Source organism: Triticum aestivum, chromosome 4D (genome assembly GCF_018294505.1).
Source record: "Triticum aestivum cultivar Chinese Spring chromosome 4D, IWGSC CS RefSeq v2.1, whole genome shotgun sequence".
Classification (NCBI taxonomy): Eukaryota; Viridiplantae; Streptophyta; class Magnoliopsida; order Poales; family Poaceae; genus Triticum; species Triticum aestivum.
The window spans coordinates 97,076,408-97,148,496 of NC_057805.1; positions in this window are offsets into that span (position 1 = coordinate 97,076,408).

The following is a 72,089-nucleotide window of genomic DNA, read 5'->3' on the forward strand; positions in this document are numbered from 1 at the left end:
GGTGAACATCTCTATGTTGATCATATCTACTATATAATTCACGTTCGACCTTTCGGTCTCCAGTATTCCGAGGCCATGTCTGTACATGCTAGGCTCGTCAAGTTTAACCCGAGTATTCCGCACGTGCAAAACTGTCTTGCACCTGCAGTATGTGAACATAGAGCTTATCACACCCGATCATCACATGGTGTCTCGGCACGACGAACTGTCGCAACGGTGCATACTCAGGGAGAACACTTACACCTTGAAATTTTAGTAAGGGATCATCTTATAATGCTACCACCGTAGTAAGCAAAATAAGATGCATAAAAAGATAAACATCACATGCAATCAAAATATGTGACATGATATGGCCATCATCATCTTGTGCCTTTGATCTCTATCTCCAAAGTACCGTCATGATCTCCATTGTCACCAGCTTGACACCTTGATCTCCATCATAGCGTCGTTGTCGTCTCGCCAACTATTGCTTCTACAACTATCGCTACCGCATAGTGATAAAGTAAATCAGTTACATGGCGATTGCATTTCATACAATAAAGCGACAACCATAAGGCTCCAGCCAGTTGCCGATAACTTTTATAAAACATGGTCATCTCATACAGTACTTATATTACATCATGTCTTGACCATATCACATCACAACATGCCCTGCAAAAACAAGTTAGACGTCCTCTACTTTGTTGTTGTAAGTTTTACGTGGCTGTTACGGGCTTCTAGCAAGAACCGTTCTTACCTACGCATCAAAATCACAACGATTTTTCGTCAAGTGTGTCGGATCACGGGTTCCGGCAAAACCCTCAAGGTTCGAACACTGGGGTGTGCACGAAGATCTCTCCTCTCCCAAGCTCTCGCACTCCACAATCTAGCGGACTAACTCATCGAACCCAAAGAACACAGAGACACAAGATTTATACTGGTTCGGGCCACCGATGTGGTGTAATACCCTACTCCAGTGTGCTGTGGTGGATTGCCTCTTGGGCTGGGGATGAACAATACAAGGGGAAGAACTGCCTCTTGAGGTGAGGTGTTCTTGTGCTCTGTGAGCTGGTGAGCGTGAGGATGGAGTGGATCCAATCCAGGTGAGATGCCCCCGCTATGGTGGTGGCTAGTCCTATTTATAGAGGCCCAGGTCCTCTTCCCAAATATTGAGCGGGAAGGGATCCCACAACGGCCAAGTTTGAAGGGGAACAACTAGTACAACTTATCCTGACAAAAGCGGTCTTCGCCTACAAAAGGCTCTGGTGGTGACGCCGTCTTGGGCTCCACGGTGACCTCCGTCCTGCCGTCCTGCTGGTCTTGGTCTCGTTGCACCGATAAGGAAACCTTTGCTTGATGCCTCGGGACTCCGCGCCTGTGCTTGCCTCTTTAGAACCAAAGAGGAAACAAGGACACTGTGCGCGCGGGCGCCCGTCTGGCGCCCGCCTGGTTTGCGGTCGTCATTGCTTGGGTCATTAGAACCTCGCGAGGCTCGTCTTGACTTGATCTCTCAGCTCCTCGCGAGCCAGCCCGGTGATGGCGCTCCTGAGGAGGTCTTGTGTCGTCCGCCTCGCGAGGGTCTTGAGCGTTTGCTGGTGAAGATGGGCCATACGGTCCCGCTGGTGGAGCCACGCTGTGGGCCGCAGGCAGGCAAGTCTGGGGACCCCCATTCCCAGAACGCCGACAGTAGCCCCCGGGCCCGAGGCGCGCTCGGGCTTGGCTTCGAGGTGAAGCCAAAGGGCAAGCACGGAGCGCCACGGGCCCCAACAGCCTGCGGCCTTGGTTGACGCGTGGCGATTGATTGGACGTGAGCGTCTCCGCTTCCCCACGCCGCCTCGGCAACTGCCTGATTTGACAAGTCCCTGCTGCATGCAAAAAGGGTTATCATTACCTGCGATCGTGGGGGTCGCCGGTTGGCCTTCTCTTGCTATAAATGAGGAGGGGGTAGAGCCCCGGTCGCTCATCCCTTCCTGCTCCTCTCGCTTCTTCTTCCTTGCTCCATTGCTAGCAGCGGCATCCATGGCGCCTATGAAGAGGTTCTCGGCCGCGGAGAAGGGGAAGGCTCGCCAAGAGGGGCCCAGCTCTCCACCGCCCAAGCGTGGGCGCGGCTGCTACCTCTTGAGCACTGCGTTGGTTTTCCCTTGAAGAGGAAAGGGTGATGCATCAAAGTAGCGTAAGTATTTCCCTCGGTTTTTGAGAACCAAGGTATCAATCTAGTAGGAGGCTACGCGCGAGTCCCTCACACCTACACAAAACAAATAAATCCTCGCAACCAACACGATAAGGGGTTGTCAATCCCTACACGGTCACTTACGAGAGTGAGATTTGATAGATATGATAAGATAATATTTTTTGTATTTTTATAATAAAGATGCAAAGTAAAGAAAACAAAATAAAAACGGCACCAGAAATAGCTTGTTGTCGGGAGATTAATATGATGGAAAATAGACTCGGGGGCCATAGGTTTCACTAGTGGCTTCTCTCAAGAGCATAAGTATTTTACGGTGGGTGAACAAATTACTGTTGAGAAATTGACAGAATTGAGCATAGTTATGAGAATATCTAGGTATGATCATGTATATAGGCATCACGTCCGAGACAAGTAGACCGACTCCTGCCTGCATCTACTACTATAACTCCACACATCGACCGCTATCCAGCATGCATCTAGAGTATTAAGTTCATAAGAATAGAGTAACGCCTTAAGCAAGATGACATGATGTAGAGGGATAAATTCATGCAATATGATAAAAACCCCATCTTGTTATCCTCGATGGCAACAATACAATACGTGCCTTGCTGCCCCTACTGTCACTGGGAAAGGACACCGCAAGATTGAACCCAAAGCTAAGCACCTCTCCCATTGCAAGAAAGATCAATCTAGTAGGCCAAACCAAACTGATAATTCGAAGAGACTTGCAAAGATAACCAATCATACATAAAAGAATTCAGAGAAGATTCAAATATTGTTCATAGATAAACTTGATCATAAACCCACAATTCATCGGTCTCAACAAACACACTACAAAAGAAGATTACATCGAATAGATCTCCACGAGAGAGGGGGAGAACATTGTATTGAGATCCAAAAAGAGAGAAGAAGCCACCTAGTAATAACTATGGACCCGAAGGTCTGAGGTAAACTACTCACACTTCATCGGAGAGGCTATGGTGTTGATGTAGAAGCCCTCCGTGATCGATGCCCCCTCCGGCGGAGCTCCGAAACATGCCCCAAGATGGGATCTCGTGGGTACAGAAGGTTGCGGCGGTGGAATTAGGTTTTTGGCTCCGTATCTGATCGTTTGGGGGTACGTAGGTATATATAGGAGGAAGGAGTACGTCGGTGGAGCAACAGGGGGCCCACGAGGGTGGAGGGCGCGCCTTGGGGGGTGTGGTAGGCGCGCCCCCTACCTCGTGGCCTCCTGTTTGATGTCTTGACGTAGGGTCCAAGTCATGTGGATCACGTTCGTTCCGAAAATCACGTTCCCGAAGGTTTCATTCCATTTGGACTCTGTTTGATATTCTTTTTCCGCGAAACTCTGAAATAGGCAAAAAAACAGCAATTCTAGGCTGGGCCTCCGGTTTATAGGTTAGTCCCAAAAATAATATAAAAGTGAATAATAAAGCCCAATAAGGTCCAAAACAGAAGATAATATAGCATGGAGCAATCAAAAATTATAGATACGTTGGAGACGTATCAGCGGCCGTCCCCGCAAGCATACCGCGACCCCAGCCATGCATTCCCGTGGCCGTGGCAGCGCCTCTTCACGCGGTGGGGCCCGCCCACACCGTGGCGGCCCTGTCGATGGAGGGAGGCGCGCAGCGGTCGCGCGGCCTCCTCGACCGCGCTTCCACTCGGCGGAAGCGCTGCCGAAGTTCATCGTGTGGTCGGAGAACCCGGCCGGCACCTGGCTTTAGCTTCCGCGCTTCTTCGTTGACGAGCTGCCAGCCGAGGGTCCAGGCGGGTTCTGGCTGCAGGCGGACGACTGCTGCAGCAAGGCTTCATGGGTCGCGGTGGAGATCTCCGCCGCGGGAAACGTGGCCCTGGCCCGCGGTTGGCAGACGTTCGCCCGCGCACGCAGCCTGGGCTGGCAGTGCACTCTCCATCTCAAGTACGACGGCGACCCGACCCTCTTCGTGAGGGTGTTTGGGGAAGATGGTCGCCGCGTCGCGTGCTGCCCCGAGGACAACGACGGCGATGAGGTGCTCGGCCTTGGTGATGGCCATGACGAGGACGAGGGCGAGCTCGCCCTTGATGCCCGCCGCAGCTCGCCCAGTTATGGCGGTTCTCCCTCCGACGACAGCTCTAGCAGCAGCGGTTACGACCAGCCTCCACGCCGTCGCGCCTGCCTCGAGGGCGGCAGCGGGTCGTCCCGTCGCCGTGCCCCAGTGAAGCGCGAAGAGGAGTCTGGCTGAGCCCGGCTGAGCCCGGCTGAGCGCCATGGGCCCATCCTCGCGAGCCGCTGCGGGTGCACGCGCCGCTTTTGTTTCGTCCTTCCTTTCCTTCCTGCATTGAAAGAGAGACAAGTATGGGGCCCCATGGGGGCGTGCAGCAAACTATGATTTCCCAGTTGTTATGCTGTGTTTACTGTTCCTGAGTCGCGTCACAATTTCAATGTTTATTACAGGCACGTAGGAATAACTTAGCTTGATGCGCTTGAAGTAGTATCTGTGCCTCACGAGGCTTCCATGGCTTGAGAGGCGTCCGGGGACTGCACAATTCGTTAGAAAATTCTTATATTCCGAGCCCTGGTCGTAGGCGCAGCCGGCCACGACCCAGCGCTCCACATCGCGGTACCCGAGGGGCACAGATTGAGAGAGGCGCGTCAGTTTACGGGCTCGAGTGAGGTGCCTCACGAAGAACAGGGAAAACGCCTCATGAAGAACAGGAAAAAACGTTCACGAGGGCACCCGTCCAGCCCCCTCGCGAGGCATGCGAGGGAGAGTTCGGGCAAAAACAAGGAACTGGAGGCGGAAAAAGGGAGGTACAAGGCAATGGAACTAGATCGGGAAGCAACGCCAGAAGGCAAATTTCGATTAAAGAAGGGCAAGCCAACCATGGAAAGCAAATGAAAAGCCGCGTCCGGCACCTAGTCTAGCCTTCTTGTCTTCTCACCAGCGCGGAGCTAAGTGCTGCCACTAGGACGTGGGAGGGAGCCCCAGAGGCCCGAGGGCGGCTCTCCTGAGACTCCGGGGTGTGTACAGCCCCACTCATTATTATGTGAGAGTGTCACGAGCGGATACCTTCACAGGCACTGGGCCTTCTTCACAGGCGCTGGGCCTTTCTTCATGGGTAGAACTTCCGAAGGTGCTGGATGTTCCAGGCGTTCTGGATGGGGATCCCGCCCTGCGTCTCCAGGCACGGGGCCCCAGGCCTGGAGACATGGGCGACCCGAAACGGGCCCTCCCACATGGGTGAGAGCTTGTGCAACCCTTCCCTGGAGAGCACCCGCCTCAGGACGAGATCACCCACCTCGAGCGTCCTAGAGCGGACGTTGCGGCCGTGGTACCGCCGCAGCGCCTGCTGGTACCTCGCAGCTCGGAGCGCGGCTTCACGGCGGCGTTCCTCCCCCATCACGAGATCCATCCCCCGCATGGCATCCTGCTGTGTTTCATCGAAAGCCAGGACCCGCGCGGAGCGATGCCTGACCTCGTGTGGGAGAACCGCTTCCGCTCCGTAGACGAGGAAGAACGGTGTTTCGCCTGTAGGCTTGGTGGCGGTGGTGCGGATGGACCACAACACGGACTGGAGTTTGTCGTGCCAGCCCCTTCCGCATGCCTCGAGCTTCTTCTTGAAGGTCCTGGTCCTGAGGCCCCGCAAGACTTCCGCGTTGGCGCGTTTAGCTTGGCCATTGCTCCTGGGGTGTGCCACGGACGCGTAGCAGATCTGTGTTCCAAGGTTAGCACAATATGTTTTGAAGAGATTGCTAGTGAACTGTGGGCCGTTGTCGGTGATGATGTGGTTGGGGGCTCCGAAGCGGCTTACGAGGCCCTTGATGAACTTAACTGCTGACCCGGCTGGGATGGTGCGGACGGCTTCCACTTTCGCCCATTTGGTGAACTTGTCGATGGCGACGTAGAGGTAGCGGTAGCCCTCAGGCACTCGAGGAAATGGGCCCAAGATATCCAGCCCCCAGACCGCGAATGGCCACAAGAGCGGGATGGTCTGGAGGCCCTGAGCCGGCTGATGGATTGCTTGGCGTGGAATTGGCAGGCCTCGCAGGATTTCACCAGCTCGGCCGCGTCGTTGAGCGCCGTGGGCCAGTAGAACCCGCTGCGGAAGGCCTTGCCAACCAAGGTGCGTGACGACGAGTGGTGCCCGCAGTCTCCGCCATGTATGTCAGCCAGCAACTCATTCCCCTGCTCCCTGGAGATGCATCGTAGCGAAATGTCATTCGGTCGCTTCCTGTAGAGCTCACCATCCTAAATGCAATACGCCGTGGCCTGCCGGGCCACACGCTCTGTGTCCTCTTCCTTCTCCGGCAACGTGCCCTGCGTCAAGTATGCCTTGAACTCTTCGATCCAGCACCCCTCCCGAGGCCTGAGTGCCAGGAGCAGACGTGCTCCCAAGGTCGGGCCACAGGCGGAGGCTCCTGAAGTCGGCGGTGAGGGGAGCTCCTCCTGAGGTGGCCCAGGTTTGGCGGTTGGTGGGGCCGCTGAGGGCTTGAAGAGACGCTCCTCGAAGACTCCTGGTTCCTGAGGCCAACGCTTTGACGCCCTCTTGGTGATCTCGTCAGCTTCCTTGTTCGTGCCGCGGGGCACATGTTGTAGCTCCAGACCCAGGAACTGCTTCTCCATTTTGTGTACCTCCACGAGGTACGCCTCCATGTGCTCGTCCCTTGGCTCGTACACCTTGTTGGAGAAGTTGACGAGGAGCTGAGAGTCCCCCTTGATGGTGAGGCGCTTCACCCCCAAGGCCACCGCTGCCTTGATGCCAGCGATCAATCCCTCATGCTCAACAATGTTGTTGGAAACCTTCTTGCCCTGCTGAAAGCAGAGCTGCACGGCGTAATAGAGCTTGTCCTGGGTGGGCGAGATAAGCACTGCTCCAGTCCCCGCGCCCTGGTGTGAGAAAACGCCGTCGAAGTACATGACCCACCCGTCCGGTGCTTCGCTCCCTGGAGAGAGGGATTGGTTCTCGCCTGCTTCGAGCTCCGGGACGTCGGTCCATTCTGCCACAAAATCGGCGAGCGCAGCCCCCTTGATGACCCTGGTTGTGCTGAATTCCAAGTCAAATGCTTGCGGCTCGATGTTCCATTCAGCAACTCTTCCCACAACATTGGGACTCCTGAGCACTCTCTCCAGCGGGAAGGCTGAGACGACCTTGATGGGATGACCCTGGAAGTAGTGGTGCAACTTGCGCGAGGCCACCAGGAACGCGAGCAAGAGCTTCTGAGGCATGGGGTATCGTGCTCTTGCATCTCGCAGCACTGTGCCGACGAAGTATACTGGGTGCTCGACGAGGGCGGGAGAGCTAGTCGAGCCCTCGGCTTTAGGGGCTTGACAATCTGTCGGGGCAACCGCTGCCTCAGGAGCATTGTCTTGGCATTGTGCTGCCACACCAGGATTGATGGCTCCATTTGGCGGGCCCTTGACTTGGCGCTCCTCTCTGATGGCCACCAGCGCTGCGCTGGCGGAGTGAGGTGTAGCAGACAGTTAAAGCACCAAGGGCTCGAGAGGACGAGGTGCTACCATCACCGGCGGGCTGGTCAGATATCTCTTGAGGTCTTGAAATACCAGGTCAGCCTCCGGGGTCCATTCGAACAGGCCTTTCTTCTTCATCAGCTTGAAGAACGGCAGGGCACGCTCCCCCAGCTTGGAGATGAAGCGCCCCAGTGAGGTCATGTAGCCGGCAAGCTTCTGCATCTCCTTGAGGGTTTGTGGTGGGCTCATGTCTTCAATCGCCTTGATCTTCTCTGGATTGGCCTCAATCCCCCTGTGTGACACGAGGAAACCCAGCAGCTTGCCTGAAGGGACACCAAACACACACTTCTCTGGATTGAGCCGTAAATCCACCTGGCGCAGGCTCGCGAAGGTTTCCTCCAGGTCCTGAATCAAAGTTCTTGCCTCCTGAGACTTCACCACGATGTCGTCGACATAAGCCTCAGTGTTTCTCCCGAGCTGCCGTCCCAAGGCAATGTGCATCAGCCGCTGAAAGGTCGCTCCTGCGTTGCGCAGTCCGAACGGCATGCAGGTGTAGCAGTACACCCCGCACGGGGTCAGGAAGGCTGTCTTCTCCACATCCTCCACTGCCATCTTGATCTGGTGGTAGCCTGAGAACACATCCAAGAAACAAAGTAGGTCGCACTCCGCGGTGGAGTCAACGATCTGGTCAATGCGCGGCAGCGGGAACGGGTCTTGGGGGCAGGCCTTGTTGAGGTTGGTGAAGTCAGCGCACATCCGCTCCTTTTCTCCTTTCTTTGGCATGACGACAGGGTTCACCAGCCACTCTGGGTACCGGACCTCGCGGATGACACCTGCTGCCTCCAGCTTGCGGGTTTCCTGGACGATGAAAGCCTGTTTCTCCATGGACTGTCATCGCGTCCTGTGCTTCACAGGGCGCACGTTGGGGCACAACTTCAGATGATGCTCAATCACCCCTCTTGGGACCCCAACTAGCTGCTTGGGCTCCCAGGCGAACACCTCCTTGTTCGCCCGTAGGAAGTGCATGAGGGAGTCCTGGACTAAGGGGTCCTCGGGCGTTCGGCCTGTTGGCCATGGGCCGGACTGATGGGCTGTGAAGATACGAAGACCGAAGACTCCACCCGTGTCCGGATGGGACTCTCCTTGGCGTGGAAGGCAAGCTTGGCAATCAAATATGTAGATTCCCTTCTCTGTAACCGACTTTGTGTAACCCTAGATCCCTCCGGTGTCTATATAAACCGGAGGGTTAGGTCTATAGGACCGAATACTCATTACCATATTCATACATGCTAGACTTCTAGGGTTTACCATTACGATCTCGTGGTAGATCAACTCTTTTAATACTCATATTCATCAAGATCAATCAAGCAGGAAGTAGGGTATTACCTCCATAGAGAGGGCCCGAACCTGGGTAAACATTGTGTCTCCCGTCTCCTGTTACCATCGATCCTAGACGCACAGTTCGGGACCCCCTACCCGAGATCCGCCGGTTTTGACACCGACATTGGTGCTTTCATTGAGAGTTCCACTATGCCATCATCAAGAGGTTTGATGGCCCCTTCGATCATCTACAATGATGATGTCCAAGGAGAAGTCTTCCTCCCCGGACAGATCTTCGTATTCGGCGGCTTCGCACTGCGGGCCAACTCGCTTGGCCATCTGGAGCAGATCGAAAGCTACGCCCCTGGCCATCAGGTCAGATTCGGGAGCTTGAATTACATCACGGACATCCGTGGAGACTTGATCTTCGACGGATTTGAGACTGCAGCAGCCGCTCCCTGTCACCTCGATGAACAGGACTTAAATCTGTCATCGGACACATCCAGGAGATAGCTCCTGTAACTACTCTGGCCTTAGATCCGGAGCAAATCGCGCCATCCGAGGACGGGAAGCTCAACCCCGCCATGGAGGCCGCAGATTCCGCGGCGTTGGAGCCGCATACAGACTTAGCCTCGCGTGATATCTGTGTCACCGGGACTCCGGACTCGTTCCCGGCTATAAGTTCCGAACCGTGTACGTCCGCGGACGCCGAGCTCGATCGGTTATCGGTCTTCAAATTCAGTGCCGCAGACATCTTCCAGCACTCACCCTTTGGCGACGTGCTAAACTCACTGAAAAATCTGTCCGTGGTGGGTGACTCTCAGCCGAATTATATCCGGTTCGAACTGGAAGCTGATGACGGAGAATTTCGTTTCCCACCCACCACCCACTTCATAGCCACTGTCAAGGACTTAACCGACATGCTCGATTATGGCTCCGAAGACGTCGACGGTATGGACGGCGACGCAGATGAGGAGCAAGGCCAAAACCAGCCATTTACCGGACACTGGACAGCCACTTCTTCGTACGATGTGTACATGGTGGATACACCTAAAGCAAACAGCAAAGAGGATCCAGTTGAGGATAAACATCCTGAGAAACAGCCCAAATGCGGGCTTCCGTGGCGCCGCTCTAAGTCGCGTCGTTCAAAAAATAGTAACATTGGCACCGGAGAAGATAATACTCCGGACGATGCCGAAAACAATGAAGACCCTGTTGGAATAACTTTCGAACCGGAGGAACAAGGAAACGGGCAACTTAGCCCTGACGAACAGGCCACAAATTACGACTCAGAGGACGATAATTATCTTCCGCTCTCCGAGGATGAGGTGAGCCTCGGCAACAAGGAGTTCATCGTGCCCGAGGAACCTCTCGAGCAGGAGCGCTTCAAGTGTTAGCTAATAGCCACTACAAAGAGCCTGAAAAAGAAGCAGCAGCAGCTTCAAGCTGACCAAGATCTGCTCAATGACAGATGGACCGATGTCCTGGCAGCCGAAGAATACGGCCTCAAGCGCCCAGTCAAGAGTTACCCAAGCGCAAATTGCTACCTCAGTTCGACGAGGAGGCACCATGCGGCCGACCACCACGTGGTCGGGACAATGCGGCGGACCGACCACCACCCGGTCGGGATAAAGCGGCAGCTCAAGCCGAACTACAGTACGCCCCACCGCAACGTGAAAATAGAGAAAAGACAGCTCGGGGTTCTACTCACGACCTTCGACAGGACCCGGACAATGGAATAGGACATACCAGATCGATCTACGGATCGCGGGGATGTGCTTTGACACGTGATGACAGCCACCTATCCGGACGTGAGAAATCCAGTCACGCCCGGGCCGAAAGCCGCAGACGGACTCCATCTGAGCTACGTCACGACGTGGCCCAATATAGAGGGGCCGCACACCCACTCTGCTTCACTGATGAAGTAATGGAGCATTAATTCCTAGAAGGGTTTAAACCCGTGAATATCGAATCATACGATGGAAAAACCGATCCCGCTGTGTGGATAGAGGATTTTCTTCTCCACATCCATATGGCCCGCAGAGATGACCTCCATGCCATCAAATACCTACCATTAAAACTCAAAGGACCAGCTCGGTACTGGTTAAACAGTCTGCCAGAAAATTCTATTGGCAGTTGGGAGGACTTGGAAAATGCCTTTCGCGACATTTTCCAAGGCACATATGTGCGGCCACCAGATGCCGACGACTTAAGTCATATTGTCCAGCAGCCTGGAGAGTCATCCAGGGAGCTCTGGACTAGGTTCTTAGTTAAAAAGAACCAGATCATCGACTGTCCGGACGCGAAAGCCCTAGCGGCCTTCAAACACAGCGTCCGGGACGAATGGCTCGCCTGCCTCCTCGGTCAAGAAAAATCGAAATCCATGCCAGCCCTTACTTCTCTGATGACCCGCTTTTGCGTGGGAGAAGACAGCTGGCTCGCTCGTAGAAGCAGTTGTGTCAGCGACCCGGGTACTTCCGAAGTCCGAGACGGCAATGGCAAGCCGCGACGCAGCAGGCACAAGCATAATGAAAAAACGCACGACACAGCGGTCAACGCTGGGTTCAGCGGTCCCCAACCCGGTCAGCGAAAGATGCCATTCAAGGCAAACTGAGATGAACCATCCACTTTAGACAAGATACTGGATCAGCCCTGCCAGATTCACGACCACCCCGATAAGCCAGTTAATCACACCAACGGAAGCTGTTGGGTCTTCAAGCAGGCCGGCAAGCTTAACGCCGAACACAAGGGGAGGAGGCCGCCCGGTGGTGGCAACGATGAGGGGACTCGCCAACTGTGACACCCCAAAATTTTGACCTTGTTTTATTAATTAAATTTTTTGCCAGGAAATAAAACTTTTCCATTTGTCTTGATTCACCCTCTTGATTTGTGTGGATTTTTACCTCAAGTGGAAACTTTCCAAAAGGATTGTTGGATTTGTATACTCTCTATAATAAAACAATTCTTTATCAGTGATTTTTAAATTGCAAGATTTGTTTTCTCAGAGCTTTGTTCTTTTAAAGTGATTTCTTTTGAATTTGGAGCCTGTTTTGCATTGTAACCATTTGATAAATGCTTTTAAAATTTCCCACCAAAATTTGGGGATGTCATGTGATGTTTCCACATCACTTTTACACAAAAATACCTTTTGGCCATTGGAGATTTTGAGCTCTACACCAACTTTTCCAATCTGATCCAGTAGGCACTTTTGCACTACAACCCATTTAAATATTTCTTTAAAAATTCTTCCAAGTGTTTGGAGATGTCAGTGGATGCATACAATTCAACTCTATGAAAAAACCCAGTGATGTTCTTTGAAAAATTTGAGTGAATCACCCTCTTTTGCATTCTGGTCCAATTTGGTGATATGTACTGCAACCTTATTTTATTTTGCTCTAGTGACCCTGAGCTTTTTCCTACTTGTAGCCCTCCCTTCAAAACCCTTAAGTCCAGGATATTGGACTCATTGGAAGTTTTTAAGTGCATGCTATAAACCTTTTTTCTTGCTGTCCAAAACTGTGGTTTTGCAAAATTTGCACTAACAAGTTTCTGGTTTTGCCCAAATGATCTTGCCTTCATCATCCACACCTAAAGAGACCCTGATCTGGAGATTTTGGCCACTCCAAGAGTTGCCTAAGTACACTTGGCATTCTGTCGAACACTTGGTGTGCACAGTCAGTTTTGGGCATGTTTCCTAGTTTGCACTGTGATCTTGCTCCAATGACCCAGCAACCATGTCCATTGAGCTCCTAGCTACCCCTACCCCTGTCCTGTTCATTGCCAGCTCCACCCTCGCGCTCTACACCGCCCTCGCATTTCGTCGAGCAGGTTCCGTGCGTGCTCTGGGCGCGCCCAGAGCGCACGTTTTGCACGCGCGCGCACTGAGCCGCCGCGTCGCACTGCCGCACTCGACGCGACCCGTCCCTGGCCCCTGCTCCACTGCTGAACCGTGCACTACGCTCGCTCACTCCCCACGCCACCCCTGGCGCCCTGCAGCGCCGCTGGCAGAGCTCTTGGCGGCACGCCGGCGTCGGCAGCGAACCTCTGACATGGACGGCGCCGCCCAAGCCACCCCAGCGTGCCAGCTGCCCCCGTGAACAGCCCGGTCTTATCCCGAAGCTCGTCGGCACGCTCCCGTCGCCGCCACGTCGCCCTGCGGCTACAGCACGGCTGTCGCCGGCGATCTTATCCTCAGCCGCCGCGGCCCAACCCTGAGCGCCTATTTAAGGGACCCCCGAGCTCGTGCAAGACCTCAAGCGACCTCATACTTTCCCCCTGGTTCTTCCCTAGCCGTAGATTGACCGGACAGGGCCATCTTCCCCAACTCTGGCCAGTTCAGCCGCCACTGCGCTCCGGTGAAATACATCGCAGCCAGCCACTCTCTTGCCCAACCAACACCACCAGTAGCTTCCCCTTGTCCTTGCGGAGCTGCCCAGCAACCCAACCTCGATCGGAGACCATCGGGGCCCAAAACCCACTTCTCACCCGTAGCCCCCTCCGCCGCGGAGCTCGCCGCCGGCGACTCCTCCCACCTCCGATGACCCAGCGACCACCAAGAGGACCGCCTCGGTCTGGCCGGTCCATCCCTGCCCTCAGATGCCCTCGAGGATCCGCCGTTCGTCGCCGGCGATCGCCGGAGTCCCGCTCCCGTCGGGCAGAGGAGAGGAGGGAGAGGGAGGAACGGTCAAACCTGACCAGTGGGCCCTCTGGACCCACTGTCAGTGACCCAGCCCGGCCAACGCGTGTTAAGTGGAAGCGTATAACCACGGAGTACGTCTCCCCTACCCCGAAAGCGTATTCCCCTCGAAGCGTTTTCCTTTTTCTAGTTTTATTTGAAACAGAGTTTTGACCAGACTTTGACCAGCTATAACTTTTAAAATAAAACTCTAAATGAGTTGATCCTTTTTCCTACCTCTCTCAAATTCCATCTAGTTTATTTTAAGATTTATTTCAAAAATATTTGAGACAACCTTTTGTACTGTGTTTGAAATATTTGTTATTTGAATATTTCTCAAAATAGGATTTTGGAGAAAAGGGAAAGCTTTCAAAAAGTGCATCCTTTGCATACTCTTGAAGGCAAGCATTTCTGAACTCTGGCATAATATTTTGTTGTGGTGTTCTGATACGATTACAATGCTATTTGACTTGGAGTATGCGTTATCTTTATGTAACGATAAAGTTTCGTGCATGAGTGCTTTTTGGAGATATTTTGTGGTCAGCAATGGATATGCTAGTGTTTTGGATCATCCTCGTGAGCTCCTCATGCATACCAGAAGGAAGCCGGGAAAGTCGTGGTCTTGGGTAGACACGAGCTTGTCCCTAGTCCCTCGTCGAGACGAGTATGTCCGGTATGGCATGGTGAGGCTTGATGAGTGGTGATTTATTCCATTAATGGTAATATTGTTGGAGAATTCTTGGACCACCTGAGTCAGTCGTAGGTCGAGTCTTGATCAGTAACTTCCCTATTTGTTTGTACTACCACTTGTCCCTGTCGCAGACGGGGTATGGTTCAGTAAGTTGTCAACCCCTTACCAAAGCACACACCGTACAGGGAGGCCATGGTGGAAGATACCGGGTGCATCCGGTAGGCATGCCACCTGGTCCGGGGGCATGGGTGTTTCCGGTTGGGACCGAGAGGGGGGCACCCCTTAGAGCGCGCGTATATAAATTTGATCCCATGCTACGTCGAGGTTGTAGCCTCCCCACTTAGAGTTTGCTTGACGGGTGTCGTGGGTGATTCCAGACACCGGTAAGTTAAGCTGGTGTGTGCAGGTCAGGCGTGTTTTCAATTAAAAGGCCGTAGACGGAATTAGTCCTAAAGGACTAAATAAATCCGTTACTCGTGGGTGGAAAGTACACCCTCTGCAGAGGTCATATCCATTTGGATAGCCAGGTTCATGAGTAAGGACTACAGTCTAAGATGAATCATGGTAACGGTATTCGGATGGAGAACGAATTGATTAGAATCGTAACGGTCTTCGGATGGAGAACGGCTTGATTAGAATCTAGTAACGGTCTTCGGATGGAGAACGGCTTGATTAGAGTCTAGTAACGGTCTTCGGATGGAGAAACGGATATACCAGAACGTTATTTATGACCTATGTCATGAAAGGTCTAAGATTTATTATTATTGTGGACTAACCATTTACCTTATTTTCAATTATTGAGTATCCCTGGGACGGTTCTACCTCCTGGATATTCATTGTTTTTTTATCTTTTATAAGCCCTTTATGTGGTGTCGCTCAGACGCCCGACTGTGGCATGTTGATATTTATTTATCATTTATAAGCCCTTTATGTGGTGTCGCTCAGACGCCCGACTGTGGCATGTTAGATATTTATTTTTCTTTTATTAGCCCTTTATGTGGTGTCGCTCAGACGCCCGACTGCGGCATTGTCATTTTATTTACAACCTTTCGAGGAGTCTTTTCAGACACTCGCTCAGTGCATTCCATCTTTACTCCCGTATTGCATACTCATGTTTTAACGCACGCGTGCATCACAGATTTTCGTTTACTTCATGGTAGGCTTATCGTCACAAATGTTTTCGGAGTATGATTATCTCTTATTATATTATACCCGTGTTCGGAATGTTTGCGAGTACATTCAAACGTACTCACTGGCTTGTCCCTGGCTATTGTCTTGGCCAGATTTCGCGCATGGAGATAAGTATCGCGGTGACAGTCCCGGAACCTAGGCAGTGTGGATAGCAGCCTCGCGAAGATAGGAGTTATCCTGGTCAGCTGTTCTTGTGGGAAATGGAGTCCCATAGACGCAGATACACCAAACTGCTTCCGCCATCAACCACTAGAAACCAAATGTTGTACTCCTAGGCCACATGGTCTTGTACTACATATTTTTGTACCTTGCTTGGAATTCTTGTATCAAGTTGGTGTCTCATCAGCTAACAGTAATCCTGGGGCTGGTGAGCACAAAGGCCGTTTTTTGGGAAATTATATCCCGAAATTCCGGTCGTGACACCAACCACATACTAGGGGTCAGAAGCAATTCCCCCCAAAGTAAAAACAGTGAACATGGTATTCACGACACATAACTCTACAATGTAGCAGGAGGAGCACTCTCTCCGGACTAGGGATCATACTACGGCAACCTCAGCCGAAGTACAAAGCGGTCTTATTAAACCGCATACCCTGTCGGCCATTAAGCCACCGGTCTCCATTCAACTGGATCGACCAAATTCGGAGTGGGACTAGCAGTTCGGCTTCCGCCGTCCACCTCGTATACCTGCGAAATCTGTACCGTGCATACATAACTATGCACTTAAGATACCTTGGGCATCGGCGGAAGCACAATACGGACGAGCCCGCAAGTGCTCCCATAACCTCTGTTTTTTTATCTAACTACTCTTTCTTTTTCATTATTCTTTACCTCAGGTGGCTCAAAGGATGGTCATTTATTGGACTCCATCGGGGTTCGGGCTCGTACATTCATCCAAGGGCCATTCCCGTTAAAGGAGTCCCCTAACCGAGGACAGGCGACGCAGACGTGTGACAGGAGGTCCAAAATAACTTTTTGTAGACCGCACTCTATATTTCGAGCCTGTAAGGTGCCTTTTTTCCTCAGCCTTCGACCCTGGCATGTCAAATAGCCGGGGTCGTGGCGTTTTTATAAACATAACAATTGGCATATCACTCAGGTCCCAGTTAACATAATTGGTATCTGGTATTCACTTCTTTCTAAAGAATTGAATTTTGCTTCTTTGGTTGTTTCACACACCTCGGCATAAGTTGCCAGGGGCTTGGGATAAGAACAAATGAGTTGTCGACAAAGTCCGAACAACTCTATAGCGTACTTCGGCGTCGCGAGTTTGGCCTTATATGCATCAGCTCCGAATCATGTCTTGGGTCAATAGTTGGGTTGCCCGGCTCTTGTGCTTGTTACCTTACGTTCCGCTCTATCGGCTAAGGTAGTAAAGGGAGAACTACTGCGATTGTGCTTCCGGTTCATCTGGTCAAGCACCTCAGTAGAGAAAGCCGAAAACTGACTGTCATGATGCGGCGAGAGCTGGTCAACCACTCGATGACTTATCGGGATCTGTTGCGATTCCCTCCGTATTATACGAAGGACCTTTTTCTTCAGGTCACATATGCAACGCACCATATTGGAATAAGCCGCGTGCATGCCGGGGGCTATATCGTAGACCCACCATAAAACTCCTATGGCTAAGTGAAAGTTTTAACGCCCTATAGTCCGATTGCCTAGTCGCCGCATTGACACCTCCTTAATGGACCAAGACGTTGGGTTAAGAGTGATCAAATGCTTTTCCGAACACCCCCGTATTTTTTACGAGGGGGCTGAAGCTGACGACTGGAAATCTTTCAGATTATACAAAAATGGCCGCACAGGAGGAATAAAAGTTTTCAGGCGAAACGAAAAAGAAACTAGCCTTATCATAATATTGTCTTTTGCAACTCCCATACAATTCACTCAAATATTACATCTTTCGAGCATTGACCCTCTATTAAGCGGGCACCTTCTAAGACATCCTCGAAATAGTGCTCTAGCGCGTGATGATCCTTGCCCTTGGGTGAATTCTTAACTGCAACATCGGCGGCCTTCATCTTCGCCCAGTATGTCTTGACACACGCAAAGGCCATCCGTGCACCTTCAATGCATGTTGATCGCTTCACAGCATCGATACGCGGCACCGCGTCAGCAAGTCGCTGCACCAAACCAAAATAACTATCCGGAACTGGCTCGGTTGGCCACAGCCGGACCACGACGTCCTCCATGGCAGCACCGAACAACCTGTGAAGCTCGGCCCATTGGGTCATCTGTTCGTTTAGCAAAGGTGGGCGCTTCGACGCACCGAATTGCGACCAGAAAAGCTTCTCCGTTGCATATCTTTCTTGCGCTTGGTAAAACTATGCCGCATCAGCAGCACTCTTCGGCAAGTCCAATAACGCGTCTAGAGAACTCCACACTTGATTAAGCGGGGCATAATTCGGATCGCCGAACTTAGTTTGCAATAAGAAGGGCTTACTAGCCGCGATCTCCCCAGTTTGTCGGATCTCCTCTCGGGACGCTCTAGATTCGGACTGCAATTCTTTTGCCTCTCGTAAGGTGATGTCTACTACGCAACCTTCTTCTTGTAGACGTTGTTGGGCCTCCAAGTGCAAAGGTTTGTAGGACAGTAGCAAATTTCCCTCAAGTGGATGGCCTAAGGTTTATCAATCCGTGGGAGGCGTAGGATGAAGATGGTCTCTCTCAAGCAAACCTGCAACCAAATAACAAAGAGTCTCTTGTGTCCCCAACACACCCAATACAATGGTAAATTGTATAGGTGCACTAGTTCGGCGAAGAGATGGTGATACAAGTGCAATATGGATGGTAGATATAGGTTTTTGTAATCTGAAAATATAAAAACAGCAAGGTAACAAGTGGTAAAAGTGAGCGTAAACGGTATTGCAATGCTAGGAAACAAGGCCTAGGGTTCATACTTTCACTAGTGCAAGTTCTCTCAACAATAATAACATAATTTGATCATATAACTATCCCTCAACATGCAACAAAGAGTCACTCCAAAGTCACTAATAGCAAAGAACAAATGAAGAGATTATGGTAGGGTACGAAACCACCTCAAAGTTATTCTTTCTGATCAATCTATCATAGAGTTCGTACTAGAATAACACCTTAAGACACAAATCAACCAAAAACCTAATGTCACCTAGATACTCCAATGTCACCTCAAGTATCCGTGGGTATGATTATACGATATGCATCACACAATCTCAGATTCATCTATTCAACCAACACAAAGAACTTCAAAGAGTACCCCAAAGTTTCTACCGGAGAATCAAGACGAAAACGTGTGCCAACCCCTATGCATAGGTTCATGGGCGGAACCCGCAAGTTGATCACCAAAACATACATCAAGTGGATCAATAGAATACCCCATTGTCACCACGGGTATCCCACGCAAGACATACATCAAGTGTTCTCAAATCATTAAAAGACTCAATCTGATAGGATAACTTCAAAGGGGAAACTCAATCCATCACAAGAGAGTAGAGGGGGAGAAACATCATAAGATCCAACTATAATAGCAAAGCTCGCGATACATCAAGATCGTACCACCTCAAGAACATGAGAGAGAGAGAGAGAGATCAAACACATACCTACTGGTACATACCCTCAGCCCCGAGGGTGAACTACTCCCTCCTCGTCATGGAGAGCGCCGGGATGATGAATGGCCACCGGTGAGGGTTCCCCCCTCCGGCAGGGTGCCGGAACAGGGTCCCGATTGGTTTTTGGTGGCTACAGAGGCTTGCGACGGCGGAACTCCCGAGCTATTCTATTCCCTGAAGGTTTTAGGGTATATGGATATATATAGGCGGAAGTAATACGTCAGGGGAGCCACGAGGGGCCCACGAGGGTGGAGGGCGCGCCCAGGGGGGGTGGGCGCGCCCCCTGCCTCGTGCCTCCCTCGTTTCTTTCCTGACGTGCACTCCAAGTCTCTTGTATTGCTTTCTTTCCAAAAATAAATTTTCCGAAGGTTTCATTCCGTTTGGACTCCGTTTGATATTCCTTTTCCGTGAAACACTGAAACAAGGGAAAAAACAGAAACTGGCACTAGGCTCTGGGTCAATAGGTTAGTCCCAAAAGTAATATAAAAGTGCATAGTAAAGCCCAATAAACATCCAAGATGGATAATATAATAGCATGAATACTTCATAAATTATAGATACGTTGGAGACGTATCAGCATCCCCAAGCTTAATTCCTGCTCGTCCTCGAGTAGGTAAATGATAAAAGAAAGAATTTATGAAGTGTGAATGCTAGCAGGTGCACAAGTTTGATCAATGATAATTTCAATCACCTTTTCTAGCATCATTATATGTCATAACAGTAGCTCATATCATGAAACCTTGCATGATCAAGTAACAAACTATTCACATGTTAAAGTATAGAACATAAACTTTCTTGAAAACTAACAAACCGTGTTATTAGTCATCAAACAATTACAATTCATCTTATTTTCAGGAAGAGTCTATGTCAGAGCTTTGATTCAGCAAACTTCACATACTCAACTATCATTTAGTCTTCCATGATTGCTACCACTCAAAGCATATTTTTAGAACAAATAGTATTCATCGAACATAGAGAAAGATAGGGGCTTAATGTTTCGCCTCCCAACCTTTTACCTCAGGGGTAATGTCAACAGTAATAATTCATGCTCAAATATATTTGAATGGCCATATATGCCTAGATCTTTCCATCACATGATGCTTGCCAAATAAAGAGTAGGTTGGAATGAGAAGGAATACTACTGACTCTTGCATAAAAGTAAAAGATAGGCCCTTCGCAGAGGGAAGCAGGGATTTGCAGAGGTGCCAGAGCTCGAAGCAAAAACAGAGATGAAAATAATTTTGAGAAGTATGCTTTCATTGTCAACATAACAACCAAGAGTTCCCAATATCTTCCATACTACATACATTATAGGTGGTTCCCAAACAGAAAGGTAAAGATTTTACTCCCCCTCCACCAACAATCATCAATCCATGGCTTGCCTGAAACAACAACGGGTGCCTCCAACTAACATCAATCCTGGGGGAGTTTTGTTTGCAATTATTTTTTATTTGATTTCGATCTTTTGATCATGGGACTGGGCATCCCAGTTACCAGCCATTTTCTCGTGAATGATGAGCGGAGTCCACTCATCGTGAGAATAACCCACCTAGCATGGAAGATACTGCTAGCCCCTAGTCGCTACATGAGCGATTCGGGCATACAAAACAGATTATTATTTGAAGGTTTAGAGTTTGGCACATGCAAATTTACTTGGAACGGCAGGTAAATACCGCATATAGGTAGATATGGTGGACACTCATGGAAGAAACTTGGTTCAAGGAATTTGGATGCACAAGCAGTATTCCCGCTTAGTACAGATATTTTGGCTAGCAAAGGATTCTAAATAGCAAGCACCACATGTTAGAGGATCCATAACAATATAACTTCTATACAAATATACCCAAGCATAACTCATTATGTTGTCTTCCTTGTCAACTTCAACTAATTTGCTCAGGTTTGAAAATAATTAATGGGGATCACAATCATAGAAGATGTCCAAGATAGTATATTTATATGTGAAATCTCTCTTCCTTCAATATTCTTTCATGAATTGTTCAAGTGACCAATACAATGTTTGCTAACCTTCAAAAAATTTACCACCTCTACTTCTTATATGTGAAGGCATTAATCCCCATGGGAAAGGCATATGAAACATATATAATTTCAGATTTATGACATTCAAATCATTCAACCATTTACTCATAGGATATAACGGAAGCACACGAGTAAATGACAAACTACTCCAAAAAGATATAAGTGAAGATCAATGAGTAGTTAAATAATTATGTAGCTATGTGAAGACTCTCTCTCATTTAAGAATTTCAGATCTTGGTATTTTATTCAAACAGCAAGCAAATCTAAATAAAATAAAATGACGCTCCAAGCAAAACACATATCATGTGGTGAATAAAAATATAGCTCCAAGTAAAGTTACCGATGGACGAAGACGAAAGAGGGGATGCCATCCAGGGCACCCCCAAGCTTAGGCTCTTGGTTATCCTTGAATATTACCTTGGGGTGCCTTGGGCATCCCCAAGATTAGGCTCTTGCCACTCCTTATTCCGTAGTCCATCGAATCTTTACCCAAAACTTGAAAACTTCACAACACAAAACTTAACAGAAAATCTCGTGAGCTCCGTTAGCGAAAGAAAACAAAACACCACTTCAAGGTACTGTAATGAACTCATTATTTATTTATATTTGTGTTAAACCTACTGTATTCCAACTTTTCTATGGTTTATAAACTATTTTACTAGCCATAGATTCATCAAAATAAGCAAGCAACACAATGAAAACAGAATCTGTCAAAAACAGAACAGTCTGTAGTAATCTGTAACTAATGCAAACTTCTTGAACTCCAAAAATTCTACCAAAATAGGAAGACCTATAAAATTTGATTATTGATCTGCTGCAATTGGAATCAGTATTTTATCACGTTCTGGTGATTTTAAACAATTGTTTTCGTGAACAGAAAGTTTCTGGAATTTTCAGCAAGATCAAATAACTATCATCCAAGAAGATCCTATAGGTTTAACTTGGCACAAACACTAATTAAAACATAAAAACACATCTAACCAGAGGCTAGAACAAATATTTATTCCTAAACATAAGCAAAAATCAAGAAACTAAAATAAAGTTGGGTTGCCTCCCAACAAGCGCTATCGTTTAACGCCCCTAGCTAGGCATGATGATTTCGATGATGCTCGCATAAAAGATAAGAGTTGAAACATAAAGAGAGCATCATGAAGAATATGACTAGCACATTTAAGTATAACCCACTTCCTATGCATAGGGATTTTGTGAGAAAACAACTTATGGGAACAATAATCAACTAGCATAGGAAGGCAAAACAAGCATAACTTCAAAACTTTAAGCACATAGAGAGGAAACTTGATATTATTGCAATTCCTACAAGCATATATTCCTCCCTCATAATAATTTTCAGTAGCATCATGAATGAATTCAACAATATAACCAGCACCTAAAGCATTATTTTCATGATCTACAAGCATAGAAATTTTACTACTCTCCAAATAAGCAAAATTCTTCTCATTCGGAATAGTGGGAGTATCATAAGAGACTTGAATACTATAAATTGTTTCCACATTAAAAGAGTAATGTTCAGAAAAAGGGTAATCATAATCATGACAAATTTTATAAATATAATCATCACTACTTTTTATAGCATAAGTTTCATCACAATAATCATCATAAGTAGCAACTTCGTTCTCATCATAATCAATTGAAACCTCTTCCAAGATAGTGGACTCATCACTAAATAAAGTCATGACCTCTCCAAATCCACTTTCATAAATATTATAAGATTCAACATCCTCCAAAATAGTGGGATCATTACTTCCTAAAGTTGACACTCTTCCAAACCCACTTTCATCAATATAATCATCATAAGTAGGAGGCATGCTATCATCATTATAAATTTGCATATCAAAACTTGGGAGACTAAAAATATCATCTTCATTAAACGTAGCCTCCCCAGGCTTGAGACAAACATTAATTGCAGCAAATATATTCTCAAAAACATCATCTTCATCAAACATAGCATCCCCAAGCTTGGGCCTTTTCATATCATAAGCATAATCACTCTCATCATTAATAGTATGGATAGCACCAATAGTATAGCGATTGTCATATTCCAAGCAAGTGCCAAAAAGATTTTCAAGATCATAATAAGTATCATTATCTTCCCAATCATAATCATCACTACAAGCAATATTCATAACTAGATCATCATCAAGTGCATCATCTTCCACAATTATTTTTGATTCATTTTCATGAGGCACAACAATAATAGGAGCAACATTATTTGGGAGGGATACCTTTTTACCTCTCTTCCTTTTTCTTTTCTTCTTCTTCACCACATCATGTGTGCGTTCAATCCTCTTTTTGGAGCTCCTTATTAATGAGATTGGTTGAATAGAAGGCTCCTCCTCGTTACCTGATTCATCATAAGAAATAATAGGAGAATATTGGGAAGTCTCTTCCCTTTCGTTAGTATTCTCTTCATCCTCTATTTGTTTTATTCTCTTTATTTAATTGGCAATATAAGGATTTTCAATGCAATTCACCGCACAATACATATAAATTTCCTCTACATCAAAACCAAGAAGTTTATCACGGGCAAATACTGGAAGATAGTTAGTTATACGTTTCATTTCTTCGTAACCCATAAGCAAACTAAGTTCATTATAATGTGCAAGGGAAATCAAGTCATCACAATTTTTGGAAACGATTAGGTCATGAAACAATTTGCATCGGATAGTTAAATGACCACGTTCATTGAAAAGTTCACAAGTATGGCCAAGAAAATTTAAATTTTCAGCACAAACATCTAGCCTTTCTTGCAACAATTTAGTTTCTAAGTGCTTATGCCTCTTGCAATATCTATCTTCCCTATTTGGTGTGTACTTGCAAACCCAATGCACTGCACAAAAATTGACATGTTTATAGGAGACATTTTCATCATGACTAGTGCAATCATCGTTAGAACCATGGATATTCAAGGAGTTCATACTAACAACATTGCAATCATGCTCATCATTCAAAGATTTAGTGCCAAACATTTTAATGCATTCTTCTTCTAACACTTTGGCACAATTTTCCTTTCCATCATACTCACGAAAGATATTAAAAAGGTGAAGTGTATGTGGCAAACTTAATTCCATTTTTTGTGGTTTTCTTTTATAGACTAACTAGTGATAAAACAAGAAACAAAAAGATTCGATTGCAAGATCTAAAGATATACCTTCAAGCACTCACCTCCCCGGCAACGGCGCCAGAAACTGCTTGATGTCCACTACGCAACCTTTTTCTTGTAGACGTTGTTGGGCCTCCAAGTGCAGAGGTTTGTAGGATAGTAGCAAATTTCCCTCAAGTGGATGACCTAAGGTTTATCAATCTGTGGGAGGTGTAGGATGAAGATGGTCTCTCTCAAGCAACCCTGCAACCAAATAACAAAGAGTCTCTTGTGTCCCCAACACACCCAATACAATGGTAAATTGTATAGGTGCACTAGTTCGGCGAAGAGATGGTGATACAAGTGCAATATGGATGGTAGATATAGGTTTCTGTAATCTGAAAATACAAAAACAGCAAGGTAACAAGTGGTAAAAGTGAGCGTAAACGGTATTGCAATGCAAGGAAACAAGGCCTAGGGTTCATACTTTCACTGTGCAAGTTCTCTCAACAATAATAACATAATTTGATCATATAACTATCCCTCAACATGCAACAAAGAGTCACTCCAAAGTCACTAATAGCAAAGAACAAACGAAGAGATTATGGTAGGGTATGAAACCACCTCAAAGTTATTCTTTCTGATCAATCTATCATAGAGTTCGTACTAGAATAACACCTTAAGACACAAATCAACCAAAACCCTAATGTCACCTAGATACTCCAATGTCACCTCAAGTATCCGTGGGTATGATTATACGATATGAATCACACAATCTCAGATTCATCTATTCAACCAACACAAAGAACTTCAAAGAGTACCCCAAAGTTTCTACCGGAGAATCAAGACGAAAACGTGTGCCAACCCCTGTGCATAGGTTCATGGGCGGAACCCGCAAGTTGATCACCAAAACATACATCAAGTGGATCAATAGAATACCCCACTGTCACCACGGGTATCCCACGCAAGACATACATCAAGTCTTCTCAAATAATTAAAAGACTCAATCCGATAGGATAACTTCAAAGGGGAAACTTAATCCATCACAAGAGAGTAGAGGGGGAGAAACATCATAAGATCCAACTATAATAGCAAAGCTCGCGATACATCAAGATCGTACCACCTCAAGAACACGAGAGAGAGAGAGAGAGATCAAACACATAGCTACTGGTACATACCCTCAGCCCCAAGGGTGAACTACTCCCTCCTTGCCATGGAGAGCGCTGGGATGATGAAGATGGCCACCGGTGAGGGTTCCCCCCTCCAGCAGGGTGCCGAAACAGGGCCCCGATTGGTTTTTGGTGGCTATAGAGGCTTGCGGCAGCGTAACTCCCGATCTATTCTGTTCCCCGAAGGTTTTAGGGTATATGGATATATATAGGCGGAAGAAATACGTCAGGGGAGCCACGAGGGTGGAGGGCGCGCCCAGGGGGGGTGGGCGCGCCCCCCTGCCTCGTGCCTCCCTCGTTTCTTTCCTGACGTGCACTCCAAGTCTCCTGTATTGCTTCTTTCCAAAAATAACTTTTCCGAAGGTTTCATTCCGTTTGGACTCCGTTTGATATTCCTTTTCCGCGAAACACTGAAACAAGGGAAAAACAGAAACTGGCACTAGGCTCTGGGTCAATAGGTTAGTCCCAAAAGTAATATAAAAGTGCATAGTAAAGCCCAATAAACATCCAAGATGGATAATATAATAGCATGAATACTTCATAAATTATAGATACGTTGGAGACGTATCATAAGGCCTTATCAAGATGAGCCGCTTTGGCTATGTTATCCTTCTCGAGGAATTCGCAACGGCTAGTGGCACCTTCTAGCTCACGCGTCATCTTGGACATTTTCTCCTTATCTTGACGCCGAGCAGCCTGTTCGGCCTTCAATTCGGCCGATGCCTTTTCGGCAGCCGCATTACTAACCCGAGCCTGTTCCTTGGCCCGGAATAGCTCCGCCCGAAGAATTTCCACCGCGGCAGCACCATCTACAGTTATGCATATGTCAGCATACACTCCTTCACGTCCCGCTTATATCATAAGCAAGTGCATATAATGAACCCCCCAAATACATACCTTGTGACTCATCAAGACGCCTGTTAATGAGTGCGATGTCATCACCTGCCATATCAAGCTTCCTTTCAAGCTCAGCGACTTCTGTAGTCCGGGCGGTCACCGAGGGGGAAATTGCCTGTGTTCCAACTTAATCACGTTATTCCCTGAGCATGTCTCTTTTTGATCCTCTGATCGCCTCCCTTGGGAAGCCAATCCGAGTCTCAGGGGCTACTACCTATATACAGGTGCATTTTGGGAATAAAACACAGTTGAAAATATTACATCACAAACCTCGAAGCCTCTTAACAGGCTCGTGAAGGCTTCATGCAATCCGCTCTTCACGGACAGAACCCTCTCAACAACCGTACCCATCAAGGCATGGTGTTCCTTTGAGACGGACGCTTGTCGCAGCATGTTCGTCAACATATCCGATGCTTCCGGATCTTCGAAAGTCGCCGCTGGAACACGGCCTCCCTTTGAAGGAACCCATTCGCCCTTCCCTACGATCATCTCCGGCTGTAAACCGGACAATCCGGGGGCTTCATTGTTGGCCCCCGAACCCTGGGCGACTGGGGCATCACCTCCGGGTGATACCTTCTTCATCCCCCGCACTGCTTGCCGATTGGGAGAGACCCTCCGGGACGATACTTCACAGTCATCCGCCTTATTGAGCGGGGAAGTTGGTGGAGGCGTTTCGCTCTCCATCATCTCCGGAAGAAGGTCCCCCGAGGAGGAAGATTGTTGAAGAGGACGGTGTGCCGGACTGCAAAATATATATTCCCAATGTTACCTTGGTAGCGGGAAAGGAACGAGATATGTTTAAGAACTCCCTTGTTCAACTTACGGCCTGGCCAGGGGCTCATCCTCACTATGGAACTGTGCGACAATATCGTCTTCCAAGCCTGAGCCGCCTGACGATGGCATCTTGCCTCGCTTGGGAGCCTTTTCCTCCCGATCTTCGGAGGCGGCCCTTTTCTTACCTTGGGGAGAAGATACCTTGACTTCTCCCTCACTTTTGTCTTCGGACGATGGAATTTTGATTCCCCCGGACGCTGTGCCTGGTATAGCTTCAGGGTGGAAGCCGCTTTGTGTCTCCCCACTTCCGCTTTTTCCTCCTCTACAGGCATCTGGAATGGTGCCGGGGCCAGCATCCTTGTTAGTATGGAATCTGATGAGTCTTCGAGGAGGGGGGCCGAACATCTGATTCGCTTCGCTTTCTTTATCCAGCCTTGGGGAAAGGCAGTTTTTCTTTGTAACATATTGCAGCACACTCAACTACAAAGTATTCAGGAGATAAGCGCTTACCGGGGTGTCCGGATGGTTGCAGTCGAGGCCTATGTCCTCGGTGGTGTCCGGCCACTGTTTCTGTTTCCCGAAGAACAACTTCCACATTCCTTCATGCGTCATGCCGAAGAAGTGCTGAAGCGTTCATCGTCCTTCCGTATTAAACTCCCACATACGGAGAGGCCGTCGCTGGCACGACAGTATCCGGTGAACTAGCATTACTTGGACCACGTTGATAAGATCGATGTCCTTCTCAAGGAGGCTTCGGATGCGGCTCTGCAGAGTCCGCACTTCGTTAATTAATCCCCACTCTAGCCCCTTATTAATCCATGATGCAAGCTGAGTCGGAGGGCTAGACCAAAACGCAGGCGCGGTGGCCCACTTGGAACCACGGGGCTCGGTGATGTAGAACCACTCCCGCTGCCATAAATTTGAAGATTCTGTAAAGGATCCTTTAAGCCACGGAGCATTAGTAAGCCTGCTCACTGTGGCACCACCACACTCCGCATGTCTCCCCTCGATCACATGCGGCTTCACATTGAAGGTCTTGAGCCATAAGCCGAAGTGTGTAGGGATTCGGAGGAAGGCTTTGCACGTGACGATAAATGCCGATATGAGAAGGAAGGAGTTCGGGGCTAGATCGTGGAAATCTAGCCCATAATAGAACATGAGCCCACGAACAAAGGGATTGAGAGCAAACCCTAAACCTCGGAGGAAGTGGGAGATAAACACGACCCTCTCGCCGAATCTAGGGGTGGGAATAACCTACCCTTCAGTAGGGAGTCGGTGGAGGATTTCCGCGGTCAGATATCTTGCCGCTCGGAGCTTCGCGATATCCTCCTCTATGACAAAAGAGGCCACCCACCAACCTTGAAGGCTGGAACCGGACATGATCGAGGTTCGTGGTAGTTGAAACCCGGGTGTTGGAGCTCGAGGTGGGAAAGGCTGAAGAAGGAGCAAGCGCGAAGGAGAAGGGCGGATCTGTACCCCTCTATAAAGGCTGTGAATATCAAAACGCCTCCTCTCGGGCCTTAAAGCTTGCCTATTCCCAAGGAATCATACCAAAGAGACGGTTGGGTTACCCACGTCCGTGTTGATAAGAATCCCGTAATAAGAGGGACACGATCTCTGCTTCGACAAGACGTACCAATGAAAACCATGCCTCAAAACGTGGAACGGCAGGACAAGGAACGGTTCGAAATAAAGATCGGACCAGCATGGTGTCGCGTGTCCGAAAGTTGTCAGCAGATTGGACTCGTGAAATATTATATTCTCTACGACCGTGTGTGTGGTATGTATGTTGCAGATCCGGACACATCTCTCGCTTAGAGACTTTCTTGAAGTTCGGAAAGGAGGAACCCGCCTTGCAATGCCGAAGACAATTTGCGCGCCGGACACCTCGTCATTGAAGCCTGGTTCAGGGGCTACTGAGGTAGTCCTGGACTAAGGGGTCCTCAAGCGTCCGGCCTGTTGGCCATGGGCCGGACTGATGGGCTGTGAAGATACGAAGACTCCACCCGTGTCCGGATGGGACTCTCCTTGGCGTGGAAGGAAAGCTTGGCGATCAAATATGTAGATTCCCTTCTCTGTAACCGACTTTGTGTAACCCTAGATCCCTCCAATGTCTATATAAACCAGAGGGTTAGGTCTATAGGACCGAATACTCACTACCATATTCATACAGGCTAGACTTCTAGGGTTTAGCCATTACGATCTCGTGGTAGATCAACTCTTGTAATACTCATATTCATCAAGATCAATCAAGCAGGAAGTAGGGTATTACCTCCATAGAGAGGGCCCGAACCTGGGTAAACATTGTGTCCCCCGTCTCCTGTTACCATCGATCCTAGACGCACAGTTCGGGACCCCCTACCCGAGATCCGCCGGTTTTGACACAGACAGTCCACCAATTCCTTTTCTTGATCTGGGGCGAGGTCGGCGCCTATAGTAAAGGTAGCACCCGAGGCCCCATCCTTGTCAACTGGTATTTGCTTCGTCTTGGCTTGGCCTTGGGTGAACTGCTGCTTCTTCTTGGTCGGTGCAGCCCCCTTGGCTCCGTGCCCGGTTTTGGCTGCCGGACAGGTCGCTGTTGTGGCCCTGAAAGCGAGCTTGAGGGTCGCCAAGGCTTCCTTGGTGTCACCAGCCACGATGAGGACACTCTTACTCCCCGACATCTTCATGAGGTTGTAGGCAGGATGAGTGGCCGCCAGGAATTGGGCCAGCGCCGGGTACCCGAGGATGGCGTTGTACGGTAGACCGATGCGGGCGATGTCGAAGTCGATCATCTCGGTGCGGTAGTTGTCGCGAGTTCTGAAGGTCACGGGGAGACGGATCTGCCCCAAGGGGTTGGAGGAGCCGCTGCCGACCCCGGAGAAGGGCTTGCTGGGGCGGAGCCGCTCAAGTGGTACGTGGAGGAGGCTAAACGCCTCCACCGAGAGCACAGTGAGGCCGGCACCACTGTTGATGAGGGTCTTGGTGACGGCAACGCTGCAGATGGTGGGCGTGCACAGCATGGGGAGCACGCCCGAGCCGACGGTGGTGACTGGATGATCCTCCGAATTGAAGGTCAGGTCGGCCTTGGGCGCCGCCCAACTCGGGGGAGCCCCCTGCCGCGAGGAGACAACGCCGATTCAGCGAAAGAACAGCTTGGCGTGACAATCCGAGGGCGGCGCTTGTGAGCCACCGAGGAGGGCCGCGATGACCGGGGGTGCTGGTCCCCCGAAGCGCGCGATGAAGAGGTCATGCAGCTCCCCCCAGGAGGCCGCAGAAGATCCCGGCAGATGAAGGAACCAAGCGCGCGGCACGCCGGTGAGGGCCATGGGGAGCCAGTTGGCCATGACCTTATCGTCGCTGCCAGCCTCTAGAACAGCCTTCTCGTATGCTAGCAGGAAGGCCACCGGATCTGCCGCACCGCCGTATCAGGGCGGCATCTCCGGCCTGAACTTGGGCGGCCGCTGCACCCGCCGCAGGGTGGGGGTGAAGGCCCGGTGCCCCACGGCACCACAGTGGGGGCCTGTCGATCCAGTCAGAGAAGCGGTGCCATCCATGAGAGCTGGTCGGGGAAACGAAGCTGTCGGGGGAGGCGAGCTTCAGCGCACCCCTACCTGGCTCGCCAAATGTCGGATCACGGGTTCCGGCAAAACCCTCAAGGTTCGAACACTGGGGTGCGCACGAAGATCTCTCCTTTCCCAAGCTCTCGCACTCCACGATCTAGCGGACTAGCTCGTCGAACCCAAAGAACACAAAGACACAAGATTTATACTGGTTCGGGCCACCGATGTGGTGTAATACCCTACTCCAGTGTGGTGTGGTGGATTGCCTCTTGGGCTGGGGATGAACAATACAAGGGGAAGAACTGCCTCCTGAGGTGAGGTGTTCTTGTGCTTGGTGAGCTGGTGAGCGTGAGGATGGAGTGGATCCAATCCAGGTGAGATGCCCCCGCTATGGTGGTGGCTAGTCCTATTTATAGAGGCCCAGGTCCTCTTCCCAAATATTGAGCGGGAAGGGATCCCACAACGGCCAAGTTTGAAGGGGAACAACTAGTACAGCTTATCCTGACAAAAGCGGTCTTCGCCTGCCAAAGGCTCTGGTGGTGACGCCGTCTTGGGCTCCACGGTGACCTCCGTCCTGCTGGTCTTGGTCTCGTTGCACCGATAAGGAAACCTTTGCTTGATGCCTCGGGACTCCGCGCCTGCGCTTGCCTCTTTAGCACCAAAGAGGAAACAAGGACACTGTGCGCGCGGGCGCCCGCCTGGTTTGCGGTCATCATTGCTTGCGTCATTAGAACCTCGCGAGGCTCGTCTTGCCTTGATCTCTCCGCTCCTCGCAAGCCAGCCTGGTGAGGCCGCTCCTGAGGAGGTCTTGTGTCGTCCGCCTCACGAGGCTTGGCCCCGCGCGAGGGTCTTGAGCGTTTGCTGGTGAAGATGGGCCGTACGGGCCCGCTGGTGGAGCCATGCCGTGGGCCGCAGGCAGGCAAGTCCGGGGACCCCCGTTCCTAGAACGCCGACAAAGTGTGCTGTTTTATCCTTCAACAAGGACCGACTGTAGTCAAATTCGATTCAATAAAGTTGGAGAAACAGACACCCGCCAGCCACCTTTATGCAAAACAAGTTGCATGTCTCTCGGTGGAACCGGTCTCATGAACATGGTCATGTGAGGTTGGTCCGGGCCGCTTCATCCAACAATACCGCCGAATCAAAATAAGACGTTGGTGGTAAGCAGTATGACTATTATCACCCACAACTCTATGTGTTCTACTCGTGCATATCATCTACGCATAGACCTGGCTCGGATGCCACTGTTGGGGAACGTAGCATGCAAAATTTCCTACGATCACGCAAGATCTATCTAGGAGATGCATAACAACGAGAGGGGGAGAGTGTGTCCACGTACCCTCGTAGACCGAAAGCGAAAGCGTTAGGTTAACGCGGTTGATGTAGTCGAACGTCTTCATGATCCAACTGATCTAGTATCGAACGTACGACACCTCCGAGTTTAGCACACGTTCAGCTCGATGACGTCCCTCGAACTCTTGATCCAGCAGAAGGTCGAGGGAGAGTTTCGTCAGCATGACGGCGTGGTGAGGGTGATGGTGATGTGATCCGCGCAGGGCTTCGCCTAAGCACTACGACGCTATGACCGGAGGAGTAAACTATGGAGGGGGGCACCGCACACGGCTAAGAGAATAACTGTTGTGCTTTGGGGTGCCCCCTTGCCCCCGTATATAAAGGAGGCGAGGAGGAGGCCGGCCACCAAGGGGGCGCACCAATGGGAGGGGAGTCCTACTAGGACTCCAGTCCTAGTAGGATTCAGCCCCCCCTTTTTTTCCTTCTTCCGGAGGGGGAAAGGGGGAAAGGAGAGGGAGTAGGAGAAGGAAAGGGGGGCGCCCCCTGCCCTAATCCAAATCGGCCTCCTCCCTTGTGGGGGGCGTGCCAGCCCCTTGTGGGCTGGTTAGCCTCCCTCCTATGGGCCATATGGCCCATATCTTTCCCCGGGGGGTTCCGTTAACCCCTCAGGTACTCCGGTATGTACCCGATACACTCCGGAACCCTTCTGGTGTCCGAATACTACCTTCCAATATATCAATCTTTACCTCTCGACTATTTTGAGACTCCTCGTCATGTCCGTGATCTCATCTGGGACTCCGAACAACCTTCGGTCACCAAAACACATAACTCATAATACAAATCGTCATCGAACGTTAAGCGTGCGGACCCTACGGGTTCGAGGACTATGTAGACATGACCGAGACACTTCTCCGGTCAATAACCAATAGCGGAACCTGGATGCTCATATTGGCTCCCGCATATTATACGAAGATCTTTATCGGTCGAACCGCAATGACAACATACATTATTCCCTTTGTCATCGGTACGTTACTTGCCCGAGATTCGATCGTCGGTATCCTCATACCTAGTTCAATCTCGTTACCGACAAGTCTCTTTACTCTTTCCGTAATGCATCATCCCGTAACTAACTCATTAGTCACATTGCTTGCAAGGCTTATTATGATGTGCATTACCGAGAGGGCCCAAAGATACCTCTCCGATACTCGGAGTGACAAATCCTAATCTCGATCTATGCCAACCCAACAAAACACCTTCGGAGATACCTGTAGAGCATCTTTATAATCACCCTTTTACATTGTGACATTTGATAGCACACAAGGTATTCCTCCGGTATTCGAGAGTTGCATAATCTCATAATCAAAGGAATATGTATAAGTCATGAAGAAAGCAGTAGCGATAAAACTTAATGATCATTATGCTAAGCTATCGGATGGGTCTTGTCCATCAAATCATTCTCCTAATGATGGGATCCCGTCGATCAAGTGACAACACATGTCTATGGTTAGGAAACTTAACCATCTTTGATTAACGAGCTAGTCTAGTTGAGGCTTACTAGGGACACTGTGTTTTGTCTATGTATCCACACATGTATCAAGTTTCCGGTTAATACAATTCTAGCACGAATAATAAACATTTATCATGATATAAGGAAATATAAATAACAACTTTATTATTGCCTCTAGGGCATATTTCCTTCAAAAAATATGCGGATGAGGAGCTCACATTGCTTTGATGCAGACGAAGCGGAGGTTGACGAAGACAGCCCACGCGGCTCGATGCTCGCGCAGCGCGCCGACGCACCCGCTGGGTGTAGCCTTCGAGCCTCCGGGTGCTCGAAGGGGGGCCTGACCGGCCAGACGGCGGAGTGGGACGTAGCCGAGCCGGCTTGGCACAGCCGGCGATGCCTTGAGGCGGCCGGGTCGGCTTGACACAGCCGACCGGGTGCTGAAACGGGCAGGCAGGGCCGCCGGTGAAGAGGCACCGCGGACGGGCGGAGGCGTCATTTATTTTCTTCTTTTTTTTCTTCGGCTGGCTGCTAGCAGCCGAACGGACACTTTTTTTTCTTCTGCCGGCTGTTGGCAGCCGGACGTTTTTTTCTAAGCCGTCTTGAGTAGTCGGCCACAATTATTTTTCTCTTGATGCTGGATGGGCAGCCGGCCTTTCTTCTGCATGAGCAGCCGGCTGGATGCTTTTCTTTTCTCTGTTTGTTTTCTTTCTTGGGTAGCCGAGCTCTCTCTCTCTCTCTTTTTTCTTTCTTCTGTTCTGGGTCAGCAGACGGCCGCAGCGGGACCCGGCGGGGGCTCGCGGGACGCAACTGGACGCGGGAGGGACCCAACCGGGTGCGCGGGAAGCTGGCCGGCCGGGTGGTCGCAGCCGGCGCGCAGGAGGCGGAGGAGCCCGGCAGGGGGGCGTGCGGAGGAGGCGGCACGGGCGAAGCATCCAGACGGCACGCGCGGAGGCCAGGCGGGGCGAGGCGGCGTAGGCGGAGATGGTGGTGACTTCGCGCTATTGACGGGCGCAGGGGAAGCCGGCATGGCGCGGGGCAGCCCGTCTGAGGCCGAGGCCGGGACCGCGCGGGAGGAGCGATGTAGGCGGAGCCGCAGGCACGGACCAGGCGGCCAAGCGGGGCGGACCAGGCGGGTGGCCATGGGCGGAGGAGGAGCAGAGCAGTCGGAATCCGGGAGCTGGGCAGCCGACGTGGGGGCAAAGTCGGCGCGGTGAGATGGGGCGACGGCCGGAGCCGCCGCTGGGAGCAGCGCCAGCGCGGGGGCGCGATGGCGGCCAAGCGTGGTGGAGCGACGTCGGCGCCAGCACACACGGGGCTGGGCGCGTGGTTGGTGATGAACGCAGAGGCCAGCGGGCGTGCGATGCGCAGCAGCGCGGGTGGAAGACATGCGCGGAGAACGCAGCCATAGAGGGCGCGGGGCGCGCTACGCAGGCTTGGAGACCTGCCAGTGGCGCGCACAGCAGGGGCCAGTCACGGGAGTGTGCTGGGTGGACGCGGGCTCGCCTGACGGAGGGGGTCGGTCGGAGCAGAGAAGCGCGCGGCCGGCGGCGGCGGAGCTGGCTCAGAGAGGAGCCCGGGGCGGAGAGGAGCGAGGCCAGGCGAGCTTGAGGCGGCCGGCCGGCGCGCGCAGCCACCGGACAGCCCTGCATGCACACGAACCGGGCTAGCTAGCATGCATGGTGGCGAAACCATTGGGTTTGCCAGCTAGCTAGCTAGCCGCGCACGGATGCGTGCATGCACAGGGACCGGAGATGTGGCCAGCTTGCACATGGAGGATCAGCAGCGAGGCATGGCAGTGGCTGTAGCTACAGCGAGGCATGGGAGCGGCTACAGCTACAGCGACACATGACAGCAGCTATAGCGACGTGTGACGGTAGCTACAGGTACAGCGAGGCGTGCACGCAAATAGTGGAGGCAGGAGAAAAGCCGTGGGAGTGGAGGAGAGCAGCATGCAAAACAACGAGCACCGCGGAGAGGCCGGCGGTGGTGCAGCTGGCCGGAGCGAAGCAGCGCGGTGGAGCGGGCGCATGGCTACGGACGGAGCTACCGGAGGCAGAGGAGGCCGGACGTGGCGTGCGCGCGCGGACGGGAGGAGACGGCTAGGACGCGCCACCCCACGTGGGCGCGCTGTTGAAAATATTAACACTTTTTTGACTAATCTAATCCACGAGTAAACAGTAAGCATGGCAAATACGGTATGCATCTCGTACCGATACCTGAGCATGTGAGCACGTACAGTACATAGAAACGAAACATCTATGAACAACATATATACAGCCAGCACATGAACGAGCAGATAGGGGATGAACGAGTCATACCCTCCGGTTGGCCAGGCCAACGCGGCGGCGGCGGCAGCAGCCTCGGCATCAGCCAAGGCCTTCTTCTTGGCAACTTCGTCGTCGGCCATGGAGTCGAAGTAGAGGAAGTAGTGGAAGCAGAGGCGGACGAAGACGGGGACGGATCGGGAGCAGTCGCGTCGAGACGCTCCCCAAAAACCTTATTGCCGTTCTCCCGAGCAGGATCTCGAATGACAGGGTTCCGGAGGCACCTGCTCTCCCGACCAACCGTGCACGCGGTCGTCGGGATGGGATCGCCGGAAGCAGCACAGAGAGAGGAACAGTAGATGACGGCTAGGGTTGTACGAGAGGGAGTGAGTGAACTGAGTTAGGGTTCACTCCACTGGCCAGCGCCTTCTTATATAGGCCATTAGGTAGATGGGCCTAGGCCAGGCCCACGACCGAGTCCGCGAACAACCCACGGTCCAACGTCTCGGACAGTGGCGCTTACGTAAGCGACTCATTAATTAATTAACAATTAGTTAACCATTCCTGAGCGGCAAAAAAAGCTTCGGCTCGGCTCATTCCCGCAACCCGCGGCGCGCGCGCGTGTTGTGATGAGGTGAGGCATGGCGAGGCGAGGCGGGCGGCGGCGGAGGAGGAGCGCGTGTGTACATCTCTTATTCCCAAGCTCTCAATAGCAAGTGGTAGAGCAACCCTTACAAGGAGGTCTCACTCTTCTTACTGTAGCAGTATGGGACTAAACTTCCCACACTTCCCATCACTTGCCGTACACATGCATGGTCCTTAGAGATTAACTAGGGATTATTGTCTTATATGGGCCTAAGCCCATCCATAATCCATCAATCCCCCACCAGATCTCGAGGCACATAAGTTTGTCAACTGTTCCAAACAATGTTTGATATACCAGAATTTTCAGTGCAGACTGTTAAGTTGAACTTCCACCTAGAGCAATAGGATTAGACTTCTTCACAACTGAACAATGGACTATGCCTTGAATTGTTAGTTTGGCATGTAGAAGTTTCGCCTATTGTCAGCTGATACGTGGCTGCCGAAGGCTAAACCCCACGGGTGGAGCTTATTAGTCATACTCCGTACCTTCTCATGAGCTTCCTAGAGATCACCCAATCTCATAGACTGTGACCAGCAGCCGGGCTCACATAGGTGTGTTCCTCCAAAGAATGCTATGTAGGTTAGCATCTTGCTTACATAAGCTTTGGAATACATTAAGACAAAAGTCAGTCTGCCTTACAGAATTGAGAGTATTATTGCATCTCCAACGGAGTGGGATAATTAAGGATACTCTCCTCAGTTGACCGCTGGATTGTTTTCCCAGGTCCTAATTCACGGGATCTCCGATCACATAGGTTGGGTTACCCCCATGGCAACTTACGTGGGTCTCATACCCATCTCCCTCGATGCATTTTCTATCACAATCCGTGATAGCCCTTTCGTAAAAGGGTCTGCCAGATTCTTAGCCGTCTGGATATAAGCCAACGCTATTACTCCAGAGTTTCTTGATTTTGTGACAGATTTTAATCTTCTTCTTATGTGCTTTGTGGATTTCATATTGTCCTTTGAACTCTTAGCCTTGGCAATCACAGTTTGATTGTCACAGTTCATGAGGACAGCTAGAACTGGTTTATCAACGACCGGCGAATCCATCAAAAGCTCTCGAAGCCATTCTGCTTCGACGCATGATGTGTCTAATGCTGTGAGTTCTGCTTCCATAGTCGATCTGGTTAAGATCGTCTGCTTGCAAGACTTCCAGGAAACAGCACCATCACCAAGTGTGAAGACGTATCCACTTGTGGCTTTCATCTCAGCATCAGATATACAGTTAGAATCACTATACCCCTCAAGTACCGTCGGGTACCCAGAATAGTGAATCCCGTGGTTCACAGTACCTTGGAAATAGTGCATCACTCGCTCAACAACATGCCAATGCACATCTCCCGGATTGGAAACAAACCGGCTCAGTTTGCACACAACAAATGAGATGTCAGGGCGAGTAGCACAAGCTAGGTACATGAGTGAACCAACCACTTGAGAATATCTCAATTGATCTACAACCGTGCCTTCGAACTTTTGAATCCGCACGCTAGGATCATATGGTGTTGCAAAAGGTTTGTAGTTCGAATAACTAAAATGGCTCAAAATCCTCTCAACATAGTGGGATTGCAAAAGTGTAATTCCACCCTCAGTATTTCTCAATAGCTTAATGTTCAAGATAACATCAGCTACGCCCACGTCTTTCATCTCGAAATTATGAGATAAAAAGGCCTTGACCTCCTCAATTACTTTGAGGTGGGTCCCAAATATCAGTCTGTCATCGACATACAGACACAGTATTACTCCTTCGCCCCCACCATAGCGATAGTATACACATTTGTTAGCTTAGTTAACAATAAAGCCAGCAAATGTCGAAGTTGTATTAAACTTCTCATGCCATTGCTTAGGCACTTGTTTCAGGCCATACAAAGATTTCACTAGATTACACACCTTTCTTTCCTGACCATTTACTACAAAGCCATCCGGCTGTTGCATGTAAATTTCCTCGTCTAACTCTCCATTAAGGAAAGTCGTCTTAACATCCATCTGATGAACGAGAAGACCATGCGAGGCAGCCAAAGCGAGTAACACTCGAATGGTTGTTAGCCTAGCCACATGTGAGTAAGTTTCGAAGAAATCCTCTTCTTCCTTTTGGGAATAACCCTTGGCCACAAGCCTAGCCTTGTACTTCTCAACAGTACCATCGGGCCTTAGCTTCCTTTTGAACACTCACTTACATCCCAATGGTTGGCAACCATAAGGACGATCAGTGATCTCCCATGTCCCGTTAGCCATGATGGAATCCATCTCGCTATGGACAACATCCTTCCAGTAGTCAGCATTCGGAGATGCATAAGCTTCTGAAATGGAACTAGGAGTGTCGTCATCCACGAGGTACACGAGGAAATCATCACCAAAAGACTTTGCAGTCCTTTGTCTCTTGCTCCTAACAGGAGCTTCCTCGTCATCCTCTGATGAAATTTCATCACTTTTGTGTTCATAATATTCCATCGGAATGGCAGCTTCAGGAGTCTCATCAGATTCCAGTCTAGAACTGCTTTGCATATCTCTCATGGGGAAAATATTCTCAAAGAATGTAGCATCCTTAGACTCTATAATTGTACCGACCTTCTGGTCAGGTACCTTAGATTTCACCACTAGAAATCTATAGCCAACGCTATTCTTAGCGTAGCCCAAATTAACGCAGTCCACGGTCTTTGGTCCAAGCTTACACTTTTTGGGGATTGGTACATTGACTTTCGCCAAACAGCCCCAAGTGCGCAAGTAAGAGAGTGTAGTTTTTTTCTTTTCCCATTGCTCATAGGGAGTAGTCTCATTATCCTTCGCGGGAACTTTATTCAGGACATGACATGATGTCAATACAGCCTCCCCCCACCATGCCTTGGATAAACCCGATGTATCTAACATGGCGTTAGCCAACTCTATTAGAGTACGGTTTTTCCGTTCGGCAACCCCGTTTGACTGGGGTGAATAGGGAGGCGTCCTCTCATGAATAATACCATGTTCCGCACAGAATAAATTGAACTAACTAGAAAAGTACTCTCCACCACGATCAGACCGGGCTCGTTTTATTTTCTTCTCAAGTTGGTTCTCAACTTCAGCCTTATAGATTTTAAAATAGTGTAGAGCCTCATCCTTTGTATTTAACAAATACACACAACAGAATCTTGTGGAATCATCAATCAAAGTCATGAAGTATTTCTTTCCACCTTTAGTCAACACACCATTCATCTCACAGAGATCTGAATGTATGAGCTCTAGTGGTGCCAGGTGTCTCTCCTTCGCAGGCTTGTGAGGCTTATGAGGTTGCTTTGCTTGAACACAAGCATGGCACTTAGAGCCTTTGGCTAAAGTGAAAATCGGGATTAGATTCATCTTAGCTAGCCACGTCATACAACCGAAATTTATATGACAAAGACGTGAATGCCAAACCTCACATTCATTCACACTGGAATGAATTTGGTTCACGACTTTATTACAGAAATCCTCCAGGGAAAGGCGAAACAAACCACCACACTCATATCCTTTTCCAACAAAAAGTCCATGACGAGATACGACTACTTTGTTAGACTCAAATACTAACTTAAACCCTTATTTACATAGAAGGGAACCACTAACGATATTCTTCTTGATGGCGGGGACATGCTACACGTTCTTCAGTTGCACGATCTTTCCCGAAGTAAACTTCAGATCTACCATGCCAACACCATGAACAGAAGCATGCGAGCCGTTCCCAATTAGGACGGAACAATCTCGTGTGACCTGGTAAGAAGAAAACAAAGACACATCGACACACATGAATATTGGCCCCAGTGTCAACCCACCAATCAATGGACTGACAAACTGAAAGTATGGTAAACAGATTACCATACCCTGATGCCGCATCATTGTTGCTTAGAGTCACATTGACAGACTTAGCGTCTTGTCCTGGCTTCTTATACTTGGTTGGGCACTTGTTTGCCCAATGTTCCTCTGAACCACAAGTAAAGCAGCCATCTCTCTTCTTATCTTTCTTCTTACCCTTCTTCTTAAAGGTAGTATTCTGCTGGACAGAGTTCTTTCCCTTGAACATGTGGAAGTTCTTATGCACCACATTGGCGCTAGAAGAACCCTCTGCCCCTTTCACGTGTGAGTCCTTTGCTCTCGAGTTATGCTCAACACTTAGATGACCGATGACATCCTCAACGGAGAATTCACGTCTCAAGTGCTTGAGAGAAGTAGCAAAGTTCCTCCATCTAGGAGGGAGCTTTGCAATAATGCAACCGCGACAAACTTGTCCGGTAACTCACACTTCAGGAGCTCCAGCTCCTTAGAGATGCATTGTATCTCATGGGCCTGGTCCAATACAGAACGGTTATCAACCATTTTGTAATCATGGAACCGCTCCATAACATACAGCTCGCTTCCAGCATCGGTTGCGCCGAACTTAGCTTCGAGCGCATACCACAAATTCTTGGCGACACACATATGGAGATATGCGTCAACTAGCTTGTCTCTGATCATAGTAAGAACGGCTACCACAAAGATGGTGGTTGCCTCCCTAAACACATTCTCCTGTTCAGGAGCAATCTTTATCGTGGGAGACACACCACCAACCCAGAACACGTTCATTGCTGTGAGCCACAAGGTAGTCCTCGTCTGCAAACACTTAAAATGTGTTCCAGTAAACTTTTCCGGTTTCAAAGTAGCGGCGAAGCCATGAGTCGAAAAGTGGCTAAAATAAGGTTTTTGGATTGTTGGAAATATTAGCACTTTTTCGACTAATCAAATCCACGAGTAAACAGTAAGCATGGCAAATACGGTATGCATCTCATACCGATACCTAAGCAGGTGAGCACGTACATTACATAGAAACGAAACATCTATGAACAACATATATACGACCAGCACATGAACGAGCAGATAGGGGATGAACGAGTCATACCCTCCGGTTGGCCAGGCCAACACGGCGGCGGCAGCAGCAGCCTCGGCATCAGCCAAGGCCTTCTTCTTGGCGACTTCGTCGGTGTCCATGGAGTCGATGTAGAGGAAGTAGTGGAAGCAGAGGCGGACTAAGACGAGGACAGATCAGGAGTAGTCGCGTCAAGACGCTCCCCAAAAACCTTATTGTCGTTCTCCCGGGCAGGATCTCGAATGACAGGGTTCTGGAGGCACCTGCTCTCCCGACTAACCATGCACGTGGTCGTCGGGATGGGATCGCCGGAAGCAGCACAGAGAGAGGAACAGTAGATGACGGCTAGGGTTGTACGAGAGGGAGTGAGTGAACTGAGTTAGGGTTCACTCCACTGGCGAGCGCCTTCTTATATAGGCCGTCAGGTAGATGGGCCTAGGCCAGGCCCACGACCGAGTCCGCGAACAACCCACGGTCCAACGTCTCGGACAGTGGCGCTTTCGTAAGCGACTCGTTAATTAATTAACAATTAGTTAACCATTCCCAAGCGGTGATACGTCTCCAACGTATCTATAATTTATGAAGTATTCATGCCATGTTTACAACAATTTTATATGGTTTTGGTATGATTTGCATGGAACTAACCCAGACTGACGTTGTTTTCAGCAGAACTACCATGGTGTTGTTTTTTGTGCAGAAATAAAAGCTCTCGGAATTGGACGAAACTTTTTGACAAAAATTTTTGGAACAAAAGAGACCCCCGAAGCTTTGTGGGAGGGCCAGAAGAGCCACGAGGAGGGCACAACCCACCAGGGCGCGCCAGGTGGGCCGTCCGTGCCCCGGTGGGTTGTGCTCACCTCGAGGCCCATCTTCGCGTGATTCCAACTCTGAAAAATACTATAAATACCAAAACCCCCAGAAGTTAACCTAGATCAGAAGTTCCACCGCCGCAAGGCTCTGTAGCCACCAAAAACCAATTAGACCCTGTTCCGGCACCCTGCCGGAGGGGGGAATCATCTCCGGTGGCCATCTTCATCATCCCGGCGGCCACCACGATGAGGAGGGAGTAGTCCACCCTCGGGGCTAAGGGTTTGTACCAGTAGCTATGTGTTTAATCTCTCTCTCTCTCTCTCTCTCTCTCTCTCTCTCTATCTCTATCTCTCGTGTTCTTGAGATGGCACGATCTTGATTTATCGCGGGCTTTGTTAATGTAGTTGGATCATATGGTGTTTTCCCCTCTCTATCTTGTTGTGATGAATTGAGTTTTTCCCTTTGAGATTTTGTTGTTATTGGATTGAATACTTTTATGGATTTGAGAACACTTGATATATGTCTTGCAATTGAATACTCGTGGTGACAATGGGGTATCGTATTGATTCACTTGATATATGTTTTTGCACTCAACTCGCGGATTCCCGAGGTGACATTGGGGTAATCTATGCATAGGGGTTGATGCACGTTCTTGTCTTTGTTTCTCCGGTAGAAATCTTGGGGCACTCTTTGAAGTTATTTGTGTTGGATTGAATATTATGAATATGAATTTGCTTTGGTTTTATTTTAGTACGAACTCTAGGATAGATCGAACGGAAAGAATAGCTTTCTGTTATTTTAGTACGGACTCTTGAATAGATCGAACTGAAAGAATAGCTTTGAGGTGGTTTCGTACCCTACAAACAATTTATTCTTATGTTCTCCGCTAGATAAGAACTTTGGAGTGATTCTTCGTTCCACGTTGAGGGATAGTTATATGATCCAATTATATTAGCATTGTTGAGAGATTGCACTAGCCAAAGTACGGACCCTAGGCCTCATTTTCCATCATTGCAATACCGTCTGTGCTCCGTTTTACTATTTAATACCTTGCTGTTTTTTATTGTTCGCACTGCAAAAACTCATATCTACTATCCATACTACACTTTTATCACCATCTTTTCGCCGAACTAGTGCACCTATACAATTTGCCATTGTATTGGGTGTGTTGGGGACACAAGAGATTTCTTGTATTTGATTGCAGGGTTGCTTGAGAGAGACTATCTTCATCCTACGCCTCCCACGTATTGATAAACCTTAGGTCATCCACTTGAGGGAAAATTGCTACTGTCCTACAAAACTCTGCACTTGGAGGCCCAACACGAGTCGATACAAGAATAAAGTTGCGTAGTAGACATCAAGCTCTTTTCTGGCGCCGTTGCCGGGGAGGTGAGTGCTTGAAGGTATATCTTTAGATATAGCAATTGAATCTTTTAGTTTCTTGTTTTATCACTAGTTTGGTTTATAAAATAAAACTACATAAAAAATGGAATTGAGGTTGCATCATATTATTGATCATCTTCATAATATCTTTCTTGAAAATGATGGATCGGAAAATTGTGCTCAATTGTTAGAAAAAGAAGTCAATAAAATGTTTGGCACAAAATATTTGAATGATGATCATGATTGCAATGTTGTTAGTATGAATTATCTGAATATCCATGATGCTAATGATATGCAAGGCCATAGGCTTGGGGATGCTTTGTTTGATGAAGATGATATTTTTTGTCCCCCAAGTTTTGATGAGAAAAATTATTATGATGATAGCATGCCTCCTATTTATGATGATTATATTGATGAAAGTGGATTTGGAGAGGTCATGACTTTATTTAATGATGATTCCACTATTTTGGAAGAGGTTACAATTGATTATGAGAACAAAGTTCCTATCTATGATGATTATAGTGATGACATGTATGCTATAAAGAATAATGATAACCATGAAACTTGTCATCATGATTTTAATTTTCAATCACATGATAGTTATATTTTGAATTCATTCATGATGCCACTGAAAATTATTATGAGAGAGGAACATATGCTTTTACATATATCAATAATATCAAGTTTCCTCTCTATGTGTTGAAAACCTTGAAGATATGTTTGTTTTGCCTTCCTATGCTAGTTGATTCTTGCTCCCAAAAGTTATTTGCTCACAAAATCCCTATGCATAGGAAGTGGGTTAGGCTTAAATGTGCTTGCCATGTGTTTCATGATGCTCTTGTTATGTTTCAATTCTTATCTTTTATGCGAGCATCATTGAAATCATCATGCCTAGCTAAAAGGCATTAAAGAAAAGCGCTTGTTGGGAGACAACCCAACATTTACCCCTACTGTTTTTATGTGTTCACATGATTATGCTACTATAGTAATCATATTTTATTGCTTTAGTTTCAATAAAGTGCCAAGTAAAGCCTTTGGGATAGTGTGGATGACAGTTGACTTGAATCTGTGCAGAAACAGAAACTTTTGCGCTCAGTCCAGGAAATTTGAAAATTTACTGGAACGTGCTTTTGATCGGAAATTTTTACAGGTGATAGATATACAAATTCTCTAAATTTTCCTAAATTTTCAGAATTTTTGGAGTAGCAGAAGTATGGTCGGAGTACAGATTATTACAGGCTGTTCTATTTTTGACAGATTCTGTTTTCAATGCATAGTTTGCTTGTTTTCTAGTTTCTATGGCTTATATTGCTCAATATAAATTGTGGAAATGATATGCTACAGTAGGAATTGTGTGGAAACAATTATGAATCTTGTATTTGACAGTACCAAAGTGAAATGGTTTGCTCTTTATCATACTAACCTATCTCACGAAGTTCCGTTAAGTTTTGTGTGATTGAAGTTTTCAAGTTTTGGGTGAGATATCAATATGAGGAGAATAAGTAGTGACAAGACCCTAAGCTTGGGGATGCCCAAGGCACCCCAAGGTAATATTCAAGGAAGATCCAAGCAACTAAGCTTGGGGATGCCCCGGAAGGCATCCCCTCTTTCGTCCCCAACATTATCGGTAACCTCACTTGGAGTTATGTTTTCATTCGTCACATGCTATGTGTTTTACTTGGAGCATCAATTTATTTTGTTAGGATTTGCTGTATGTTATTTAGAATAATGTTTTGCATCTTTATTTTCAATAAAAATGTCAAGGATAGCCTTTACCATGCTTATTTTGCAAGTATACATGTTGCTGTTTCAAAACAGAAAGTTTATCGCTGTTGCAAAAATTCCCTAGAAAAGTCTGAATGTGATAAAATGGTGAAACTTTTTGTACAGTAAGATCTGACAAATTTTCTATAGTGTGGTAAATTTTCAGATTTTTTGGAGTTAGGGAAGTATTGATACTCTTGCATTCTTTACAGACTGTACTGGTTTGGCAGATTGCTGTTATGTTTGCATTGTTTGCATATGTTTCTTGTTTAATGATTCTATTTGAGGATAGGAGTATTAAATATGCAGAGGCATTTAGTGTGCAATGTTGAATAATAATTTTAGTGGCTTGCTACAGTATAAAATGATAAAGTTCTTCCATTGGTTTATACTAACTTATCTCACGAGTTCTTGTTGAGTTTTGTGTGGATGAAGTTTTTGAGATTCAGGGAAACCGTGATATGAGAGGAATTAAGGAGACACAAAAGCTCAAGTTTGGGGATGACCAAGGCATCCCAAGTTAATATTCCAAGAAGTCTCAAGCATCTATGCTTGGGGATGCCCCGGTAGGCATCCCACCTTTTTTCTTCAACAATTATCGGTTAGTATCGGTTGAGCCTAAGTTTTTGCTTCTTCACATGTTGTGTGCTATTCTTGAAATGCCATTTTGTTTTGTTTTGCTTGCTGTTTTAATAAATTGCTTAGATCTAAAAGTTTTTAAATAAAAATAGAGTCCTCAAATAATTGCCAGGGAGGCTAAGTAAGCGGCATTCACATCCTGTCAACGAAGCTCTTTTCTATGTCTTTCACTCTTGTGCTTCACTTATATCCTATGAGTAAATTGTTGAATAAATTGAATGTCGTGAAGTTGAAATCATATCATGCCTAGTGGTAGCTTAACATTGGGTTTAGAAAGTGAAATCTTTTGAGGCTTGACAATCACAATATTGGTCATACAAGCAATTCACGAATAATTGGTATAAGGAAGAGAACTTTCACATGCAAATGCACTATCTTGGAAATCTTTTGTGATTGTGAGCCCCCATAAAAATATTATATGCCAAAATTGTTGACGTTGGACAAGGAAGGCAACGTAATGATTTATGTTTGTTCATATTCACATAGAAGTTATATTGTCATAGATCCTTCAACATGTGGTGCTTGCCCCCCATCTTTGCTAGCCAAAAATTCCGCACTAAGTAGAGATACTACTTGTGCATCCAAAACCCTTAAACCTAAATCTTATTGTCAAGAGTCCACCATACCTACCTGTGGATTGAGCAAGATCCTTCAAGTAAGTTGTCATCGGTGCATTAAGGCAATAAAAATTGCTTCTAAAAGTGAGATCATTTAGTGTAAGAGAAAATTGAGTGTTGTACGAACTTGGATGGCAAAGAATAAAAGCGACAGACTGCATAATAAAGGTTGCCATCTTAAGGGGCAATACAACATGACGTTCTTTTGCACTAAGGGATTGAGCATACAAACAAATAAGCGCATGGCAACCTCTGCTTCCCTCTGCGAAGGGCCTATCTTTTACTTTTATGTATTTACTTTTATGCAAGAGTCAAAGTGTTTCTCTCTATTCCTTTTTATTTTTCTCCTTTGGCAAGTGTCATGTGGTGAGGAAAGATCTAGGCACATATGTCCAGTTGAATATGGGTAACATGAGTTATTATTGTTGACATCACCCTTGAGGTGAATACGTTGGGAGGCGAAACTATAAGCCCCTATCTTTCTATGTGTCTGGTTGAAATGTTTTGCTCATGTGTATGCGGTGAGTGTTAGCAATCATAGAAGACTATATGATGGTTGAGTATGTGGAGCTCTTACTTAGACTCTATTGAATAAATTGAATTGCAATTGCTTGGTGACTGAGATCATAGGTTGTTGAGTTTCAAGAGAATTCATTGTTCGAACCATATCATGTGAATTTGTTGCTACTTTAACATGGGAAATTATATAAAAAAGAATTGTTGTTATGATGCTAGGAAAAGCGATTGAAATTGGCATTCATCAAACTTGTGCACTTTGCTAGCATTCACACTTCATAAATTCTGTTTTTATCATTTACCTACTCGAGGACGAGTAGGAATTAAGCTTGGGGATGCTGATACGTCTCCAACGTATCTATAATTTATGAAGTATTAATGCCATGTTTACAACAATTTTATATGCTTTTGGTATGATTTGCATGGAACTAACCCGGATTGACGCTGCTTTCAGCAAAACTACCGTGGTGTTGTTTTTTGTGTAGAAATAAAAGTTCTCAGAATTGGACAAAACTTTTTGACAAATTTTTTTGGAACAAAATAGACCCCCAAAGCTTTGTGGGAGGGCCAGAAGAGCCACGAGGAGGGCACAACCCACCAAGGCGCGCCAGCTGGGCCGTCCATGCAATACCGTTTGTGCTCTGTTTTACTATTTACTACCTTGTTGTTTTTTATTGTTTGCACTACACAAACTCATATCTACTATCCATACTACACTTTTATCACCATCTCTTCGCCAAACTAGTGCACCTATACAATTTGCCATTGTATTGGGTGTGTTGGGGACACAAGAGATTTCTTGTATTTGATTGCAGGGTTGCTTGAGAGAGACTATCTTCATCCTACGCCTCCCACGGATTGATAAACCTTAGGTCATCCACTTGAGGGAAAATTGCTACTGTCCTACAAAACTCTGCGCTTGGAGGCCCAACACGAGTCTACAAGAATAAAGTTGCGTAGTAGACATCAAGCGGTAAAAATAAGATTCGGCTCGGCTCATTCCCGCAACGCGCAGCGCGCGTGTGTCGTGATGAGGCGAGGCGAGGCGGGCGGCGGAGGAGGAGGAGCGTGCGTGTACAGCTCCTATTCCCAAGCTCCCAATAGCAAGTGGTAGAGCAGCACTCTTCTTACTGTAGCAGTATGGGACTAAACTTCCCACACTTCCCACCATTTGCCGTACATATGCATGGGCCTTAGAGATTAACTAGGGATTATTGTCTTATATGGGCCTAAGCCCATCCATAATCCATCACGCGCCGAGAGCGTGTTGAAGTCGAGCCCTTGAGCGCGGCCGGAGAGACGGCGGCGACGTCGCGGCGGAGATGACGAAGATGGTGAGGCCGACGACGAGGGCACGCCATCCCGCGCGGTCGCCCTGGGGGCGTGTCGATGTTGAGCCCTCGAGCATGGCTGGAGAGACGGTGGTGATGTCGCGGTGATGATGACGAAAAGGGTCCCGCCTGGACCGTGGTTCCAACGGCAGCTTGCCCCATGGTGGGCGCCAACTGTCGGAGTATTCTCGCGTCACTCAGCAGGGGTACTGCGAGTCGACAGATGCCACGGGGTGGCTTGAGGTGAGGGCAAGACTGCCATGGAATATCTGGGGACGGGTATGCGAGTAGCACGCGCTAGTTTACCCAGGTTCGGGGCTCTCCGGAGAGATAATACCCCTACTCTTGCATGTTTGGATATATATGTGGAGTGTACATCTGGCAGTACAAAGTGCTCCTGGAGCTGTATCTGAGATCAGTGCTGAGGGCATCTAACTTCGTAAATGCATGTGCATGGCATGCTTTAGTGGCCAAGTATGGGCATGGTTTGAGGCGTGGCGGAGTTCATCCTCCTGGATGGATGGATGGCTGGCTAGATAGATTGCTAGCTTGCCCCCCGTGTGAGGCCTCCCCTGGTGCTCCTTATAAAGGGGAGCCCAGGGGACAAGGGGTGGCCCGCGTGAACAACTTCACTATTTGGAAGACAGCGATGTGACGTATTACACCTGCTACAGTGTGTCACTATTGCTTAGTAGTGTCTGGGTACAGCCGTCTCATCCGTGGTATGGTCGTCTTGTCGGTGTCGGGTCGGATGTGATGTCGTGGTTGACTCCAGGCAGCCGGCTGGTTGGCGCAGCCAGACGGAGAGCAGGCCAGGCAGCTGGTGGCGAGCCGGCCCGGGCAGTCGGACAGGGGGCCGTTTGGGGCGGTCTGAGCAGTCAGACCTAGGGGCTTTCCTAGCCCCGATGTCTTGAAATATTGTCCCGCCGTCTTCGGGTACCCATGGTCAATTACCCCGACAAAAGTCTTCAAAGACTCAATGTCTTCGAAGACAGACAACCAAAATGAACCTATATGATATGCAGCAGAAGATAAACTACACTACACAGGCATAGTTAAGTAAGCAATACAGTGAAAGCACGAAGAAAAATAGCAGCTAGGTATAACAGATCGGAATAGGAAGATAGTATGAAGGCAATTATGCAATTAGAGAGATTGTCTTCACACAGTGAAGCCAAACATGGCAACCAAGCAATGATTTCACGAAGCTAAACGGTAAGTAAAGGGAAAGTGATAGAACCAGTAGCTTGACAAAGATAAGGATTTGGTAGACCAGTTCCAGTTGTTGTGACAACTGTACGTCTGGTTAGGGAAGCTGGGATTTAACTCAGAAGACCGCGTCTTCACCTTATTCCCCTTGAGCTAAGGACACTTAGTCCTCGCCCAATCGCTCTAGTAAGTCTTCAAGGTAGACTTCCAAACCTTCATAGGCTCCATTCACCAGCGATCCACAATGACTCTTGGATCCTTAGAACGTGACGCCTAATCGGCTGGAGGATACACAATCCTCAAGTGTAATAAGTCTTCAGATTACGCGGACAGAAAGACTTTAGTGATGCCTAACACTCTTTGGCTCTGGGTGTTTTGGGATTTGTCCTTGCAAGGGTTCTCTCTGAAAGGCTTCGGAGGTGGGTTGCTCTCAAACGACAAAAGTCGTGCACTAACTCTAAGCAGCCACCAATTTATGGTGTAGGGGGTGGGCTATTTATAGCCAGGAGGCAACCTGACATGATATGTCCGAAATGACCCTGGGTCACTAAGGAACCGACACATGTCCAACGGTCGGATTTCAAACACACACGGCAGCTTGACTTGGGCTACAAGCAAAGCTAACTCACCCAACTCTGGATAAGATTTACTCTCATTGTCTTCACTCGAAGACATAGGCTTTGGGTTGAGCATCACATCAGTTTTCTGACTTTGTTCACTTGGACCCCACCTAATAGTACGATGGTTCCTATGACTCAAGAAAGAAGAAAATGAAACTACGAAACAAACTATGTCTTCGCACTCCATTGTCTTCAAGTGAATGTCTTCACACGTCATTATCTTCGACGTGAATGTCTTCATGAACCACCATTGTCTTCAATGTCTTCATACATTTTTAGGGGTCATCTCTGGCAGGTAAACCGAATCAATGAGGGACTTCTACCTGTGTTATCCTGCAATTCTCACAAACACATTAGTCCCTCAACCACGTTTGTCGTCAATACTCCAAAACCAACTAGGGGTGGCACTAAATGCACTTACATCGGGAATCGTCGCCCTTGAGCTCGTGACCACCGCATCTAGCCGCCAGAGGTCGCCATCAATTAGACTGCTCCAACGTCTCCCCGGCCACACCAAGCAGCTCCTCATCATCGCCGTGAGCTCCTGCTCCAAACTTCGCTCCTTCCCCTCGCGTTTGCTTTCTCTAGGACGTCGCTTCGCCATGGCCAAAGCTCGCCGTCTCCATGGCCGGTGAGCCTCATGCTCCAGAGCCCCTCCGCTTGCAGTCGTGGTGCCGTTGCGCTTCTGGTGATCCAGTGAAGCCGCCGGGCCGGTTATCTCACTTGCTAGCAGACTGTAGCCCCACGCACTGCCGAACCGAAGCTCCAGACGCTGGCCAAGTGCTCATCGTCGTTGACTCCGGGCAACCCGTGACCTGCTGCTGCCTCCTCTGGATGCACCGGAGCACGGGCTACCTCCTGGTGCCTCCCTCCGCTGCTCCCGTGGCCTCACGGTGTGTCTCCGCCGTGGCCAGCGGTCACCTGCGGCTAACCGCCGGCGTAACCGGCCATTAGGGCCTAAACACCCTAATAATTAATCCCCTGGGGTCAATGATAACTGGGCCCCACCACCTAACTAACCGGCTAACTATAATAGATTCAGTTTAATCTAATTACCGTGGGCCCATGTGTCATCCGTTGACTGGACCCACACGTCAGTGACTGTGGTTGACTTGCTGACGTCTGTATGGACTATGCTGACATCACCATGACGCCATGCTGACGTGATAATACATTTTCTGGATTTAGTTTAAATCTAAATAACCAGGAAATTCCAGAAAATGTTCAAAACTTCAAAAATTCATAGAAATTCAACCGTAGCTCCAAATAAAATAATTTATATATGAAAAATTATCAGAAAAATCCAATCTATCCATTGGTACTGTTTCATGCATCTTAAAGAAAGTTACACCTACTGGTAAGGTTAAATCAATTAAATGACATTTGAATAATCACATATGGAGTTTGAATGTGAATCTTTGGTTCAAACCAACTTCATTTAATCTGGTTGCTAGTTGCATTAGCTCAAATCACAGCATGTTGCCATGTCATGATCATTCATCATATTGTTGCATCGCATTGATTGCGTTCCTTCTTTGTTTGTTGGTGTTTGACCCCTCCCGGTAGCAGACGTTCCGACGATGTGATTGTTGACACCGATGAAGAGCTATACTATCTTCAGAAGTGCCAGGCAAGCAAACCCCCTTTGAGCATTTCGATACAATCCCACTCTCTCGTTCCTGCTCTCCTTTACTGCATTAGGACAACAACGATTCAACTTTTACATGTTGCGGTAGTTGAACCAATTCCTCTGCATGACCTGTCTTTGCCACATTAAATAGTTGAAACCCACTAGCATGAGTAGTAGTTGTTTGAGCCATGATGTGCCTACTCATTCATGCTTGCTTGTTATGCTTGCTATGCTTAGAGTTGTGTCAGGTCTGATTCATTTGGGCTGGACTGGAATGGTGATGAACATGTCCTACTATTGAGAGGTAAGTGTGTGAACACGATTTAGTAAAGGTAGCGGTGAGAGGCCATGTAGGAGTACATGGTGGGTTGTCTCATTGAAACCATCCTCAGGATCTGAGTTCCGTGTTTGTGATCCAAGACAGCTACTACCATACATTGGGCTCCAGGCACTCCAATCTCTCTCGACTTATTAATCGCCTCGATCTCTGTCCAGGAGTTGCAACTAGTTAATGGTGTTTCTAGGTTGTGTTAGTAGTCTACCAAGTGGCACCCGGTACAAGTGGGCTTGGGACAGACTAGGCACAGTGGCATGATGTACCAAGTGGCACCCGGATGGTGGGCTTGGGAACCCTGCTCACATCGTTTGGGGCCATGATGGAAACTTCGGCCGGACTTCCTTTGCGGGTTCAGCCTCAGATAGGCGATAAACCTGGACTAGAGTCTTGTGTGGTTAGTCAGGTCATGGCCGACACCCTCGCTGGGCTTCCGCTTGAAGGTTGCCGAGTACATGTCGTGTAAATGACGATAAGTGGTGAGAGTGTGTGTGAAGAAGTACACCCCTGCAGGGTAATATGATATATTCGAATGGCCGTGGCCTCGGATATGGACTACTTGGAAAGCTTAGGTGGTTCATAGATAACTGGAAGTGGATACTTTAAAATGCACAAGATAAGCGTGAGTGCTATGGATGGCCTTCTCGTAGGGAGACGGGAACAGATCCATAGTGGTGTATTGATATGGTGAAGATGTGGACTCGTGTGCGATCTTCCACCTAAAAGAAAGTACTGGTAGTCGTAGTACATGATAGCCACCGAGCCAAAGCTGGCTTGTTGTAGTTAAACTCCACCACCCCTTTGTTGATACTGATACATAAGTAGCTAGTTCTGATGTAAGTCTTGCTGGGTACATTTGTACTCACGTTTGCTTAAGTTATGTTTTGCAGAAAGACTTCAGTCTCGCTAGTAGTTCTTCATGGGCTTCAATGATTAGCTTGGGAATCCCAGACAGAGGTCTGGTTCCTATGGAGGGTTTTGTAGATAGATAAGCTTTCTAGCCTTCTTTCTTTCAGATGTCTGTACTCAAATATGTTTATGCTTTCGCTTGGCTTGTATGCTCTGTATGTTGGGTCATGAGACCCGCTGCTTGTAATAAATGCTATGTTGGCTCTTCTGAGCCTTTATCTATGTACGAGTTGTTGAGTTATTGTCACAGCCTCATTTTTGGCCCTTTCTTCTTCTTTTGTTTCTCTGAGATTTTTACTTGGGTTTTCTTTTTCCGTGGCTATGTGGTCTGGAAACTGAAGAAGATGACCTCTTCTTTCTTTCCAGAGTGGCTTGTCATCCTCAAACCCTTCCCAAGACCTTTCCATTTTCATCCTAGCCCAACCCCAATATTCTTTTGCCAAGGAATATTCCTTTTTCTATTAAAGGAATAACCCTGTCTGCCCTCGGTTGTGAAGCAACCTATATTTCCACCACTCCTAAAATTCCCAAATAATTCTCATAAATTGTTTGGGTCATATCTTCATCAAATATGGCAAAACTTCTCATTGCCATGTTCAAAAATAATCCTCAAATATTCCTTTTCCTATTCTGCCCTAAATGGCACTTTCTGAAGCAAGTGCTATTTATCTTTGCCCAATTGTCTCCAAAAAATTTGGACACCTTTTCCTCTCCATATAATTGCCTCATGCCAAAATCAAACTTCATTTGACTAGCCAATCTTCCTCGGTGATTTTTCACAGTTGCTGTCTGAAGGAAGCCTTTGTGAAGGAAGTACTAGCTAGGGTTATCCAAACGATTAGCTTCAAATCTTTGATTCTGTTAATATTTTCAGGTTGTGAAGCAAGTATATTTTATATTGCTTCATTAATTCTGAGAAATTACCAGATCATGCTCCTACCCAAATAACATCTCTCCACCAAGTTTGGGATCATTTACTTAAGCCATTCGATCACCAAAATTATTTCTAGATTATGGACAAAGAGGATGTTTGTGAAACAAGTACCATTTTGGTATATCCAATTGGTATGAAATTTTTACAGCATCATTATATGTCCAAATCATCAAGCCTTGCAAAGTTTCAGCTCAAGTGCTTACTCCTAGTGAGTACTATTTCATCATTTTGATTCTGGACCTATTTATGTAGTTGTAAATCAACTGTATTAAGCACGTGTCCAAATCCCACCAAAAGGCACAGAATTGGAGTCCTTCCTAACCTAAACATCCTAGACAACTCATTTGGCCCTTAGCCTTTATCTGTTGATCACAGTGGTATGATCAAGTTTGATACAGCAAACCTCAGAGCTCACTTACCATTTAACCACAGAGCCTTTCATCGAGCTACCACCGCAGTTGAAACCTCCCCTGGAAGAACTCTCCCTAGACAACAATTGCCAGCCATTTGGCTCTTCTTGATGCCAGCTCAGGCGGTGACCACGGGTCATGCCAGCCAAATGTGCGCTCTGTCGCCTCTGTCCTCTTCTCCCGCTCTCTTCTAGGTGTCTCAGCAAGGACGGGCATGTCCCCTAGCTTCCTCTTGTCATCGCAGTCCTCTTGGAGCCATCTCCCTCTCCGGAAGCCTCTCTGTCGGTGCTCGTCGCTGCGCGCCCACTGGTGAGCAGTGCGGACATGCATTAATGGCGCTTGGCTGCTTCTCCCCTCGACCTCTTCTGCTCCGTGACTGCTGCCGCTTGTCCGCTCCCCCTTCATCGCGTTCTTGTGCCTCCCCGTGATCGCTGCGCGTTGACAGAGCCTTGGCCGAGCTCGTGCGGCGATGACGGCTCGGGCACCTCGCCCCCGCCTATAAATAGGCCACCCGAGCCCCTCCTCTCCTCACCACTCGCCACCCACCTCCCAGTGCCCTCCCTAGCCTTTTCCCCAATCTCAAAGAGCTCTCCTTCCCCCTCCATGGCCGAAGCCTCGCCGCCGGCCGCCACCTAAATTGACTCAACTCCGGCCTCCCCTCCTCTTCTTTCCACCTCCAGGAGCTCACCTAGACTCCGATGCACCCTCCCCTTCCCTCAGTTTCTCTCCGGAGCTGCTGTGGTCGTGCATCCCCAACTTTGGCCGCCGTCTTGCTCTCAGCCACCGTGGTCACCTTGCGCCCTGCTTCCCCCCGGCGTGCGTGCAGCCCCTGAATGGATGCGGTGCTCCGTCCCGGTCCCGTCGGTGCCTTCCCCTTGGTCTAAGGTGGTCGGAGTCGCCAGAGACCTGCGCCGGCCACTCCTCTGTCCCGCCCCGGCCTCCTCTATTTCGCCCATCGGGAGGGGGAAGAAGCAGACGAGGGAGAGAGAGAGGATAAGGCGGGCCCCACTCGTCAGCTGCACAGCGCCCCCGACCCCCACTGCCACGCGGGATAAGTGGAAACATACTTCCACGTTTACGTTTTCTGTAAGTGAAAGTGTAAAGCATTGCGGCCTCTGTCCAAATACGTTTCGTCAGTTCTGAAAGTGTATTTCGCTAAAATACGTTTTCTGTTTTGTCCTCCAGGGGCCTGTTTGTAGAGTTATTTTACAGATTGGTCCCTGAACTACGTCGGGCTATAACTTTTTGCTCGTAACTCTGATCGAGGTGAATCCAAAGCCTAATTCTTCGTCTCGTCGAGTTCTATCTTTTGGCATCATTTTCACTATGGTTTGACATACTGGAAATGACCATATTTCCTTTGCCCGTAAACAGCCCCTCCGGGAGAGAACTGTTTCCGGTGAATCTTTCCGCGACCCTTCCGCACTTCTTCCCAGTGACCTCTTCTTTCCAAGGCAGGCCACAACAACCATTTGCATGATAGCCATGCAGTAGCATTGGTTTTCAACTTGAATCTTTAATAACTATCTGTTTGTTTTGCTACTACTGTCGTTATTTCGGTTATGCTTAAGGATCGGTGGTTACCGTTCTTGCACTCCGTTATCATGTTCTACCTGCTAGTATTAATTTCATATTGGCCATGCTTGGTAGTAGTACATGTTGGGTTGGTCATGTTCTTCGGTGCATGACTATCGTCGGTTACCGAGTACCACTGATATGCATTGTTCTTTTGCTGTTAGTTGGTCAAGTGTTTACTCTGTAATGTTATTGATGTGTTCTTGCATGGTATTCTTTTGTTGATGCTAGTGGTCATGTTATGCTATGAGTAGTGTTATACTTGTGATACTCATACTCATCATTATGCCATGCTCAGTTGGATATGATTCATTGTTGATATGGTTGATAGTTATGTTGCACCCCCATGCTTATGATGATATCATGCTCCTGCATTGTAATTGCATCATGTTATTTTATCATGGCTCAACATATTGCATTCAATTTTAACCGGATTAAATTGAACTTGAACAACTGTTGGCTGAGTCATGGTGCGACCATATCAAGCTGACCAGTGCAACGACATTTGCCGGTGCCTCAAACGAGGGAAGGTTATGCGCGGGCGCTACCTTGGCCGGGTAGGACGACATAAGCCTTGTGTGCCCGTATTTGTGTAGCCGGCTTGTCCCTGTTTGGGATCGTTTTTGTTTTGCCACGACGGTGGCCGTTGATGCCTTTGGTAGGCACGGGGCCACCCAGGACTTATCCCAGAGGGGAGTTGGTCGGAGTGGCCGGGGGAGTGCCATGGCAGTAGGACGGTTTTTTCGGAACACCGTTGGTCCACCTGAATGGGACTGCGAGGCCATGGGTTCTGTGGTGTGGGTACAGTGCATTACCTCTGCAGAGTGTGTATTAAATCTATCGATAGCCGCACCCGCGGATATGGGCCCAGTTCGTAGTTGGTCACACTGTGGGTCAACAATAAAAATAATAACTTGACTAATAACAACCCTGGTTCGATGATGAGAAAGAGATTGGTTGTGATCGAGTGAGGATCACCGTGGTATCGAGGATACCGAGTTGTTGGATATTTGTGGTATTATGCGAGCGTCAAGGGTAAAGATCAAGCTCCTTGTGGTCATGTAATGATTACTATAGTATTGTTAATACCAAGCTTGATTGGATCTTGAGATGATCGTGTGATGTCCGTGATGGTTATGAGGTGACCCGAACAGAGTAAGTTGGTGCATGATAACGTCATCATGTTGCATGATAGTGCCATCATGTTTATATGTTCATGCCATGACCATAGTGTTCTAGCTGTATCATGTTCATCTTGTTCATGCTATGATTGATCTGATAGTATCATGTTAATCCTTGATAACCTGTAATTGCCATGTTGTTGTCTATCTTGATTGCTCTTGGTTGTTGTGAGCTTGCAAGTACATTCAATGTACTGACCTGGCGTGTCATGCCAGTTTGCAGGTCATGCCAGATTTTGTTGCTTGTTGCCGTGGATCCCTTGTTTGTGAGCTAGGATAAGCGTTCTAGCCAGAGTCCCTGCAGAGTGGAGTTCATCACCGTCATCGATGTTCCGCCGCTAGAGTTATTCTGCTGCATCGTGTTGTTCTGCTGCTTGCATAGAGCAACCGTGGCAGGCGTAGTTTCACCGTGCCGATGTAATCCCTTGTATCCATATAACTTGTAATAAAGAGCTGATTTGTTCTATGCTAAGCAGTGCCGTATTCCAGAAGACTTCTCCTCGATGTCTGGGCTGGAATACAGGGCGTTCCGGTTTCTCTGAGCCGGGGTGCCACAGGCTTGGTATCAGAGCAGGTCTGGCTATAGGACGCCCTAGCCCGCGCGAGCGTTAGAAAGCGGTAGTATAGAGCCCAGTTGGTTTGTTGCACTTGATTGCTGCATTTGTTTGTTGCATAGCATGCATATAGATCATTATCTGGTCTCTAATGGTTGATCTTATGAGTGTAGGTGGCATCGGTTTCGATCCGCTACCTGCACCCTTCCTCTTTGCATCCTTGCTTTTCGGTGTTCGGCGTTATCTCTGTCCTAGCTGAGTGATGCCCTGGTACCAAGTGTTCCAGACACCATTTGCAGGAGTTATGCTCAGATATCGCGTCGATATCTTTCCGCCACCCACCCATATCATTTCGGTGATAGACTTGTCTCTATCCCGGACCGTGCCATCCATCTCGTCCCTTTGGCAACCCTTACTACTATTTGTTATCAGAAAAGGGCAATGCCAGCAAGCCTTGTTTTTCCTCCCCTATATTTCCCTATCATTCCATTCTTTGGACATGTACGATTCCCTTTTCGTACGCTTGATGATGGTGTGGTCGTGACCTTGTGTCTCGCTACTTTATCACCAAGTCCGTCCTCGCCTCCGTATCTATCTAGATCCAACCGGTGTTCAGCCAGCGCTTGGTGTAGCCTTGGTTACGCCAACTCCTTCCACACGTGAATTCACTTTTGTGCACACCGTCACAGCATACACTGGTACGCGTCGGTCCTAAACAAATGGTTTTTAACCCCTTTCCGCGATGACATTTGGAACCGTCGCCAAGTGAGTGTGGGCGATAGGGGGGTCCTTCCCATACGACCCAGAAACCGTCGGGGATAGGGCCCCTACAGTACTCCTACTCGTTCATGCTCGCATTGCCATCGCAGTCGGTACTCTGTGGTGCTACGTTTACGATGCGCGGCCCATCACAAACGGTTCACTATTATAGAACATGTATGATGCGTGTCCCATCACAAACGGTTCACCGTTAAGAATATTAGCTAATCGTCGTACGAGTGTCGGACAGGATTACGAAACGTCGGACCGTCGTAACATCGTCGTACACGACAACTATCACACATGTTATTTTGTGGTGCAACGTTTACGATGCATACTTCATCAGAAACAACTCGTGGTTGCGAATCGTGTATGATACAGCAACTAACACAAACGTTTAGTTTACCCGCACCGTTTGTGGTATTGTCTGACATATCACACGTTTCCTCTCTGTGAACCGTCTCGGATTATGGTGCATATCGCAAACGTTTGTGTTTTACCAACCGTGTGTGCCGTAACAACCTGAAGAGCGTAATTTCACCGTAATTTAATTGCTGCTTTTCCAAATTGTACCGGATTTGGATTTGAATTTGAATTTGAATGTATGCTACAGCTTTATTCATATCCATCAGGTTCAAACAACCAATGCATTATTCGATTCATAGGTACATATGTTCAAGAATTACATAAGAACCAAATAAAGAATGATGAACCACAGTTGTATACTTGTACTATTAAAGACGGTAAAGAAAGAGGCGAAATATATTCTGGTTGCTGAACAAGGTGAAGCGGAATGCCCATATTGTGCCCTCCTCCATGCAGAAGGCACACACGACTCTAGTCCAACCCCTTGTGATGGCCGACCGCCCATCCTTCACGGTCTTCATGAAAACATCTAGATAATCATTGTGTTCTGGTAGAAATACTTTAACCTTTGCATGCCCACCAATCATGTAGTTTGAGAGGTAATCTTGAGTAAACTGCTTTGGCAACCACTGCAAAGGAAAAAGATTCAGACATTGTCATCTAACACAACTCATTATGGGCAGTAAAAAGAAGGCTGCAAAGTTCTTACTTACCATCCTGCAGTTCGCTGTTGTCTTGGATAAAGTGTAAACAAATAGTTTAATTGCCATCTTTGGACCCATTTTACTAACAATCTTTATCAGCTTCCTCACTTGATGCAGAAAGGGTCGAAACGCGGATCTTTACCAATGACATATGTACCTATAAGCACCAAGTTAATATTAGAAGCTAAACAACAATTGCACAATGATGTAGTACAACGCTCTTTTATAATATGGGTATATACATCCGTATGTGGTAGTCCATTTGAAATCTCTGAAAAGACAAATATTTAGGAATGGAGGGAGTATCTTATAACATCCAATATACTCACATATTAGATGAATTAACATCTTATATTATGGGCCGGAAGGAGTTTAGTTCATTCTTACAAATTATCATCTGATTAACTACTGTTGTATCCATGGGTTACAATTAGTTTGAGCTAGTTCGGGCTCAAATAGCCCTAAGGTATATCTAAACATGAGGGCTAGTTTGAGCTAGTTGCATCTATAACCCACCCAAAAAAACTATCCAACCCAAGAGGTGCTAATTGGAGCTAGTTCTCCTAATGCATTTATTGTCAATCTAACCCTGCCATCCAAACAACTCTTTGGATGGAGTTAGTTCGGGGTTAGTAATGAGCTACTCCCTCAGTTCCTAAATATAAGTCTTTTTAGACATTTCAAATGACAATAATATACGGATGCATGTAGACACACTTCAGAGTGTAGATTCACTCATTTTGCTCCATATGTAGCCACTTGTTGGAATCTCTAGAAAGACTTATATTTGGGAACGGAGGGAGTAGAAACTAACTCTAACCTCTAGCTAAGTTGAGTATCCAAACAGGGCTGTGTTGTTGCTGTTGTTGCTGCTGCTGCTCTTCTAAGTATATCCAGACATCATTAGAACATTAATGTAACACTCTTCCTTGTTGCTATGTAGCCTAGGATTGCATATTTAGACATTAAGTACAGTGCATGTTGCTATGTAGCCTCAGATATATTACATATGGCCCTAGTTAACCTAACGAAAAATGGGTTGCAGATATATTCAGTTAAAAGTACGATTCACCGATTAGTCCCTTATCAGCGCCGACCTATATGGTACCAGCTACCGATATCCTGAACAGTGAGAAGTATAAGCCATGGGATGAAACTAACCTCGATGGAAAACAGCAGTCGTTCCCAAAATTGTCCTGTGTAGGTACATCGAGAAGCATGTTAAGCACAACAGGCTAGACATCAACCAAAATTGTACATAGCAGACAAAATAATCTCCAAAAGATAGCTTCATGTGCAGGTTTAAGCACGCTAGTAAAGCAAAACAAGTGGAAAGGTGTGCTAACTGAAACAGGCCTAACATTTAACAACAAGCAAACATAGTCATTCAAACTGGTATTGTGCCGGTCTAGGTACACTGGTTATGGTTAAATAAAAATGGAAAGGCGTGTTAACTACAAGATGCAGCAACCAAATGTAGTCATTCATAGTGGTATTGTTGAAACTGATACTGATGAAATTGAACTGCACAGTTCATACTTGCACATATAGAACATCACGTTGTGAATAACTGGAATAAACAAGGCATACTACAAACAACCAAAGATAGCATTTGAAACTGAACATATGCTAACTACAAACAACCGAACAATCAAAAAACTTTAAAAGAAGCATATGCTAGCTATAACAGGCTTAACAGCAAGCAAATATATGCATTCCTATCGGTATGTTTAAAATTGGATTGATGAAATGTACTGCACAGTAAATAATTGCACATATAGAGCATCACATTGTGAACAACTGAAATAAACAAGGCATACTGCAAACAACCAGATATAGCAATTAAAACTGGACATATTCTCACTACACTACAAAAGGGACTCGACAAAACAAATCATGGGTTTTCCCCTGTGAAGAGGCACGGCAAAACAAATCATGGGTTTCCTCACTTGTCATAGATGGGCTCGTTCCCGTGGGAAGAGCACGGACCCTGGATGCGCCCCATGTTGTCGCAGATGGGCTCCTTCCCCTTGGAAGAGCATGGCTGTAGGGTGCCCTCCCTGATGTCGCAGATGGGCGCTTCCCCTTGGAAGAGCAGATGGGCTCTTTCCCCTTGGAAGAGCTGGCCCTCCTCGTGGTCGCCGTCAATGAGGTCTGACTTGGAAGCTGTGGATCCCAAGCCAGCATCGCAGAACGTGTCCTTTAGAAATGACAAAAGGGGCTCGATGGCGATGTACAATGGCAAATTGTTGACAGCGAGCCAGAGGAGATCACCGGTTGGGCCATGGATGAGATCGACAGCGGTTGAACCCGAGGGGTTGGGGGTGGGCCACTTAACCTGTGACACAGCCCGCCTCAGGCCATCGCTGTCGATGACCTCGATGTCGTAGCCGGCGGCCTAGACATGCCCGCATACTCTAGCCCGCTGCTTGAGTGCTTGCCGCCAGTAATGGTCGTCAGCTTCCTCGGTGACGTCGGGCGAAGAGACCGCTATACACCTCTTTTGGGCTAGTCGCTCCTCGAGCTCCACGGGAAGCGTAGCCGGGCTTAGGCTGCGACGCTCTGGAGTAGGGGATGGGGATGGGGATCTGTGGGAAAGGGGGTGTTTGTCAGGCGTCATCTAAGAAACTCAGGGCGGCCTGGGTATGGAGATCGGTGGGTAAGCTGCACGGGCAAACCGGAAGATGTTGACAACGAAGGCCTTGCGGCAGCGGCGGCGGCAGTGACCTTGCTAGGGTTTCGAGCGAGGGAGGGTGTGTGTGTGTGCATGTGTGTGCGCGCACGCCCGAGGAGGTTTTGGTGTGTGTGTGTGTGTGTGTGTGTGTGGAGGGGGCGCGGGGTGTTTGTGGAAATGACGCGGGTACTGAATTTTTTACTACGCAGGAGTCAAATGCGAGAGTGAAATGCCGGGCTATTGAAAATTTTGATGATAGTGCATCACACACGGTCCGGAGATAACAACCGTGTGTTATGAAACAGAAAAACCCTCGAGGCGGGAAGATATTTTCTAGGGATGCAGGCGGGATTGGGAACAAGAAACATCGCACACGGTCCGGAGATAACAACCGTGTGTTATGAAACAGAAAAACAATCGAGGCGGGCAGATATTTTTGAGAGGGGGATCCTCGTGGAGCCCAATGTATTGTGCGGATGTGTGCGTGACAGGTGCACCAGCGTGCCACACGGTTAGTTTGAGTGAACCGTGTCTGTTGCGTCATCCGACTTGTCTGATGTTCATAAATTTGGCGAAAAATGACGCAGGAGAGGGTCAGAACACGAACACACTTGCATGTGGACCAAATTTATGTATCAAAAGGGTGGTTTGTTTTTCAAATACCAAATGAAACTTCGATGTGGCACCTCTCTTGCAAAGCGCACGGTATTGCTTGCCCCCACCCCCCCTCGTGTCGGCACGAAGGGAATCCTAAGCTATGAATGCATGCCCCCTCCCCCCAACCGAGGTTCACCTAGCAAAGTGCGAAGTAGCTAGCAGCCCCCCTCCTCCCTCGTGTCAGCAGGAAGAGAATCCTAAGCTATGAATGCATGCCCCCCAACCGAGGTTCAGTCACCTAGCAAAGTGCGAAGTAGCTAGCAGGCCCCCTCCCTCGTGTCGGCACGAAGGGAATCCTAAGCTACGAATGCATGCCCCCCAACCGAGGTTCACCCCAGCAAAGTGCGAAGTAGCTAGCAGCCCCCTCCCTCGTGTCGGCACGAAGGGAATCCTAAGCTATGAATGCATGCCCCCCAACCGAGGTTCACCCTAGCAAAGTGCGAAGTAGCTAGCAGCCCCCCTCCCTCGTGTTGGCACGAAGGGAATCCTAAGCTATGAATGCATGCCCCCCAACCAAGGTTCACCTAGCAAAGTGCGAAGTAGCTAGCAGCCCCCCTCCCTTGTGTCGGCACGAAGGGATTCCTAAGCTATGAATGCATGCCCCCCCAACCGAGGTTCACCTAGCAAAGTGCGAAGTAGCTAGCAGCCCCCCTCCCTCGTGTCGGCACGAAGGGAATCCTAAGCTATGAATGCATGCACCCCCCCCCCCAACTGAGGTTCACCCTAGAAAAGTGCGAAGTAGCTAGCAGACACCCCTCCCTCGTGTCGGCACGAAGGGAATCCTAAGCTATGAATGCATGCCCCCCCAACCGAGGTTCACCTAGCAAAGTGCGAAGTAGCTAGCAGCCCCCCTTGTGTCGGCACGAAGGGAATCCTAAGCTATGAGTGCATGCCCCCTCTCCCTCAACCGAGGTTCACCTAGCAAAGTGCGAAGTAGCTAGCAGCCCCCCCCCCCCTCGTGTCGCCACGAAGGGAATTCTAAGCTATGAATGCATGCCCCCCCAACCGAGGTTCACCTAGCAAAGTGCGAAGTAGCAACCCCCGCCCCCCGACACACACACACACTTTCAGTCGGCGGGCCACAGAGGCATATATCTCACCAAGATGGATCATAAAACGGACCAAGAATAATCCACCTTGGTCGTACAACCTCTCTCTTGTTGTTGGTCAAAGTGATGGTTGTCCATGGGACCCCAGAGATGGGCTAGCTCGCCAATAATCACGCAAGTATCTAGTCCCCAAAGACAACCCTGCATGCGTGTGGCCCAAACATACGTATGGAGAGGTGTGTTTTTGAGTAACAATGGAACAACTTTGATGTGGCACCGTGATTCCGAACTAGAAATCCCCACACCAAGTGAGGGTTAGTTTGACGATGCATATGTATGTTACACCACACTTCAAGCCAACAACGGGGATTCATGCATGCATGCGTGCATAGTATATGCGCTAAAACTTAATTAGGTCTGAATCTCACCATGACCTATACTATGATAACACGAACCAAATGAAGAATCATCCATGGTAACCTATCTTGTTGTTGGTCAAGGTGATCATGGATGTCCACGCAGGCCCACAAATATATAGGCTTGTCGTCGATAACCACGCAAGGGAGTGTATCGTTCGAAGGCAACCACTACATGCATATGTATGGAGGTGATGCGTGCATGCATGTTTGAATACACAACATTGATGTGGCGCGTGTGTCAAAAATCGTACACTAGCTCCCCACATAGGCGAGATCGGTTCATGATGTGTCGTTGTACTAGCCACTTCGACTCGATGGGAGGGATTCATGCGTACACATGCATGTGTGTGTGCTCAAGCTGTATCATGCATGTCATCCCAGAGCAAAAATAATAATCCCCTCCTAAGTCAAATTAACCTCTCTTGTTGTCAGGCAAAAAGTAGTGATGGACCAAGCGGGCCCATAGATGGAAAGCATCGATATCGCTGATAACCGCTTAAGTGGGTGCGAGAGGACAACCACCACCGCTTTTCATGTGGGCCAAACATATATATGTTGAATACCCAAAATGCACAACTTTGATGTGCCACATGCCTCAAAAACCGTAAACCATGCACCCACACAGAGTGAGGTTCATATCAAGCGTACTACATATATATGATGGTCCCATTCCCCCCTCTTCACCGCATACTATATGCTCCTACTGTAATATATGTACAGCCCAAAATAATCCTCATCGATGGTGAAATTAATTAACCTCTCCCGATGTAGGTCAAGGTGATGCATGCGTGCATCGACGATGGCCTCGTGGGCCCACAGATGGTAGCATCACACGTGAGTGTCCTTGCTAGGATATGCATGTGGCCCAAAAAGGTGTTGTGTGATGTTTGAATAACAAATTTCACAATTTCGATGTGGCACGTGCCTCGGTAACCAAAAAGTCCCGACACTGAGTGAGGTGTACTTGTTCATGGATGCGTACGTATAGTATATATGCTAGTCCCCTCCCACCACTTCGACGCGTACTATATACCACCATAACACAAACAAAAAAGATTCTACCTTGCTGGTCAAATTAACCTCACTGTCAGTTGTTCGTCAAAGTGATGGATGACGACCTCGCAGGCCCACAGAAAGCGTCACACGCGAGTATTGAGTGTCTCTCAGAAATTACTTTGAACTCCTACCAAGGGACCTTATCGGAGATTATATTCGCCAGGTTCTTTGTTCTCAGAGCAAGGGTGCTGAAGGAAATGAGGTTTGCCCTACATTTATTTCGCAAAAATGAATGGTTTGTTGATCAGCGCCGGCGCCTGTGGCAGAATGGAGTAGGCTCCAAAAATGCTGAATTTCATTTTGGAACTTCAGATGACAGAGTAATCGGAAGTCATCGTGTCAACCCCATACATGACTTCTTAGTGGCTGACCCCTTTGCAAAAATTGTGAGGTTTCGAAACCAGACTTAGAAGCGGTGATATTAGTTTGAACCTCTCTGATATCCATGTTTAATGGATCAGTGCGAGCGTTTGCAGCTAATGAGCTGAATTTCATTTCTAATATCAGTTTGAACCTTGTAATCTTCGAATTTGAGCCATATAACTCTGGAATTTGAACCTTGTAACATTTCGAGCTTTTGTGGTACAATCGGTGAAATGGCATCGTATGAGACTCGTATATTGCTATCACTATTTTGACCTTAATATGCAATGGTCTTAGATTTTATTAACCATTCTCGAATCAGTTTACCTTGTCGATCTCACAGCACACGATCTGTATAGCTAACTCGACTGCGATCTTCGACATTATTGCACACAGTTGGTTTCTTCCACCTTGTGCACTGTAGAGCGCAGACTTAATTATCGCACTCGAGTGTCCATCATCACCCTTCTGTGTAACTTTGACCTCATCACCCAAGGGTAAACTTATGATCGAAGTCATTCCACACACTTGGTTTTTACAAAGCTTTTTGCCAATAAACGCCCACGATTTCTCCCTCTTCTAGCCGACGCGTGGCCAAACTAGCCGGGCGGGAAGCTTGCGCGGTAAACAGCGCGGTAGCGCGGGAACAGGCTCACCGACGATACATTTGGCGCCTCTTCGAGCCCACGCGTGCGGTGCAGTGTTGTCAAGCGTGCACTGGAATCCTTCGCTATGAACACCGTGACAAGACGTGACAATTACAGGCCGGCCGGCCCCCATTTATTACAGTGGCCATTTAACCTACCCTTGTGTCTCTTCAACCTTTCGATCGCGCCCCACCATTGCAAGAAGCACACCCACCACAAGAAATTCTTAGAGGGTATCCTGCGCGGCTCCAATGGCGCTCCGAGTGGCTGCCGACGATGAGCAGTAGTTCACCATGCGTGCCGTGGTGGACACCCACAGAAGGTTCATGGACCTCTCGGTGGTGTACACCAATGACCCGGTCTGGGTGGAGCACTCCATCCACATCATGGAGCTATTGCTTGCCGCGGAGAAGTACAAGGTGGTCGGGTTCGACCTCGAGTACACCCGCGCTCGTGTCGGGTCTCGTCCCAAGGTCTCCGTCGCCCAAATGTGCGGGCGCCACCACGTCCTCGTCTACCACTACTGCCTGGTCACAAGGCCTTGCGAGTGTTTCGCCAGGTTTGTCAACAGCCCCCACTACATGTTCGCTACGGTGGACATCACCAACGATGTAAAGGCGCTCGAGAATTCGGGCATCGCCTGCCAGAATCTTGTCGACATCCAGGGCCAATACAAGATCTGGGGCAGCAAGGAGCATGAGAAGGACTCACTGGTTCACCTCGCTGAGGCCATCATCGACCCCTACTACAGAGACATGAAGGATTCGTGCAATAAGGACAAGCGTGCCTGGCACTCGGCCTGGATGGAGAAACTCGACAAAGCTCACATCGTGTACGCGGCCAAGGAGGCGTACACGAGCTACGACATGTACAGGCGGATCGTTGACATGAGGAAGTGCCTCCTTCCCCAAAACGGCCAGGGATCCAGCCGGAAGCAGAGCAATGGCAAGCGTCATCACAACAATAAGTAGATGATTAGATCCTCGTTTCTCCTACTTTAGTATGCATGTAATTGCTTTCTTTGGTGTGTGGAAATGTTATGTGTGTAGTCACTTGTGTAATTGTATGCTTAATTTGGTTATGCAATGCTGTCTTTTTAAGTATATATGTTGATGCTCTGTAGACAGAGTGTAGATGTTGTGCGGACAAACAAAATCACATCGCACACGGACTAAACAATGGAACCCGTCGGTGATGTTTTCATCAATCACTCACAATTGTATACCAGCAATAGTCTGCTCACAACACACACGGCTTGTTAGCAGTAATCGTCTGTGTTGTTATCGGTCTTCGCACACGTTTCGGATTACATACCTGTTTGCCTCGTATCACACACATCTTGTTCATTTGAACCGTTTCTGTTCTCATGTCTCAACGCAAACAGTTCATCCGAGTGAACCGCATGCCGTATATCGCACACACCTTTGATCCGACCGACCGTTTCTTTTGTGTTGCCCAATCACAAATAGTTCATCTGAGTGAACCGTATGCTGTACATCGCACACACCTTCATCTGGCTGCCCGTTTCTTTTGTTTCTCCTCATCGCGAACGGTTAGTTGAGCTGAACCGTATGCCCTGCATCGCACACGCAACTAAAATCTGAACCATGTTTGATGCATCCTCCATCACAAACGTTTTGCACCTTTTTGACGGGTTTTTACACCATCGTTTGCGATTATGGCATCGCACACAGTTTCGTCGAAGGGTCTCTGATCGTTGTGTCGCGTTAGCAGCATCCTGCAGTAGTGATAATAGACCGCAATACCGGAGTTTCCACGAGATTTGTGTGCTTAGGTATGCATGCATATTATTGTGTGAGTGGCAGTAATATGTGATGTTGCTTGATTATTTATATTATTGTATGCTTGTGTTTTTTTGTTTTCGTCGTTTCTTTTGTTTATTTCTTTGGGCCTTCGGTGTTGCATATTTTTCCCCTTATTAAAGTTGCTCATCAACCGACACCGGACCTGAAGAATCAGTAAGAAATTCAAATACTTGGAAGCTCAGATAAACGGAATGAAGTTATCAACAGACTGCAGTGAAATTTGGAATATATCGTCTGAATGCAAAAGGAATCCTGGATGGACAGTGAGTATCATGTTTGCATTAGCGTGCACTCCTTACAACAGTACGGATAATCAAGTCTCCCTCAGTGTGCACTCCTCACAGCAGTAATGATCAAATCAGCAAGAAGATGAATTGTGTGCAAGATCGACAGTATACTCCCAGTCAAAGGTATGGTTCAGATGCAAGGTTTGATTCTTTGTTGGGGATGATTCTGAAACATGATATACCTGGAAGAAAGCAAGAATGTGCCATGTAGTCAATACTCAGAATGGAGGATAGTCCAGCAAACCCTGTTTCATACAAGTAATCAACAACAGAAATATTAAGATGGTATGTATATGTGGTAATCGGTCCGCTTATCACAATGAAAAGCTTCTGGTGTAAGCAACTCAGTCTTCCCTCGCAAGCTACCGGAGAAGCTTCCAAGGCAAGACTACTCAGTGCGCTATACGGATGACTTCCCGTGCAAGGTATCATGTCTTCTTTAGGAAGCAACCGCAAAAAAAATCGGCATAACGCACCGCCCAGTCTTCCTCAGCAAGATAGTCTGATGGATTCCAGCATAAGTCATCCAATCTCCCTCAGTACTGCACGGGATATTACACTGTGAGTTGGCAGCATTTGGCAGTGCATTCCAAGAATCAGATCCGCAACAATTTGGTCAGAAGCAAGAATCAGTCAGAAAACAAGTCTGCCTCAGGAATTAAATTCTCATTTATATTGTGAGCATGCTGCCAAGCTCTTGCAAGTCAGTGGTACGATGGTGAAGGCAAGGTGAGAATCCGGAAATCTCACGAGTCATGCTAGAATAAGAAAGTCAATTATACACCTCAGTTGGTGATGCAAGAACCGACAAGTTTTGGAGAAAGACAACATGAGACAGCAAATTTTGTCAGTACTCAGAAAGTCCAGTTGACCGACAAGGCGATATCATTTACCCTTGTCACCACCTGGTATGCCTGACGACAACAATGAGATGCATGAAAGTACGTGTGAACCTACTACAGATTCTTATCACACGATACATGAATGAGGATAAGTAATGATTACCGAAATATCGCACCCGACAGTACCTATGGTAATATGAAGAAGTAATATGACCAAGCTCTTTCAACCAAGGATCCAGACCAAGAAAACAATAATGAAGGACAAGACCAGTGGTGCAGGTATGAAAATGGTTGCATAAACCATACAATGCAGGGACCTCGGACAGTCTGAGTCAGTATCGACCGCCATAGATATTCACCTAAGGGGTCTACTCAATTTTGGTAAGGAACCCATATCCAGACCACCCTCTCAGTTAATCACATATGCTCAAGTTTGTCAATATTGAATATCTGGGTTCTGAAGTCAGACCAAAGGTCAATTCAACAGTTTGATTCTAGCGACTATGGTAAAGCATCACACAGCCTACTATCCCCATGGATATACCGACAGAATGAATGATCATTATGAGGAATAACAGTCTTGAAGCATGCATGTGCCCTCACTTATGTAAATCACCAAAGGATAGCCTGTCTGGAACAAAAAAATTCCGCCAGCCACCGTCAGTCAAGGATGAGGATATTATCATATAAGGCCGTACCCCTTTATGATGGCCACGACGGGTGACAGCCAACTATTTGGTAGGAATCTGATACTCAAGACAGTGGAGTCAGTCAGGATGAGTCAGAAATTCCTACGATAAGTCAGAATCTGTCAGGAAAATGGTTATGCCTCAACTCACTGCTTGGAACCCGAAGTACCTGCATTTAGTGGAGGAACCCAATGCAAGGAGTAAGAGCTTGGGTGTTCATCAGGAAAAATCTGATCACCAATTCATGGAAGTTTGTCAATACAGCCACAGCAATCGGAAATCACTCTCGGATTTGTGTGACGGGCATATATTTCAGTCATGATAACAAATCACACTCAGCTAAGTCAGCAGATATGAAAAGAATTAGAGCTGGTATAAGCATGAAAATGTGAGGTAAAATCTGTCAGGATATGGATACAGTGAAGCAAACCACCCGAGAGCCAGTATGTTCATACTTGTTCCCTGAGCAACCAAATCTCGAGGAAGAAATTTCTTTAAGGGGGAAGAGTTGTCACAGCCTGATTTTTGGCCCTTTCTTTTTCTTTTGTTTCTCTGAGATTTTTGCTTGAGTTTTCTTTTTTCGTGGCTATGTGGTCTGGAAACTGAAGAAGGTGCCCTCTTCTTTCTTTCCAGAGTGGCTTGTCATCCTCAAACCCTTCCTAAGACCTTTCCATTTTCACCCTAGACTAACCCCAATATTCTTTTGCCAAGGAATATTCTTTTTTTATTAAAGGAATAACCCTGTCTGCCCTAGCTTGTGAAGCAACCTATATTTCCATCACTCCTAAAATTCCCAAATATTTCTCATAAATTGTTTGGGTCATATCTTCATCAAATATGGCAAAACTTTTCATTATCATGTTCAAAAATAATCCTCAAATATTCCTTTTCCTATTGTGCCCTAAATGGCACTTTGTGAAACAAGTGTTATTTATCTTTGCTCAATTGTCTCCAAACTTTTTGGACACCTTTTCCTGTCCATATAATTGCCTCATGCCAAAATTAAACTTCATTTGCCTAGCCAATCTTCCTCAGTGATTTTTCAAAGTTCCTGTCTGAAGGAAGCCTTTGTGAAGGAAGTACTATCTAGGGTTATCTTAAATAAGTTGAAACTTTGCACACTCCTTCATGTGCTCATATTATCACCCTCCTCAAGGTTTGAGCTGATGCAATGCATCTATGTGAGCACATCTTCAAATCTTTGATTCTGTTAATATTTTCAGGTTGTGAAGCAAGTATATTTTATATTGCTTCATTAATTCTGAGAAATTACCAGATCATACTCCTACCCAAATAACATCTCTCCACCAAATTTGGGATCATTTACTTAAGCCATTTGATCACCAAAATTATTTCTAGATTCTGGACAGAGAGGATGTTTGTGAAACAAGTACCATTTTCGTAAATCCAATTGGTATGAAATTTTTACAACATCATTATATGTCCAAATCATCAAGACTTGCAAAGTTTCAGCTCAAGTGGTTACTCCTAGTGAGTACTACTTCATCATTTTGATTCTGGACCTATTTATGCAGTTGTAAAGCAACTGTATTAAAAACTTGCCAAATCCCACCAAAAGGCACATGATTGGAGTCCTTCCTAACCTAAACACCCTAGACAACTCATTGGCCCTTAGCCTTTATCTGTTGATCACAGTGGTATGATCAATTTTGATACAGCAAACTTCATAGCACACTTACCATTTAACCATAGAGCCTTTCGTCGAGCTACCACCGCAGTTGAAACCTCCCCTGGAAGAACTCCCCCCTAGACAACAATTGCTAGCCATTTGGCTCTTCTTGATGCCAGCTCAGGCGGTGACCACGGGTCATGCCGGCCAAACGCGCGCTCTGGCGCCTCTGTCCTCTTCTCCCGCTCTCTGATCGGCGTCTCAGCAAGCACGGGCATGTCCCCTAGCTTCCTCTCGTTGTCGCCGTCCTCTTGGAGCCATCTCCCTCTCCGAAAGCCTCTCCGTCGGTGCTCGTCGCCGCGCGCCCACGGGCGAGCAGTGACGACATGCATTAATGGCACTTGGCCGCTTCTCCCCTCGACCTCTTCTGCTCCGTGACCGCTGCCGCTCGTCCGCTCCCCCTTCATCGCGTTCCCGCGCCTCCCCGTGATCGCTGCGCGTCACCAGAGCCTTGGCCGAGCTCGTGCAGCGG